This window comes from Chiloscyllium punctatum, chromosome 39 (genome assembly GCF_047496795.1).
Source record: "Chiloscyllium punctatum isolate Juve2018m chromosome 39, sChiPun1.3, whole genome shotgun sequence".
Classification (NCBI taxonomy): Eukaryota; Metazoa; Chordata; class Chondrichthyes; order Orectolobiformes; family Hemiscylliidae; genus Chiloscyllium; species Chiloscyllium punctatum.
The window spans coordinates 47,549,141-47,613,484 of record NC_092777.1 but is presented as its reverse complement, the minus strand read 5'-3'; the positions used below and the strand labels follow the sequence as shown (position 1 = coordinate 47,613,484).

General features: G+C 39.2%; 2 protein-coding genes across 5 annotated transcripts in view; both read left to right on the top strand.

Moving 5' to 3' along the window:
* Positions 1–4,586: 4,586 nt before the first annotated feature.
* Positions 4,587–27,413, top strand: LOC140464024 (Fc receptor-like protein 5). Of its 4 annotated transcripts, none has more exons than XM_072558634.1 (8): positions 4,587–4,802; positions 5,750–5,785; positions 12,415–12,666; positions 14,767–15,057; positions 16,066–16,335; positions 21,733–21,972; positions 22,558–22,656; positions 25,431–27,413. In XM_072558634.1, exons 1-8 carry the CDS (start codon positions 4,766–4,768, stop codon positions 25,451–25,453), a joined length of 1,248 nt encoding a protein of 415 aa, XP_072414735.1. In that variant the 5' UTR covers positions 4,587–4,765; the 3' UTR covers positions 25,454–27,413. The 4 variants fall into 4 exon arrangements, with proteins under 4 accessions (XP_072414735.1, XP_072414736.1, XP_072414734.1 ...); XM_072558635.1 differs by having other exon boundaries at positions 4,588–4,802; positions 12,415–12,441; XM_072558633.1 differs by having other exon boundaries at positions 4,588–4,802; positions 12,415–12,693.
* A 31,424-nt stretch (positions 27,414–58,837) lies between these two features.
* Positions 58,838–64,344, top strand: part of LOC140464023 (retinal rod rhodopsin-sensitive cGMP 3',5'-cyclic phosphodiesterase subunit gamma) — a 6,830-nt gene continuing 1,323 nt past the window's right edge. Inside the window, exons 1-4 of the mRNA XM_072558632.1 lie at positions 58,838–58,936; positions 61,709–61,949; positions 62,977–63,017; positions 63,979–64,344. The exon at positions 63,979–64,344 is cut by the window's right edge and continues 1,323 nt beyond it. Of these exons, the coding sequence (XP_072414733.1) occupies positions 61,744–61,949; positions 62,977–63,017; positions 63,979–64,055 (324 nt within the window). The 5' untranslated portion in view covers positions 58,838–58,936; positions 61,709–61,743 and the 3' untranslated portion in view covers positions 64,056–64,344. The remainder of the gene's footprint in view (positions 58,937–61,708; positions 61,950–62,976; positions 63,018–63,978) is intronic.

Below are 64,344 nucleotides of genomic sequence, written 5' to 3'. Positions count from 1 at the left end.
ATTTGGAAATCCTTTAAATCTACACCTTCTCATTCTTTATCCTTTTATGAACTGGAGATGTTTCTCCTTATTTACCCTCTCTATGCCTCCTGTGATTTTGTAAACCTCTATTAGGTCTCCTTCTTACTTTCTTCCCTCCAAGAAAAATGATCCCCCACTTCTCCAATCTATCCTCATAAATGATGTCTCTCATCACTGGAACCATCTTTGTAAATGTCTGCACTGTTTCTAAAGCCTTTATGTCCTCTCTAGAGTTTGGCATCCAGAAGGTACACAATACTCCAGCTGAGGAAAAAATATTGCCTTGTCTAAGTTCAGCATACCCTCCTTGCTCTGCCATGTATGCGGCAGGTACTCATGTGATTCTGCCAACATTGTCCATCTCATACGCTGCAGGCAAGGATGCCCTGAGTCTTGGTACATTGTCAAGACTAAGCAGACACTACAACAACAGATGAATGGACACTGTGCAATGATAACCAGACAGTAGTGTTCCTTCCCAGTTGGAGAACACTTCAGCTGTCTGACACATTTGGCTTTGGACCTTCGGGTGACCATCCTCCAAGGTGGACTTCAGAACAAGCAACAACACTAAGTGGCGGAACAGAAGCTGATAGCCAAGTTTGGTTCCCATGGGAATGGCCTCAACTAGGACGTTGGGTTCATGTCACACTACAGGTGACTCCACTGCACTATACACTCCCTCTCTCACTCTCACACACACTCAGATTCTCGCACTTACCCATTCAATCTCTCTCTCACACACACACGCTCCTTCACATTCCCTCACACTCACGCCGACCCTCTCTCTCATGCACAAGCTCTCTCCCAAGCGCACACACATGCACCCCCCCCCCGCACTCACACCCATGCATGCACCCTCCCACAGGCTTATATCCCATCACACTCACACACATACTTGACCAAGCTTACACACACTCTTTCACATGCACTCACACCCACATGCACACACTCACATACACATACCCACTCTGAACACGCACATATATAAATTTATGGGGTGGGTCTGTATTTGCAGAATTCCATTATATTTTGCTCAAAAACTGCATAAATCCATGTAATATTCTGTAAGTCCCACTTTAGAAATAAAACTGACTCAACATTGGGACAGACTTTAAGTTCACAGCTTTAATACATTGTCTGAGCTAAGATAACACCTATTCTTAGATAAACTGATGTCATCTTGTGAGTGTAACTTAAAAGGAGTTCTCGAACTTACATTGAATTGAATTGAATTGAATTGAGTTTATTGTCATGTGTACCAAGGCACAGTGAAAAGCTTTGTCTTGTGAGCAATACAGACAGACCATATAAGTAAATAAGATAAGTAGCATAGATAAGTAAATAAGTAAACAGTGGCAAGAACAAAAACACAGGTACAGGCAAATGTTAAGAGTTTGCGAGTCCATTCAGTATTCTAACAACAGTGGGGTAGAAACTGTTTTGAAACTGGCTGGTGCGTGTGTTCAGGCTTCTGTACCTTCTCCCTGATGGTAGTGGTTGTAGAAAATCATTGCCAGGGTGGGATGGATCTTAGAGAATGCTGGCAGCCTTTCCTTGACAGCAGATCTGGTAAGTGGATTCTATTGATGAGAGGTTGGCCTTTGTGATTGTCCGGGCCAAGTTCACCACTCTCTGTAACTGTCTCCGATCTTGAATGATACGTTGCCATACCAGGTAGTGATACATCCAGACAGGATGCTCTCGATGACACACCTATAAAAGTTGGCAAGGGTATTCACCATCATGCCAAATCTCCTCAGCTGCCTGAGGAAGAAGATCTCCTGATGAAGGAGCATCGCTCCGAAAGCTAGTGTGCTTCCAATTAAACCTGTTGGACTATAACCTGGTGTTGTGTGATTTGTAACTGAGGAAGAAGAGACATTGTTGGGCTTTTGCAACCAATGCATCCTCGTGAAGAGACCAACAGAGCTTGTTGTGGACGACCACTCCCAGGAGCTTGACACTCTCCACTCATTCGACCTCTGTGCTGTTGATGTGTAGGGGGGGCATAAGTAACATCCTGCTGGAAGTCAATAATGAGTTCCTTGGTTTTGCCATCATTAAGACCTAGGTTGTTCTCAGTGCACCATTTTTCCAGTTCTTCCATCTCCCATCTGTAGTCTGTTTCGTTGCTCTCTGAGATTTGACCAACTATGGTGGTGTCATCAGAGAACTTTTAAATGGCACTAGTCTGGTATTTGGCAACGCAGTCAAGGGTATACAGTGAGTACAGTAGGGGGCTGAGTGCACACCTCTGGGTGGGCTCCAGTGTTGAGTGTTCGTGAGAATGAAATATTGTCCCCAATCTTCACTGATTGTGGCTTGTGGTTAGGAAGCTGAGGATCTAGTTGCAGAGAGTGGAGCTTAATCTGAGATCACTAAGTTTAATAATCAGTCTCGAAGGAATAATAGTGTTGAAGGCTGAACTATACTCAATGAGTAGGATTGTTACATAGCTGTTCTGGATGTCAAGATGTTCCAAGGAGGAGTGAAGGGCAAGTAATATGGCATCTGACATGGATCCGTTGGTCCAATAGGCAAATTGGAGTGGGTCAAGAGTAGTGGGGAGGCTGGAGTTGATTAGTGCCATGACCAGCCTTTCAAAGCACTTCATGACCACTGAAGTTAGGGCCACTGGGCAGTAGTCATTGAGACATGCTGCATGAGCCGTCTTAGGCACAGGGAGATGTTGGCCCTTTTGAAAAAGGCAGGGACAGTGGCCTGCTGCAGGGAGAGGTTGAAAATGTCCGAGAAGGCCTCTGCCAGTTGACTGCACATGCTCTGAGTGCACAGCCTGGTACTCCGTCTGGTCCCATCGCTTTTCTTAAATTCACATTAAGGAAGACTGATCTGACCTCTGATGCAGTGACTGGTGGGATAAGTTCATCAGAACTTGTCAGAATGGGTGTTACCTCTCTGCCAACATTCTGGAAAGTGGAAAGTGAGCACAGGAGGCGTTGAGACGATCTGGGAGGGATGTGTCATTGTCTGCTCCAAAACTAGCATATCCCATCCTTAAAGATGCAAGACTTAATCTAAGTTTGTTTAATATATCATTACAACTCCGTGACACTGTAACCCTTTTGCTCAAAGTTCTGTGTCTTCTGGTCCTGCTCCACAACCACCTGATGAAGAAGCAGCGCCTCAAAAGCTAGTGCTTCCAAATAAACCTGTTGGACTATAACCTGGTTTTAACTTTGTTCTTGTTCTTAAAAGCTATGTCCCTGAGAATAAACTACAGGATACTATATGTTTTATTGACTGCTCTCTCAACCTGTCCTGACATCTTCAGTGTTCTGTGCACAAATACACCCAAGTCTCTCTGCTCCTGCACCCCCTTAAGTATTATAACTCAGATTTTATATTGCTCGCTCACGTTCTTTCCACCAAAATACATCACCTCTCACTTCTCCATATTGATCTTCAATTTGCCACCTATTTGCCCATTCCATCCACCTGTATACTATGTCCTTTTCAAGTTCTGCATTGTTTTCCTCACAGTTTACAATGCTTCCAAGTTTCAAGTCATTCACAAACTTTGAAATTATCTCCTGCACACTAAGATCAAGATCATTAATATATATCAAGTAAAGCAAGGGTCCCAATATTAACCTCTGGGAACCATGACAAATCTTACTCTGGCCTAAAAATTGACACAACTCTCTGTTTCCTGTTACTCAGCCATCTTTCCTCTGTCACAATGCCCCGGATTGCATCCTCCTCCTTGGTAAAAACAGATGCAAAGTTTTCATGTAGTGCCTTAGGCACCTCTTACCTCCAGGTGTGAATTCCTTTTCCTATTGCTAATTGGCCTTAGTCATTTTACTATTGATATGTCTATAGAAATATTTCTTCTTTATGCTGGTTGTCAATATTTTTGTATAAACCCTCTTTGCTTTTTCACCTCCCCTCTGTACCTTCTGCACCCCCCTCCCCCCCCCTCCCCCTTGGTTTGAGGCTGTGATTTCCACCTGACATCCATCTTAAAGGAGGCAAGGCTGATGTGAGAAAAAAAATGCTTCTTTCCCTCAGCCAGTCATTAGGGAGTGGAATGCGTTGCCTGGAAATGTGGTGGGGGCAGATTCAACTGAAATATTCAAGAATGATTAATGTGTTACAAATTGTAAGCAGCGATATGGGGAAAGGTAGGAGATTGGCACAAGGTAATAGAATCCGTACAGGGCACGATGGGCTGAATGGCCTCCTTATGCAATTCTGTGAAGACCACTTTTTCTCTTTTTTTTATTTTGATTTCTTTATCTTTCTTTTATCCAGGGATGTCTTGAATGGGTTGCCCTCCCTTTGCTTTTTAAGGGAATATACCTCAATTACTGGGAACCATGCCTTTTTTTAAACCTTTAAACATTTTGTTCCCCAATATCAGGCCTAGCATTCCCTGCTCCCATCGAATTCCCTCCTCCCCAGTCATGTATTCTCACACCGGTGAATGTGTTTACAGTTGTCAATCATTTTTGCAGGATAGCCCCGTCCATTCTCACTTCCACTTTTTTTTATCACTCTCGTGCAATTATCATAGGTCAGAGGGTGTACTGGAACCTCCCAACCAGGGATGTGAGTCACTCTGCCAACAAGCAGCCTAACAGAGAAGGGGGAAACTTGTTCCATTGTTACTGTTGTGTTTCTCAAGAGCAGGTGAAGGAGTTTGACTTCACTCTGTACATTTAATGCTCATTGATCAACAGCGAATGACAACACAGAAAAAAAGGATAACTTGCTCCAGATGATGGGAATCTATTCCGATTTGTTATTTTTGCTCGGTAAGTTACAGGTTTACTGTCTTCCGTTTTCTAGGAGGCGAGAAAGCAGTTAAGTTTGAACATCACAGAGTTTCATTGTAGTTGTACTTTGTGAAAACACCATGTTGATTTCCAAAGGATATATTCAAATTAAATTGCTTTACTCTGAAAAATCTTAGCACTCCAAGTTTTCTCTAATAGAAGAACTTTGGAAGAGTTCATTAACAGAGTTGTTACATTTCAGGCCGTATTAGTTGACATTAAGTACTTCCCATGTGATACAAAAACTCAAAAGGTTCCCTTCAATTCTTTACCCTCAATTTTATGACAATGGCAAGTCAGCAACGATTTACGAGTGTGTGTTAAAGCTCTATCAAATATCTGCACCACTTAGAACCTGTGGTCACACCAGAGGTGACAATTTCATATGGTTTACTAACAGTCCAGGGTCAACGGACGATGCCTAGGATTGCAAACGGGAAAAGAAAAACACGATTCTTTAAGCGAAGATCTTTTGCAAGTGCGAGTTACACTGAACGGCATCTAGCTTAGCTCTGAGATAGTTGGGGTGTTCCGTTTTCTGAATGCTTGTCTGCGTCCTTGGTGAAATTACTCCAGAGCAAGTTCATCCTAGTCCAGGACCCAGATCTAAGGCAGAAATCTTGGAAATGAACGACCAGAGCATCTCGACAGGAATACATACAATGTTTGGAATGATAAATATTTAAACGGTTCTCCCAAAATGTACTGCTGAAGAGAATTGATGGTTCCCAGAAACCTCTTCTCCCAATGTTATTCGGTCGTTTAACAGCTGAATATCGCCGTTGTCTTTTTACGTGAGATGCAGATAAATCGTTTTCTGCACCTAACTGTAACCTCTTCAGGTTTGTTGTGTTCAATCCACACTGAGAAATAAATATTAGTGCAAACGCCACAAATGTATAAAAAACAATATTCTCATTTTACAGCTTTGACTCCGTATGCTATATGCCAGAAAGTCTCCGGTGAGTACTGCTGTTACATTCAGCGTTGTTTGTGAAGCGCCCTGTAATTATACAATTGAAATATCTCTGTTTAAGTTTATTACCATAATTGTTCGAATGTCTTTAGATCAGTGTGTGTAATATATATATATATTTATTTGATGAGAGACATTGTTCACAGAGTGGGTTGTGGTGCATAAGGAGTCTATTTGGCCCATCACGTGACTCGTGGTTTATCTCATAAATAAACATACAGGAGGTGTTGTGTCCATAAAGTCAGGCGAATTCAAAAGACTTCAACCATAATGCTTGTTGAACTGAGCCTAAAGCTAGTGTGAGGCTCAAGAACACTACAAGTAGGAGCTTGTTAAAACTAAGACTCCAGTAAAAAGAATTTCTTAATTCCGTTCATTTTATATTTGTTTCTTTCTGGAATGTGGACATCACTAGTTGGGCCCATTTATTGCCCACCTCTAATTTTCCAGAAGTTAAGAACCAGCATGTTGTTGTGTGTCTGGAGCCACATTTAGGTCCAGACCAGGTAAGGACAGTAGATTGCCCTTTCTTAAAGGGCATTAGTGAACCACATGGGTTTTTACAACAATAAACAATGTTTTCATGGTAACATTAAATTCTTAATTCCGTATTTGTAAATTGAATTTAAATTCTACCCTCTACCACGGTAGGATTTACACTTAGATCAGGGCTTTCCAAAGATGGGACTGGGAACCGAAGTGGGGTTAGATGCTGAAATGTTGGGTTCCTGAGCCCTGAGTTCTCAATGGCCTTAGTTATAACAAATTATAAAAACAAGTGCTCCTGTTCTAAAAGCCCCCTGCTTTCCCAGCCTTTGTGATCTATACTCATTGTTTTTATTGAGTGGTTGTCACAATTTTCCTGCCTCCATATGGGGTCCCAGCATAAAAAATTGTAAAGCACTAAATTATTTATTCATAATTAAAGTGAAGCTTTTTTTTCGGCTTAGTACAAATGTGCTGACGAAGGTAGCCAACTTAATTAAATCACTATAGACGTCATCTCAGCTCTTAGACAGCATTGTGGAGAGCAGATAAGAGCAAAATACTGGCTATCTTTTCACTTCCAGTGATGAATTAAAAAGCACCATAGTATGTGTTGTCCACAGACGTCAGGAGCTGTAAAGATCTTTGCAGAACACAATGATAATTGAATGTGTCTAGCACTGTCATCCCTAGAAGAAGAAATAGCCTGTCAACGATTAATTAGATTAATGGCTGCAGTTCTGAAAATGAAAATAATAGGGAAAAAGGCAGAGAAGTTTGAGAGAAGAAATGAAATCTAAAAAAAAGTTATCAAAAATGTGGGAGACCAAGATACAATGATCACAACTTTCTGTTTCAGCCATTCTAGCACTTTCTGCAATAGGAGCGTATGTTGGAAAATTCCACACTTATCCATGATTCCCTGACCATTTATTTTTAATCATAGGGGTGTGAAACTTCCCAATATGTGCATCAAAGTGACATCAGTTACATTAAACAAGAAAATCTCAAGGTGTAATTTAAAATTATTGTGTGAATCAAAGTGTGAAGTAGTAAATAACAAACTATTAAGGTAATTATAATATATTAGCAACATAATGAATGTAAATGTGAATGCTGTTAAGGTCAAAAAAGGTAAATTACTTTGTGAGAAATAAAGAACAAGAATTTCAAAATGGCTGATAACGATTTTCAAATAAAATTGAAGAAAAAGTTTAATAAATGGGCTTCCTGTGAGATGTAATGACTCATTGACAGATTAACAGAAGAGTTTGAGGTTAAAATTGGTGCCCAGAATCTGACAATCAATGCTTATTATTATTCCTGAGCCCCTCACCTGACTACATTAAATTGACAATAGATTTTGAGAAACTCTGTGCTGTTCAAAAACAACAACAGTTTATATTTATACAGGACCTTTAATATAATAAATTGTTCAAATGTGCTTCATGGGTGCATTTGAAAACTGAATAACACTGAAGCAGATGAGGTGATTAAAGGTTGGTAAAGGGGCAGAATTTTAAGGATGCCTTAAGGAAAGAAAATGATGTAGAGAAGTGTAGGGAGGAAATTTTGAAGTTTAGGAACTGAGCAACTGCTGCTGCAGCCACGAGTGGTGGATGAAAATTGGGTTGCTGAAGGTTGCCAGAGTTAGAGGAGCACAGATAGCCTGGAAGAGTGTGGAGTTTAGGGAAACCACAGAGATTGGGAGGACCAGACATTGAATGGATCTGTGAAAAGGATCAGAATTTTGAAATCAAGACATTGCGAGACTGTGAACAAATGTTGGTCAGATACAGGGACTGAAGATGTGAATGGGGCTTAGTGCAAATTAAGATTTATGTGACACAGTTTCTGGTGATCTCACGTTTAACGACAGTAAGGTATGGGAGATTAACCACTGCGCACTGGAATAGTCAGGTCTAGTGATAACAAAGGCACGAATGAATGTTTCAGCAGCAGGTGATTTGAGATGGACTCATTTAGGCATTGTTACACAAATGCAAATTGTTGGTCTTAAAGCTGGAAATGTGTATTTGGAACTCCTCTTGACATTAAGTATGACACCAACATACAAATACAATTGATTTATCATCAGACTGTTGCCAGGGAGAGAGATGGAATCACTACAAGGTAAAGAAGTTTGGGGAAGGGAATAAAAATGATGGTTTCGGTCTTCCAATTATTTAACTGAAAAATGTTTTGGTTTATCCAGTTCTTGATGTTAGACAGCCAGTTTGAGGAAACAATTTAAGCATTATGGCTTGGAGAGTCTGATTAACAATTTCAAACAACATTAGATGAATTACCTAAATATAATTGTAAATACACTTCCAACTTTTTAAGATCAAGATGCACGTCTCCCACTATGTTACGCAATTAGAAGCAATGTAAATAAAAGCAATGATCTCGAATTTCCAATCTGACAGAAATCCCTCTGAATCCATGATATTTGTACTCACTTCCAGTGTTCTGATCCCAGTGGATCCTCCCAGGATAGTTTCAGTTAGATATTGTTGTTGAATTCCTGATGTTATTTCCTTTGTGTTTAGCTGCTGCAGTGATTCAGTATGGTTGGTCACTCTTGTTGAAGAAAAACATTGTTTATATTTTGCAATAGGTTTGTCTCTGTTTGGTGTATGTGGTTTAAAGTTCAGCAAGGAAATCAGCACCACTAAGAGCCGAACTCCTTGATGGTTTTTAACCTTAGTATATAACTTTATAAGAAATTTATAGTTCCTCTACATATTTGTAAATTTGGTTAACCATTATTAACGAAGTGCAAATATTAATCTGTGAAAATGTCAAATGTGTTTATTCCCAAGTATTCAAGAACAACCCAGCCAAGTTTAGCACAGCTTGATAATTGTTTAACGTGGCCTTACGAGTCTTTAAATGTAAATTTCTTACACCATGTTTTTCATTAAGCTACTCACCTAACAGAAAGAGAATACCACATTGTTAGCAGTTTCCTGCAGTAGTTAAAAATAAGTCTGGTAATCTAAATTCCGATTTCCGGAACCGCTTCCCTACGTGTGCAGCCATATCCTTGGATGGAAATGTAGTGAAAACTATGTTATCTAATGGGAAGAAGGTGTCCTCTCTCTAATTGTTTTGCAGGAAACAGAGCTGTAAAATCTATTGTCAGTAGCTTCTCGCACCAGATAGCAGATAATTTTATTCTGCAGATGCAATCTCATTAAAAATTGAAACACTTGCCAAGCTTCAAAAAAAATTTAATTTCCTCTGTTTGCATAACTCCAGGTCCCATAGGCAAATGGACAGCATTCAAGCTAACTTTGATATTTAAACTTCTTCGATAAACCAAACACCATTAGTGAAAGAAACATGCAACATTTGTAACTCATGTAAAATCAGAACCAGATAATAACGCAACAATTCATGCACCATAACCAGTGCACAAAATTACAAAAAGTGTTCCTCTCTTTTCACGTCAATGAAATAGCATGGTTAATTAATTTGAAAATTAGTTAGAACTACTGGAAGGTTTGAGTTATAAGGAGAGACTGGATAGGCTGGGACACATCTTCCCCTGGAGCATAGGACATTAAGGGGTGTCCTTATAGAGGTTGAGAAAATCATGAGGGGCAAAGATAAAGTGAATTATCAACATGTTTTCCTTAGAGTAGAGGATTCCAAAACTCGGGCATAGGTTTAAGGTGAGAGGGGAAAAATTAAAGTGACCGGAGGGGCAACATTTTCACACACTGTGGTGCATAAATGCAGAGGAAGTGGTAGAGACGGATACAATTACAACATTTAAAATGCACCTGGATGGGTACATGATTAGGAAGGATTTGGAGAGATCAGGGCGAAACACAGGCAAATGGGACTAGTTCGGTTTAGGAAAACTGGTTGGCATGGACACGTTAGGCTGAAGGGCCTGCTTCCGTGCTGTATTATTATATGACTCTATAATTATAAATTGGTCAGGCCATCTTTAGAATACTGCATTCATTTCAGGTTTCCCTGCTTTAGGGAAGGTGCTGTTAAATTTGAAAGGGTTCAGGAAAGATTTATAAGGATGTTGCTGGGATTGGAGGAATTGAGCTACCAGGAGAGGCTAAATGGACTGTGGCTCTCTTCCCTGGAGCTGGAGCCTGAGGGGTGACCTTTAAAGAGGTTTATAAAATCATGAGGAGCATGAATAGAGTGAACAGCCAAGATCTTTTTCCCTGGGTAAGGGATTCCAAAACTAGAGGGCATGCGTTTAAAGTGAGAAGGGAAGAATTTGAAAGGGACCTGAGAGGCAACTTTTTCACACAGAGGGTAGTGTGTGTATGGAATGAGCTGCCAGTGGAGTCTGGTACAATTATAGCATTTAAAAGGCATCTGGATGAGTACATGAAAAGGAAGGGTTGAAAGGGATTTGGGCCAAATGCTGGCAAATGGGACTAGGTCAGTTTAGGATATCTGTTGGCATGGATGAGTTGGTCCAAAGACTATGCTGTATAACTCTATAACTCTAAGGTTCTAATTCAGATCATATACCCATCATGTAGGGAAATTTCCAATGCAATTGTGCCTAAAATCAGACAGAGTGTGTCATAATTCATGCAGCAGGAACTACTGTCGCCTTATTGCCTACAACAGGATTTCCTCCAGCATTCCCACCACTTTAGCTCTGCCAGGGCTACTGTCAGCATTCCTTTCTAGGAAGTTATAGATAGTGAAGGATTCCCTCATGTCTGCCCAGCTAAAAGCCTTGGTCTCAACATTCTTTGGGATTTTGTTTGATCTCTGTTAGAGCTCTTCTGCCTCTTTAACATCTTTCAACACTTCTGCTGGTGCCTCATTGGCTCTAGACTTTGCTGTTGGTTGGACTTCTGCTGGAAGCCCATTATACATTCAGGATAAAGCCAACAAAATGGATAGGAGGTGGGAAAATTTCAGACGGTGGCGGAAATCTGGAGTACGCGGCCTGGAAGGGCAATCAAGGGAAACCTTTCAAATTGTAAAAAGTATGTGGATGTGTAATTCAAATGTCATAACATTCAAAGCTAAGGGTGAAGCACCAGAAAAGTGGGATTAGTGTAGGTGGATTGATATAGAATCGTTAGGCTAAAGGGCCTCGCCTATACTGTATGGCTGTGACTCTAAACTGACATGGCGCTGAACAATCCACAATGGCACACACATACTGTACCTCACACTCGAGAAGAGATTCATCCACTTGTCAAATGAATGAAGTCCTGTTCTTCAATGAATTCCACACTTCTACAAAGTGTTGCTTTCGGCATCAATTCCAGATGGGCAAGTGGTTGTGAGCTAATACATGCCTTTTTAAAATATGCATTTTTGAAAGTAATTGACTGATGGGCTCTGGCATTTCTAGATAAACATACATTGTATCATTACATTTTCTTTGAGCTGAAGGATTTTGTTCTAGAATACTTACCACCTTATCAGGTATGCCAATGTCTTCTGGAAGCTGCTCACCAGCCTTCTGCTCTGAGCAATGTATAGTTCTTGCCACCTTGTGTGTCACTGCTACAGCTGGGCTGTCTATCCCGGCAGTAGGTTATGAGCCTGGAAATCCAGTAATTCCTCCACATGAGCTGATCACCCAGTGAAGATAGGATGGGTGCTGGAGCTGGTAAATTTAAACTACTCCCCATGTTACTGCCTGTGTTTTATGCAGAAATATATGGTTCCTATGTCTGAACAGGAGTTTACTTCCAATGCTCTCTCGTGCTTACAGCTTTTAATTTAGTTTCTCTATCTTTCTGTAACCACACCCAGTTTTGTCTATCACCACATAAAACAGAAACACATAACGAAACACAGAACAATTGAATAGTAAACATCCCAAAAGACAAGTTCTCAGTATTGTACATTTCAGACTTGGCCCAACTAATAGTAATTTGTAGGTATAATACCAGAGAGCTGACAATATTCTTGTAAATATTTATTGGTAAAAGAGGGCACTATAAGGAAAGGAAACTTAAAAATTAGTAAAAATAAGATTCGTGTGTACACTTCCATATTACCCTTCCTGTAACTGTTATGACCCAAGCAGAGTGTGATTAATAGATTTGGTATATTGCGTGATTCAACTTCTTCACATTAAGCTAAAAGGACTAATTTTTATCTGTATTCTTTTCTTAGGCCAATTATCAAATCCAACTCTCCAAGGTCCGGAAAAAGTTAAATTAAATGAAACGGAAACAATTTCCTGCATTGCGTCGAGTGAAAAGCTTTCAATTCTGTATAGTTTGTACCGAGGCAAAACACTCGTTCAAGTACAGAACATATCAACATCTGAACCAGCTAACTTCTCAGTATCATTTCACAGTCAGACTGATGGAGGGACTTACAAATGCAAAGTTGAAAGTGATGATGCCATGCAAACAAAATACAGTAACAGCATCAACATTATTGTACTAGGTATCATTGAAATGTAACAGGGGTGGAACCTTTCCTGTGGAGGAGAGAAGGGGGTGGTAGGATTAATATTTAGTCCATACAACCAAACATTAATTTCCCTGAATCATGTGCAAATTTTAAACGTTAACTATCCCACTGGGCAAATCTTTTCAAATAATAGCCATATAAAGCATACTTCAAAAAGTAATCTGAAACCCAAAATAAATTACCGACTAGATTAATGAACAGGAATGGAGATTTTTTCATTAAATCCACAGTCAGTTTCCTTTCCTCTCTCACAGCTCCCTGGCCCACTGCTCACATCAGCATTGCCACTTTACAGCTCCTTGCTCAGACCAGACATGGCTAAATTAAATTTGTTAAAATAATCACTCCATGAATTGCAAAAATGTGTTTCTCTCCATTTCTGTTTTCTGCCCCTTATTTTGAATTTGTTTTGGACTCTAATGCTTGTACCTTGCCCAAGGCTGCCTGATTATTAGGAGCAATTTCAACATTCCAATGAGTTTGATCACTTGTTTTGATTGCATTCACATTGGAATGGTGTAATTTCACATCCCATGCAGGACTGTGTTTGCATTGCTCTGGTTTATAACAAATAAATATCAAACTTAAAAGAAATTCAATTTCGGTGTTTAAGTTGTTTATTCTACATTAGGTACGTTATAGGGGTAAATGAATTTATATCCACAAAATGCCAGGGTCCAAATGGAATACAATGAGGGATGCAAGGAGAAATGGAGATAAAATGTTATTAAACCTGATGCCTTTATTGAAAGCATTACAATCCCAGCTGATGGTATTACTGGAAAGTCAGATTGTAGAATGAAATCTGGCTTGGTAGACCATAAGTTTTGTTTTACTTTCTGGTTTCCATAGCTAAGCATATTCACAAGTGGCTGCTGATATACGTTTAAAGAAATGTTTAAATTTTAAAAGGCTGGGAATTTAAGTCACTTCAGACCATAGCACCTAAAGAAACCTTAAGTGTGCCTTTTTCAATTGTTTACACTTTATCCTTAAAACTGAGGCACCCACACTTCATTTAAGGCTGCTTGAATAGAACGAAACAAGGAGGGGTTGAATTCATCAACAATTTCAAATGGTCCAAGAGATTTTTTTTGCTTGTGTGTTTCATGCTCCACCCACTACTTTGTCAGCAAAAATGGAATCTACTAGAAATTGCATTTGGAATTCTCTGTCTGGTCCCACCTCCCATTTTTAATAGTCTGCCAAGGTGTTACAACTCGGTGAAAATCTGCACCTCAGTTTTTACTTATCCATAAAGAATTACAGCTTGTTTGACATCCATAGCTGTAACCTAAGGCCTCCAGCTGAACATTGGGGAGATTGAAGTCATTGATTCCATCCCTCCTCTTGGTCACTACTATAGGCTGAACAAAGCTGATCTCAGCTCCTGTAATCTGTTTGGTCTTGATGTGTTTCCAACCTGCCTGTTCTACTATAACTTTGCCTGCATCCATACCTTTGTTACCACTGGACTCAATCATTCTATATCTGCACTGGCTGACCTCTTTGCCCCTTATAAATCAACTTGTCCAAATTCTGCTGCTCATATCCTTTCCTATGCTAAGTCCTGTTGCCATTTATTATGTATATAAGATTCCCCAAAAGCTTCTAAATTAAGATTCTGATCCTTGTGTTTAAACGTTTCTCAATCTGTGATCTCCTCCAACTCTTTATGACTCCTTGGAGTCACTGTTTATCTGATTCTAGTCTCTTATTCATTCCATCACAAGCTCACTGCAGCACTGACAACTGCACTCTCATCTACTTAGCCAGCATCCTCTTAATTCTTTCCCTATAAATTTCTGTCTCTGTAACATTGTGTCCTGTACAAGAATTCCCTTAAAGCTCCCCCAGTTGACCAAGTGTTTGACCACCCCTCCTAAGTTCTCATCATTGACTCAGAGTCTGTTTCTTTCTTCACACTTTGGGAAGGGTTCCAGGATGTTTTCTTTATGTTAAGAGGTGCTTTACAAATAAAATCTGCAGTTGGTGTAGTTCTTCAATGGCAAATAATGTAAAACTAAATTTAATCTTTTTTTTTAGCTCCAGTGTTGGGAGTTAGTATAACTTCAGTACCAGATCCACCTGTCCTAAAAGTACATGACAAACTGACTCTAAACTGTTTAGTAAAACAAGGCTCTGGAGTGACCTACCAATGGTACTTTAATAAACAGGAACTATTATCAAACTCTTCAATCAAAATAAACCAATCCAGCCTAGTTATTGATCATGTTGACCTCAAAGATACTGGTGACTATCAATGTAAAGCAAACAACCAATTCAATATGACAACATTCAGTATTGCCAGCAATTCCACAGAAGTAATTGTTAAAGGTAAGTGATTTTTATATTTTGTTATTCATTTATTTTGTGATGATACAAGTGTACTGTGCACCACTTTAATTTGCCCTCATGGGGCTCATTGGAAGAATGCTGTAATGAGATTTGGAAGGTGATAGTGATAAAAAGTTAATGAATGAAGCAAGAGTGACAGCAGGTGCCTCAAAGATAGAAAGTTACATTTAAGAAAATATGAGAACCGTATCTTAAATTGCTTTTAACTCGTGCTGAGTGGAAGATTGACTGCCTATTAAACATGCTGCCATATTTCTGTGAAAATCAATAGAAAAAGCAATGATGCTGACAATATTACACAGCTGACTCACTACTGCTAGGAGGTGAATGTTACAATTATCCCCAGGCCTTTGGAATAACTTCATTCTTACAGAGTGTCAACTGTGTTACTTCATACTTTTCAATCATAAACCACCATGACCACACTATGATAATTTGACTATATGACCAAAATTTATTATACAAATATTAGCACATTTCAAAAATAAAGTACTGTTACATACTGGAAACTGAAAATAAAATCGAGAGAATGCCAGTGATACACAACAGTCAGGGTAGTACCTGCACAGAGAGCAACAGAGCTAATGTTTCAGGTTAATGATGTTTCATCAGTCCTGTTCTGTTTAGTCAATTGTCTGGCTTGCTCAAAATTCTGTGCATAATTTTCAGTCACTGCTCCACATGCAATTATAACACAAAAGCTTAACAACTGCTTTGAGAGATGATTTTATTTTTCACTCCTGCTGTTTATAACAAATTCGGATGCGATGGTGGCACATTGATACATCCTTTTCTGCATTCATTTGGAACCATCTCAGTTCTGAAAAAGCTGAGCATGGTTTTTGACACCCATAGGACTGTTCACTGCATTAAGTTCTTGGCTCTGTTCAGGGCTGGTTCACTTAAAATATGTGAAATGTATTTTTTTAAAGGAAGGTAAACTTTCATTTAAGATTGTTATTCATGCTCCTCATTTTCTTTTTCAAGTTCCAGCATCGAATCCTGATATCTTGGCAGATGTAAACTTTGTGAATAAGGATGGCATGTACCTAACTATTAGATGTTTATCGCATGAAGGAACCCTACCAATAGTGTACACATTGTATAAAAATACAAGCTTTGTGAGCGACTACTATGCAGAAAGCCATAGAGAAGGTCAATTTATTGTATTAGAAAGTTACACTGACAAACTGGGAACCTTCAAATGCAAAGCTACGAATGGATTTGAACCAAAATACAGCAATGGGCTGGATGTAGGTATGAAAAAAATGAATGTTATAATCTAATTTATTGTGTTATAGCTTGTTTTATTCTCCAGTTATTTTGAAAGGGGAGCCTCATACTTTACCTGATGTACTTGCTAGCTTATAAACAGTGACATCATCCAAAGAAGCTTACCGTTCAAATAATGCTGAATGTAATGTTATTACATGCCAAAACAATTAATTACACTAAATGTGCAGTGGGAAATATTCTGCATGAAAAGAGAACTGTTGTCATAGTTGGGGGTATGTTTGCTAAGCTGGGAAGTTGGTTTGCAAACGTTTTGTCCCTTGACTAGGTGACATTTTCAGTGATTTGGAGCCTCCTGTGAAGTGCGGCTGTACTGTAACTTCTGGAATTTATTTGGTTCCATTCCCATTGCTTCCAGTTGTTCTTTGTAGTGGCCAGTATATTGGATCTAGGTCGATGTGCTTGTTGATGGAATCTGTGGATAAGCGCCATACTTCTAGAAATTCTCTGGTTGCCCTCCACTTAGCTTGATGTATGATCATTGTTGTGGGGATTATCAACATTATACTCATAGGGATCAGATTTATAAGAGTGGAGGAAACCAGCAACAAACTCTCATTCCTGGATGTGATAGTAGAAAGAACACAGAATGGTAACTGCACCACAACAGTGTACAGGAAAGTCACCCACGCCGACCAGGTCCTGAACTACAACAGCAACCACCCGACACACACACACAAGAGAAGCTGCATTAGGACCCTGGTCAAAAGGGTTATGACACTCTGCAGCACTCCCGGCCTACGAAGGGAAGAAACAGAGCACCTCTCCAGCTTATTCACCAAGAACGGATAGCCCCACAACTTCGTCCGCAGATGCCTCAGACAAACACCGCGACCATGACATGCCACAATCTTCCGCACCAGCCACGCTACCTTGCATAAACAAATGTCTCAGAACGGACAGCCACATCTCTCCGGTCACTCGGATTCACTACAGCCACGCTCAGACAACAACTCAACGGGACAAAAGACCTAAGACTAATGTGATTTGCAGGATTCCATGCAACGGCTGCACAAAACACTATATAGGGCAAGCCGGCAGATAACTGTCAATCTGCATCCATGAACACCAACTAGCCCCTAAATCCATGACCAGCTGTCCCTAGTAGCCACACACACAGATGACAAGGACCACCAATTCAACTGGGACAACACAACAATCATAGGACAAGCTCAACAGAGGACAGCCAGAGAATTTCTAGAAGGAGTCCATGGATGAATGTCATGCATCAACAAGCGCATAGACCTAGACCCAATATACCGGCCATTACAATGACTTACTGGAACTGGCAACCAGAAACAGCAGGAATGGAACCAAATAAATTCCAGAAGACAGTACAGCAGTGCTTCACAGGAGACTCCAAAGCACAGAAAATGTCACCTAGACAAGGAAAGAAATGTCTGCAATTCAACTCCCCAGCCCAGCGAACATACCCATAACTACAACAACCGGCACCCGAGCTACAAATCATAATGCAAATCTTGAAGAAGAGAACTGTATTTAAACAGGGTCATGTCTACACTTCTAATTAGAGCTTTATTTCAGGTTGCCACACACCTTAAAGCTCACAACCCACTGATTACTAATTACCTACATTGACATTGCTGATGAAGGGCTTATGCGCAAAATGTCGACTCTCCTGCTCTTCAGATGTTGCCTGACCTGCAATGCTTTTTCAGTGCCACACTTTTCAACTCTGATTCTCCAGAATCTGTAGTCCTCACTTTCTCCTATGTTTATATAAACAACTTAGCGTCATAGTATCATAGATTCGTACAGCATGGTAACATACCCTTGGTCCAACCATTCCATACAAATCATAATCCCAAACTAAACTAGTCCCACCTGCCTGCGCTTGGCCCATATCCAGCTAAATATTTCCTATTCATGTACTTAACTCAACGTCTTTTAAACATTGTAACTGCAGCCACATCCACCATTTCCTCTCGAGGTTCATTCCACAAATGTGTTGCTGGAAAAGCGCAGCAAGTCAGGTCGCATCCAAGGAGCAGGAGAATCGACGTTTCGGGCATAAACCCTTCTGAAGAAGAGCTTATGCCTGAAACGTCGATTCTCCTAATCATTATTTAAGCCCCATATGTATTTATTTAGCCTCCAGAGTGTCCACGTTGCATTTGGTCTTTCTTTTGGTGAAGAAACCCTTCTTGAGGCAATCTTCCTGCAGGAAAGCAGCTTTAATACCAGTCGATCCAGACTTCCAAGCATTTATTTTTAATGAAGCCAAGACAACTTTAACAATTTAATTTACTGTCATCAGTGAATCTAGTGTATATACCTTGGTCCTGTTTTCATAAAAAGCTTGTGTCACTGGAGTCATACAGTTTGGAAATAGACCCTTTGGTTCAATTTGTCCACACTGACCAATTTTCCCAAAATTTGCATTTAGTCCATATCTCTCTAAGCCTTTCCTATTCATATACCTATCCACCTGTCTTTTAGGTGTTGTAATTGTACTTGCATCGACCATTGCTTATGACAGTTCATTCTGTTTATGCACTACCATCTGTGTGGAAAAGTTGATCCTCTCCTTGCTTTAATCTTGTGAGTTCCATCAGGGGACAGATTGTTCCATGCATATCCAGCTCTGCCGTAGTGCTGGTTTATAGTCTATCTGGCATCGCAGTGAACACCCAAGTTCTCTCCAAATTTGAGGCTTCTGTTATTTGGTATTTTCTTTTGACTTGCCGCCTCATTTATTCGTGGCCAGTAGGTCTTCCCTATCACACAGGTCTCCTCCTGGTTTGTTCTATATTTCTTAACCTTGTTAAACTATTTTATCTTGCGTCCTATCCCTTTCAGGACTGCTACTGTTTGACCTTCCCCAATTATTAATAAGATTTCTTTCAACAGTTTGTGATTTCTTTTGCATGGCATGTTCACTCCCAGACCCACTATTTGAGTGTACACGTGCTTTCCTGCCTTGTGTCTTTGTACTTCATGTTTCCAATCGATGGGCCTGATCCCCCGCCCCTCATCCTGTACACTCATTCTACTTTGATATTTTCCAGTGGCCTTCCTCGCTCTACTTATTGAACTCCATTAGTTAGCCCCTTCTGGTAAATCTTTGACTTTGGTACCCACTTCTGACAGTTGTCCTTTGGGACCAGTGGTCTTTTGTTGACTACCAAATTGATCTGTCAGAAGTAGCAGCTTGATACTAAAAGCTGTGCACCATTTGGTTATGAGAGATCCTCATTATTTTCCACAATTCTTTCAGAATTTACAAATTTATAATCCATACTAAGCAACACTTAGAGAGCGCAACCACACAGTAAGGTCACATTCTGTAAAATTACTACTTGTCTTTACTAATAACCTTTTCCAGTACCTCTCCATTCTTTAAGTCCGTCTCTCTTATTATTAACCATATATCCCAGAGTGAAAATGTTTTTCACAATGGCTTCACCTTCTATCTTAAGTCTCACCGAATACCTTCTGAGACTTTAGCTTTCACAAAAGCCGTTCTGTCTGCAGACAGTGCATTCAAATACTCTGAGAAAGTAGAATTAATTGTATCCCCTTCCCAAGCTGGAGGCTGATCACTTATTACTGATGGAACTTTGTTATTGATACCAAAAACTAACCGATATGGACATATACATTAACGACCTGCAACAAATTCTTAGCATGTACAACCCAATAATTTATAGCTTGGCTGATCTGCCAAAAGTTTATAAACCATCGTGTTGACTACTGCATGCTCCCTTTCACACATTTCAATGTTAAAAGAATTTTCCGCTCAATATATATATAACTATCATGTTCATATTCACACACCTATCTCTAACTTCATCGCAGTTATCAATGAGAAATTTTGTTGGTAGTCAAAGTCCCCACTTAACACATCCATCACCAGTTCCCTAGTTCAATTATGTCTCAGGAATTCCTTCAGGCCATATTAGAGGTTAACAGGAAACATCCAACATGCCTTTACTTGAAGTGGAAGGAATAAAAAAGAAGCAGATCCAAACGGTTGCTTCCAGCTGCTCTCTCCTTACTTTATAAAGTGCTGCTGACAGCTGGTTTTCCTCTCCAATGTACTTCTTTCTGTCTTCTTCCTTCCTCCTTCCAAAGTTACTCAGGTCCTACCCAAATGCTCAGTGGTCCAAGGAGCGAATGTCACTCTTCCTGCTTTCCCTGGCTGGATGAGTCCTCTTTCCTGGAATACCACTATCAAAGGTGTGAAGTGGAAGAAAGGTTACAGGTCTCAATGTTAACCCTTTTCTCCGCACAGGCACTGCCAGAGCTGCTGAGTTTCTTCAGCACTTTCTGTTTTTGTTTGTTTCAGATCTCCAGTATTCACAGTTTTGTTTTATTTATCCCAAACGAATTAATAGTATCTTGAGAGATTATCAGGCTTTGTTTAAAAATAAGTACACCGTACTGCTACTGAAACATTCTTAACAAATACATAACTGAACCCTTAACGTGCAATGGATTAGCTCCTCCCCTAAGGAAGAGTCCTTTATATCCTGATGGGTTGAGTTATCTTGATATAAATTAACCCTTTCAGGTACTAGCTGCCATATACAACACCAAATCCCCAAGAGGTCAAAGATTTGATTATCCTCAACCGTAAATATGCTAAAGGAATGAGCATCCACAGATTGTGGGATAGAAAATTTCAAAGATTCACAAGTGGCTGAATGAAGAATTTCTTCTCATCTTGCACCTAAATGATTGACCATTTATCCTGAGACTGTGCCCATTCTCCGTTGTCTAGTTTTCCTAGTCCACGAATTAAATTCTGTGTCAAGCCCCCTCACAATCATGTATGTTTTAATGAGGCCACCTCTCATCCTTCCAAACTCCAGTGAGTATAAGCACAATATTTACATCATCCGGGAGCCAATATTGTGAACCTATGGATGTACCATCTCCAGTGCAGGCATATCTATCTGAGAATTTATAGACCAAAACTCCGCACAGAGCTCCCAAGCGTGATTTTACCAGATCCCTATGTAAATGTAACAAGACATTCTTATTTTTGAACCCCAATCTCTTTACAATAAAAGTCAAACTAAATAAATTCAACTATGAAAGTATGGGGGAGGTTGTGGAAAACTGCCGGTGAGTCTTCCTGGGCTATTGGAACACACCTTAGCTATACACTGCAATATTTATATGATCTCTACACTAGAAAACACTTAAGAGCTTTACCGGTGTATACATGGACACAGAGGTTCTGTTATGATACTGTGTGTAGCTATTGTGTTTGCTGTGAAACCTCAAGAAAGCCTGTTACAATTTGCTCAATATTCAGATTAGTTTTCTACATCTTAAATCAAATTTCATTGGTCATGCTGCATTCAGAGATTTCCGTTCTGAATTTCTCTTCAGATTTGTCTGTTAAGTTGACCTCAAATCCAGATCCCCCAATTCAGGGCTACCAAGTCACGCTGAATTGCAGTATAACTTACCAAACCACAGGATTCTACACCTGGTACTTTGTGCATTCAGAAAATAATTCAACTGAAAGTACAAAACAGAATCAATTCACTCACATTGCAAGCCATCCTGGAAGATATTACTGCTCAATTAATGGACAAACGAGCAACTGGATTCAAGTTCTGGGTCAAGGTAAGGTGCTTTTTGGAATGTTAACACCAACTATGTAATCAATGTATCTTCTAGTGAAAAGATTCACAACTGCATTTTTTAAATAGCACATGACAAGGGATAATGATGCTGTGAAAAGCAACTTAGAAAGTATTGGTAGTTTCCAGTATGTTTCTTAGCCTTAAGATGATGGGAAAACAGTAAATTTAGACCTACATTGCCATAATATGAGTGTTAGACTCAATCTGGGTACTATTTATGTGAGAGAATCCCGATTTGATTCTTAAAATCCTGACTCCGACAGGAGCACTTACTGTCCTGTGGTGGGGCCTTGGGGAATATGGCAGTGGAGTGAACAGTATGGTAAGCCATACTCTTACCATTATATAATCCTTCCCACCGTCATAGGTGCACTGCTGCAATATTCATTAACAGAGGCATTCAGGTACCAAGCAATATTGTTTTGCATACAAATGCACTAAAGTTCATGTGCTGTTTGTCACAGAATGTAACTTCCATGGTCGTTGAGACAGAGGAAGAGAATAGTGAATTTATTAATTTTGTTGCAAAGGAACCACAGTAATTGTTGACATTCTAATTTTCCAGATTCCAGTTTCCAAACAGTGACCGTTGCTGTCAGTGTAGCAGTCACAATGCTGCTGATTTTGGTTCTCGGATTGATTTGCTATTGCTTTTCTCAGAAAGGTACGTAATAAGAGTAAAATACTCACTGGTTGGAGTTGCAACTAATTTCAGTTCCACTCAAAAAGATAGATTATTTTAGCTCTGGCCTCAAACTTATTTTCAATTTTTAATGATTAATCTGCACCTAAGAACAACCAAGGTTGAAAAATGGTTACTTGTCCCATCAAAGATATAGAAATGTAAGGTCTGCACATTAGTGAGGGAACAGCAACAGGCTTTTTTTGACATATCTATATAGAGATAATGGTAAAAGGAGGAATGTTATTTGGAGCCCTAAAGACCCAGGTTCCAGTTCAATATGACCTAAAGAAACAAAATACTCATCTCCTAATATTTTAATCTCACACAGAAGAATTGTTGTAAACGAAGTAAAGGTGTGCAGCTGCTCTCCCAATCAGATGGTATGGATTTGGGTTTCTGCACTGTCTGTTGCTTGAATCTGCTGATGTTTAGGTCTTGTGATGCACTGATCCCTGTCGTGGAAATTCCACCTACTTCCTGAAGAACAGTGTGATGCCAATGGTTCCTTCAGGTGGAATACTGGAAGGACAGACAATTTCTGGCAAGCTTTTTGTCACACCCTAGAAAATGCATGCGACTGAAGATCCTGGTCTTTCTTTCTGTACTTATTATATATTGGTATTGGAAAAATGCACTTAGGTACAAACAGAACAATTTGCATATGAAAAGCATTTCCAAAACATTATTGCAAGCATTTCCACTGAAAAGCAAAAGCAACAATATCCATTTGATCTTCTGCTTGTTTCTGTGTAATTACTCCCCACATGTTATTTATGTTAAATTGTGTTTACATTAAATGGGTTGAGAAACTGGAAAGGCATAAGGTCTTAAAGCCCGTGATCTGTGTCTTATGAAACTACACCCTCAAATCTATTTGCTGGTCCACCTAGATGAAGCTACTTTTGTTAAGAATATAATTGTCATTTCCGCATTCTGATTTCTTTCATCTTCTGGTGGAATACAGATATAAAAACAGTAAGGTTCAATTTCAGAGGCCAGTACGTTTCTTCCTGAAAGAGCATGAAATGAAAGTGCAAGAGAAACTCAGCTGTTTTGGCAGCATCTATGAAAATAGTTTATGAAACTAATGAAGTCCTACTGGATCTAAACATTAACTCTTCTTTCTCGCTCCATAAATATGAATTCAATTCATAAATCTGGAATTAAAACTAGTCTAATGGTGACCGTGAAACAATTGTGGATTATTGTAAAAATCTTCGAGGAGAAAGTGAGGACTGCAGATGCTGGAAATCAGAGCTGAAAATGTGTTGCTGGAAAAGCGCAGCAGGTCAGGCAGCATCCAAGGAACAGGAGAAGTTCTGAAGAAGGGCTGATGCCCGAAACGTTGATTCTCCTGTTCCTTGGATGCTGCCTGACCTGCTGCGCTTTTCCAGCAGCACATTTTCAGCTATTGTAAAAACCTACCAATTTCATTAATCTTCATTTAGAGAAGGAAACCTATTATCCCCTGGTCTGGGCTACATGTGACACCAAACCCACAGCAGTGTGGTTGACTCTTAAATGTTCGCATAAATGGCAGATCAAACCATTGCTTTTTTGATCAAACAGCGACAAAGTCTAAGAACAGGAAAGAAGCTGAACAGACCATTCAGCATTGATCTAAGCATTGGGAAAGACTATTGTAAATTCAGCCCTGTCAACCCCTACAAAGTGGTCCTCACTAACATCTGGCTTGTGCCAAAATTGAGAGAGGTGTCCCACGGACTAGTCAAGCAACAGCATGACATAGTATTTCTCTCAGAATCATATCTTACAGACAGTGTCCCAAGCACAACCATCAACATCCATGGGTATGTCATGTCCCACTGCAGGATAGATACACCAGAACTGGCAGCACAGTGGTATAGGTGTGGAAGGGAATCCTCAACATTGATTCCGGATCCCATGGTCTCCGCCCACATCCCATGAACAAGGAGAGATGCTGCAAGATTTGCTGAGTTTCTCTAGCATCATATTTGTATAATTTTGGATCTCCATATTTTACATTTGGTTTAGCATCCGACTTAAAGTTATCTTAAACTAGCTGTTGGGCCCTTTGTGGATACACAAGGAATCTAATACCTGTATTAGAATTCCACTATTAACTTTGTTCTATGATGATTAGTTCAGGGATTAGCAGTGGCTGCCACCATGAAGCAACTTTATATAAGAAAATATGAATAAAATTTAGCTGTGGACAAGTAAATCCCTACTTTGGAGAAGCCAGCAACAAATGAAGTTAAATTCCTCTGCCTGCATTGCCTGTGTGATTTTGAATATCCTGTAGCTCACTATTTTAAAACCTTTCTCATTCCTGCTCTGGCTTCTCTATCTCTGATATTATATATAGTTTCAGTGAAACTTGACACACATTTCACAAGCACTATCTGATTACATTTCCTCAACACTCTGATGAATACATTAACTTTATTAACTTCAAACCAAGGATGATTTTGCAACATTTCCTTTTTAATTCCAGACACCATTGTCAGGAAGTTTTATTCTGGTAATTTTTTTCAAAATTTCTCAATGATAAAATGGATATGTTTCATGGGAAAACTAAAGGGTTCATATATCTAGGCAAGATATTAAATTTAAAGAAATGTAATATAATTCAACCTAATTTGGGAAAAAATCATTATTTCCTTGTAAAGATTAACTTTTTTTAAGAGATACTCACAATGTAAGTAAATTTCTAATAGTTAGTTATGGATGCTCTGTTAGTGCTGTTCTTCAAAGAGCTTTGCTTTTAGCCCACAGATGCAACATTGACTAAATCCTAAGGACATGTTTCTGGCCACAATTTCTTCAATTGCAAGACAACATTGCCATCATTGTCTATGTCTCATTGAGAGTCAGACAGCAAGGGTCCTGTTGAAACAGACTCTGCTCCTTGATAACTCTCTTCTTCCTCAGAGACTGATGAATCAGCTCCTTGAAGCTTTTATCAAGAAGTCCGATTGAAAATCTACTGAAGTCCTTCTCGGGTGACAATAAAAACTGGAATGTGAACTCATCAAATAATGGTCTTGAATCCTGCATCATGATGCTAAATTATTTAAAGAAATAGTATTCATTGTGCAAAGGTGTAAGGTTGTACTTTAAGTTTTCAGATGTTATACATTGCCAACAGTCACGGGTAAGAAAATGCTTTAAAACTGACCCGCACTCATTTCCTGCTGTGCCTCCATAAAGTTGTATATGCAAAGGAGCTAAAAGTCTTATCTTGAGATTAGTTTGCTTTCCAATATTTGTGTACAACTAATTATGATTATTTAAGAAAATTTGAAAAGAAATTAGTCCTCATCCCCCAACTCTCCAATTTTATTTTCAAACTGTGTATGTTTGGAGCAACTATTAAGTTTTTGAATAAAATGCAAACTGAGCTACAGGAAAAGCAGGTTAGGATCACAAAGGCAAAATAAGGAATGTAGAAGGAACATGATGAGGAAAATATGCTGAAGAAACACATCAGTGTAATAAACCATTTAACTTTACGTGTTTATTATTAAGACCTTGTGAATAAATTACATCTGGCATAGGTACATGTGTCAAATGTACATGGTCTGTGTGAAAATATTCTATGATTTTATAACTTAGAAATTAACATCTATTTTTATTCAATTATGATTTTAAAAAGTAAAGCAAAGAACATATAACCTTCTGAGCTTTGTAATATGGAGAAAGAGCCTGTGAATCCTAAAGAATGAATGTTGGGCTTTATTCTGCTTTTGGATTTATATTAAGCTTTAATTTTAGATTTGTCCTTCAGAGTTAAACATTAATTATACCTAAATCAAAAAGGAATTGGTTCTGATCTTTGTTTAGTATGGATTGTTTCTGTTTTGGGTTAGAACTGTTACCATGTTGATTTTCATCTCGTTTAGCTGAAGTTTCAGCAGTAGTGTAGTTGCAATTGGATAAACACTCATTGCAGTGAGATCTCTTTTTGTCCTACCCATAGCAGACGGTTTGGAAGCAGGTAGATACATGGTCCTCAGGGAACTCAAGTTGCTCACCTGCATTAAGCAGCCCATGCCAAAATGGTAAGAATACAGCTCTAATCCACATTAGCTTGCTCAAGATCAGTTATCTGCCATTAAATCCATTCAACAAGTTATGATCAAATGTTTTGTTACAAAAGCTGTATATGCTTTTTATATTGGAAGCTATGGCTCCAACCACTGAAGGAGGTTCCCTACCTACTCATTGTAATGGTGGTCATGATTGCATAAAGCATTTATTTTTGTAATTGTTTAAGCAGATCTAATTGTCACAGAACTTTCAAAGTAGGGTAGAATTCTGCAGTGTGAGAAAGATTGTGAATTATCTTGTTGCTTTTAGACTAAATATATTTTAATACTGGATTCTGCAGAAATAATTTCAGCTTATTTGCTCTCTATGTGTGGCGCTGTATTTACAAAGCCACATAGTGTCTATTATTAGAAAGTATAAGGGACAGTATTCAAGATTAGCCTAAGATGCTGTTATAAGGACAATCATTCACTTGAGATACCACCAAAGCGTGCTGTGTCACTATTTTTGAAATACATATATTTGTGAATTTTTAAACTTATTAGCAATTGGACATTATGCAAAAAGACACTTCACACTTGTAAGGTAGAAGTTTTTGTAACAAATATTGTCCCTTTGATAAGATATGGTTTTAACTTCTTACATGTATATCTCTTCTTAAGCTGTGCTTTCTTATTGTAAAATAAATGTACCTCAAAGCATTCTGTGACATGTGCAGTTTGTTTTCAATTACTGGATGAAAAGTAGTTTCTAAAATTGGCAAATTACATCTAGTTGCTACTTTATCAATATTAACTCTTCTATCTACTGTAACTCAAGTGTTATTCCCACTTGAATGCCAGAGCCAGAGTTTGAGATTCAGAGAAACTGTTTTAGTGATGTGGCCACAATATTCACCTGTTTACTGCCTTAGATAGATGCCCCAGCTGCATAAATAACACCTGGCTTCTGTTTGTGTCTCACCTTAAATTTGCATCAGTGTTAAATTATTCTTTGCACAAGACATTTGAGTTTACTGTTTGCAGTGATAACTCTTTTCCAGCTTAAGCACTTATATTAGGCTTTTTTGCTTGCAACCAATTTACTGTTTAATCTGCACTTTTTTTGCTGCCTTGCATACCCATTAAGGCCATCTGAATTTGTTGAGATTCCAAGTGAGAATTTCTGCACACCTCTGATCTGAGAACACCACTTCTTGATCCCATTTGATACTAGAACATTGTGTGGCTCACAAACCTTTGCAGCTGGGACAGCTAATATTTACTTTGTTGGCAGCTTAGCCTCCATTCTGACACTATCAATCTAAATCTCTGCTGCTTAAAAGAACAAGATTGACTGAGTTGAACAAATAATTCCTTTAAAGGAAATGTCAAAAGCTTTGAGCATGTTCAGATTAACTATGAGACTGTTCATTTGGAAGGAAGGAATACAGGTACAGGATGAGACTGTTCAGCCCATTGAGTCTGTCCTTCCATTATGTTTGATTGTGGATGATCTGTATTAGAGTGTGTTTTATCTGCTTTGCTACTGTAAGCCTTAACACCATTGCCTTTAAGGTTGTTTTCAAGTCTTCAGTTTCCCTTTTGGGATTGGTGATTTGATTTATTGTCACTTGTACTCTACAATGAACACCACGGTAAAATACAGTGAAAAGCTTCAACTGTCACCATGATCCAGTGGCATTCAAGTCAAAAGAAGAAAAGGCAAAGCTGAAAAAAAGTCCATCTTCACTCCTCAGCCTCCACCATGAGCCCCAAGGTCTGAGCCAGCTGACCAATGACACTCATGCCAGGTCTACTAGAGTAGAAGCCGCCATTCTTCAGGCACCATCTCTTTGTTGTTGGATTCACCTCACCAACAGGCAGCCGATGCTGGGTCCTGCACTAGACCCACACTCACCCTATCACCAGGAGTCGCCAGCTCCGCTACTGCTGCTGCCTGGGCTGACACCAGGAGTCCCTGCTCCAGGCATTAAACACATCCTGATGTCACAGCGAATAGCCTGATTCAAATTTTAATCTTTTGCCTCCTTATTCTGAACTTCCCAAAAGAGGAAATAGCTTCCAAATGTTTAGAAAGGGGAATTGGAAATTGAGAAGAAGCGCTGTTCAAGCACACAGGAAACTACAAAGGGAGGAGGGATCAATTCTTGTGTGCAAGATAACAAGGCATTTAGGAAACTTGAAATGATCAGTTGTTTCCATTGTTAGGTACTCATGTGGATGAGATGTTTTGGGATGTAAGAATGATTGTCCCTTATACCCCTATGCCACTGAGTTGATTTCACCTGACAATGCAAGACCATAGTGCAAGGTCAAGTTTTTTTTTTGCAGCATTCCTCTATCCAATATCTAACACACATGGTGGCCTTAAGACCAGTTCCTGGAATGCTGGCTGCAACATTCTTTTGTATGCACTGTGGCAGTGCAGCCATTATGGATGAGTAGCCACATGATGGAATTTGTGATTAGTGAATGATACCAAAAGTAAAGGGGGTGAGATATGAGAAATGTTGAGAAGCTGAGGCTCTCCAACCGTAGGTGGAAGTTAAATCTGGGCAACTTATCATGCTTTCAATTTTTTGCATTGTTAAATAACAGGGAGGATGGAAACTCAAATATACAACATGTCCCCAATAGTTCCGCCTGTGCTCCTGTAGTAAAAGGCACCATGTTGGGAGCAGTATCCATGAAATGTACATGACATTTTGCATGATACAAATAATGAAATGTTACTTTAAATTAAGTTGGGTGAGTACGGTAATTGGATAGAAATTTCAACTTAAAATAAGTTTAAAACATTTGTTTCTACACAGTGTAAATGAATGGAATACTATCTTAGGGAAAGTAACAGAAACAGGCATTAGGTACATTCAAATGCTGTTGGATTATGTGTTAAGGTAAAATATAGCACCACAGATAATCTACTGGCCAAGAACATATTATTATTATTATTATTATTATTATTTTCATAATTTGGTATAATTGAAATAATTGCTTGCTCTGAAAGGTTCTGTTCAATGTAGTTTTGTAATCTAAAGGTCAAAGTTGGCATCATTTAATAACATTCTAATTCAAAACTAGAACCACCTTACTCCCATAAGTTCTCTACTGCTGTCAATTTCAAAATGATGTTTTTCCTCAGGACATGAGGTGTGGAAAAGTGAATACTTGTGTGTGGCCCATGTATTCATAGTAAATTTATGAGAAGGGAATGATTTCCAATTGTCTCTCAGTCTGTCAGCATATAGGACAACACTTATCCTTTTTGTTTTTGGGCTCTTGTGACATAGTGGTAGTGCCTCATCTCTGGACTAGAGACACTGGTTCAATTTCTAACTACCCAGACAATATGTCATAACCTGTGACCAGTGGAGTGCCGCAAGGATCGGTGCTGGGTCCTCTTTTTTGTGAGCATAAGAGGTAAAGGTAGTAAGTTTGCAGATGACATCAAAATTGGAGGTGGAGTGGACAGCGAAGAAGGTTACCTCAGATTGCAACAGGATCTTGATCAAATGGGCCAATCGGCTGAGAAGTGGCAGATGGAGTTTAATTCAGATAAATGTGAGGTGCTGCATTTTGGGAAAGCAAATCTTAGCAGGACTCATACACTTAATGGTAAGGTCCAAGGGAATGTTGCTGAACAAAGAGATCTTGGAGTTCAGGTTCATAGCTCCTTGAAAGTGGAGTCACAGGTAAATAGGATAGTGAAGAAGGCATTTGGTATGCTTTCTTTTATTGGTCAAAGTGTTGAGTACAGGAGTTGGGCGGTCATGTTGCGTTTGTACAGGACATTGGTTGGGCCACTGTTGGAATACTGTGTACAATTCTAGTCTCCTTTCTATCAGAAAGATGTTGCGAAACTTGAAAGGATTCAGAAAAGATTTACAAGGATGTTGCCAGGGTTGGAGGATCTGAGCTATAGGGAGAGGCTGAACAGGCTGGGGCTGTTTTCCCTGGAGCATCAGAAGCTGAGGGGTGACCTTATAGAGGTTTATAAAATCATGAGGGGCATGGATAGGATAAATAGACAAAATCTTTTTCCTGGAGTTGGGGAGTCCAGAACTAGAGGGCATAGGTTTAGGGTGAGAGGAGAAAGATATAAAAGACATCTAAGGGGCAACTTTTTCACACAGTGGGTGGTACGTATTTGGAATGAGTTGCCAGAGGAAGTGGTGGAAGCTGGTACAATTGCAACATTTAAGAGGCGTTTGGATGGGTATATGAATAGGAAGGGTTTGGAGGGATATGGGCCAGGTGCTGGCAGGTGGGACTAGATTGGGTTGGGATATCTGGTCGGCATGGATGGGTTGGACCGAAGAGTCTGTTTCTATGCTGTACATCTCTGACTCGGATTGATTAAAAACGATTTTAATATGTGGGGCTTCCTGTAATGTGCATTTATGGGCAGCAGAGGGCAGCAGTGATGCACCACTTCAAAGACTTTCTGCTGTCCATCTCTATATTTTTACACCAGGGGGTTGGATTGCTCAATTGTAAGTGTAAAGGCATACAGGTGGTCCCATATGATAAAGGATGGACTTTGACCACAGAAGTAGCTTTATACTATACACAGGGCATTTTTCTTTCACTGTGGGATGTGCTCAGAGCAAAGTGTCGAAAATAAAGGATGGCAAAATGAAGAACTGAGAAAAACCACAAAGGAAATGAAACAATATTTGATTCAGCATTTTTCCTTTGTACTCAGCTGTTAATCATAACCTTCTCATTTTCTTGATCCCAATATAATTTGTTTTTGAGTTCTCCCTCACAGTGAATTGTTTTCATTTTCCATGTTCGGGTGAAGGATGTCCAAGATCAGTTAAAAGTTTATAAAGAATTGTTCTAAAATATTACCTGTCACACATGATCTATTGGCTCATTTAATCTTTCAAGGAATTTAGGTTGAACATTCATTATTTAATGGGTAAAACTGCCAACAAAATGAATTTTGTAAATGAGCTGTAATTAAATCCTCCAATAAAAAACAGAAATGTAAATACAAATTTTAATTTAGACTACAACATTCCCTTTTTACTATTTTATAAATTTATTTCTAGTTCTTGGATAATGATGTCCTTTATGTAAAGATTATATAATTCTTACTACCAATCATGTTCCAAAGTGTTGTGATAATGTAAGTTTTTTTCACAAATTACGTAAAACCACTGTGATATATATCTTTGTTATAATGCAGAAAATAATACATTAAAGAAATGGTATTGTTTAATGTTTTTATACTCCACTCATTTTCGGGGATGAATATGTATGAATGGAAAATTGTAATTATATCTTTGCATCATATCCGCCAGAATCATTCAGACTCACTGCGTGAAATTAGATCTTGACAATAAAGCATAATGTTGAACATCATTAATAAATGCCAATCCTGATTTTACATAGGACAATTGATTTAAACTGAAGGAATTAATATCCTTAGCACATGTTCCAGTGTCGCGACTATTATTCAGATGAACAAATGTTACTTAGATGTCCTGCTACAGTTATTAAAACCGGTAGGCTTTGTAAAATCTTGATCAGTGAATTAAAAAGATTTTCAACTGTCATGTGCCTATGGTGGATGTATGAGCTTGTTGTAGAAAACACAAATAATTTAGAGAAAAATTGTGCTACAAGACTGTGCCTTGAAGGTGCTAATTTTTGATTGGATGTCTAGGTACCCAAGGCTCAAGCTTGTGTGCAAATTTCATTAAGGATTTGAAGATATTGCAAAAAGGCACAGCCAGCTTTTCACTCATAAACCGTGTTGTCACTGATCACATTTATAAAGTAAGTTCCCTGGACAGACAAGTTTCAAAGAAAAGCAGGGGTGTTCCCATTATCATGGTCAAGATTTCTTTCTGACCCACCATCAGGTTCCATCTCTGTTGTTTGTCTGAACTTTGCTGCATTTCCCTGCATTGCAACAGTGATAACGTTCTGTTATGACTTCATTTCACGGGCATGTGTTGTTATGTGTGTGCCAGGTCAGTATGCCCTATAGGTTTCGGCTCAAGATAAAGTTTGTTGCCACCATCCACTTAGAGTATAGGAAACTAAAAAGTCTGATTGATGGGAATAGCTGTTGAGATAAGGGATGCTTTGATGGTTATATTTCATAGGAGAAAGTGAGGATTGCAGATGGCTGGAGAGTCAGAGTTGAGAGTGTGGTGCTGGAAAAGCACAGTAGGTGAGGCAGCATCTGAGGAGCAGGAGAATTGACATTTCTGGCATAAGCCCTTCATCAGGAATGACCCTTTTCCAGCACCACACTCTTAACTCTCGTTATATTTCATAGTCCGGTACGTTCTGATTTGTTCTTCCCCACACACCACCTTTAAAGGGCCCTTGTTTGCAATACCATTCACAACTGTGGATGTGACATTCTGTTCTCTCTCTCCCTCGCTCTCTCTCCAGACCGACACTTGATTTACATCTGCAGTCACTGTTGGCTGTATCCATCCTCTTTTAAAAATATGTTTTGGAATTATAAATTAGAAAAGTCCATAGAACTTGAAGGTTCTGACCCGTAGTCGTGAAAACTTGACATGAGGAACAGGGAAATAGTTAGAATCTATTAAAAATGGTGCAAAAGCTAGACATTTAGAAAAGAATGCTAAATTGGTCAGAATCAACATGGATTTATGAAAGCAAAATAATGTTTAACAAACAGGTTGGAGTTTTTTTGAGAATGTTACTTGTAGCATAAACAAAGGAAAATCTATGGGCGTATTTGGATTTTCAGAAGGCTTTTGACAAAGTCCCATTCAGGAGGCTCAAAAATAAAATTAAAGTGTAATGGATTAGGAGCAATGTGTTGGAAATTTGTTAACAGACAGAAAGCAGAGAATAGGAATAAACCAATTATTCTCAAGATGGCAGGCTGCTAGCAGTGAGGGTATCATTAGGGTTGGTGGTAGGTTCACACCTGTTCACATTCTATATAAATGACATCTATGTCCTATATAAAGGACATCTAAGTAACATTTGTTCATCTGAATAATAGTCGCGACACTGGAACATGTGCTAAGGATATTAATTCCTTCAGTTTAAATCAATTGTCCTATGTAAAATCAGGATTGGCATTTATTAATGATGTTCAACATTATGCTTTATTGTCAAGATCTAATTTCACGCAGTGAGTCTGAATGATTCTGGCGGATATGATGCAAAGATATAATTACAATTTTCCATTCATACATATTCATCCCCGAAAATAAGTGGAGTATAAAAACATTAATATTTCCTGATTTGCTTATGACATGAACTGGGTAAGATTATAAGTTGAAAGGATTTAAGGAGGCTTCCCGAGCACTTGGACAAATTCAGTGATTGAGCTAGAACATGGCAGATGGAGTATAATGTGAATAAACTATTAACTTTGGTTGAAATAACCAGAGAGGCAGAAAATTCTTAAATGGTAAGAATTTGGGAAATGTAGCTGTCCAAATGTATCTGGGTGTCTTTGTCCATGAGTCACTAAATGCTAGCCTACTGGTGCAGCAAACAATTAGAAAGGCGAATGGTATGTTGGCATTTATTTCAAGAAAATTTCAGTACAGAAGTAAAGAGGTCTTGCTGTAGTTTAGAGTATTATGAACAAGCTTGGTTTCCTTATCTCAGAAAGGATTCTAAGGAATCTAATTATTGTAGAAGGAGCACAATGGAGGGTGACTAGATTAATCCATGAGATGATGAAATTGTCTTATAAAGAGAGATTGAGGAAATTGGCTCCGTATTTCTGAGAAGTTTGAAGGATGAGAGGTAATCTCATTGAAAATGATATGATATTTAAAGGACATGGCAAAGTGGATATGGATCGGATGTTTCCCTGAACTGGTGACTCTAGAACCAGGGGATGTAATAAAGGGTAAGCCATTTGAGATGGCGATGGAAAGAATTTCTTCATTCAACGTGTTGAATCTTTGGAATCCTCTACCCCAGAGGGTGGTGGAAATTCAATCATTGAGCATGCTCAAGACAAAGATTGAAGGTAATGTGAGAAAATGACAACATACCTTTAATGAGGAAAACAAATTTCTGGTCGAACTAGAAGAGTTTCTTTTAGTTAACAAGATATAGTTCATTGCATGATAGCAACTAGTTACAGGTTATTTTGCTATGATAGACATCGAGGAAGGTCAGATATTGGACCTCAATCCTACAAGATCCTATTACAGAGGGTCTACTGCTGTTTGTCATTTTTATAAATGACCTGGATGAGGGCATAGAAGGATGGGTTAGTAAATTTGTGGATGACTCTAAGGTTGGTAGAGTTGTGGACAGTGAGGAAGGATGTTGCAGGTTTCAGAGGGACATAGAGCTGGGCTGAGAGGTGGCAAATAGAACTTAATGCAGAAAAGTGTGAGGTGATTCACTTTAACAGGAATACTGAGTACTGAACTAATGGTAAGATTCTCGGTAATGTGAATGACCAGAGAGATCTCAGTGTCTGCGTGCATAGATCCCTGAAAGTTGCCACCCAGCTTGATAGGGTTGTTAAGAAGGCATTCATTGTATTAACTTTTATTGGTAGAACGATTGAGTTTTGGAGCCATGAGATCACATTGCAGCTGTACAAAAAACTCTGGTGTGGCCACACTTGGAGTATTGTGTGCAGTTCTGGTTGCTGCGTCATAGGAAGGCCGTGGAAGTATTGGAAAAGTTGCAGAGGAGATTTACCAGGATGTTGCCTGGAATGGAGGCAAAGTCTTAGGAGGAAAGGCTGAGGGACTTGAGGCTGTTTTCCTTAGAGAGAAGAAAGTTAAGAGGTGACTTAATAGAGACATACAAGAGGATCAGATAGGGTTGACAGTGAGTGCCTTTTTCCTCAGATGGTGATGGCTAGCATGAGGGGACATAGCTTTAAGCTGAGGGCTGATAGATATAGGACAGGTGTCAGAGGTAGGTTCTTTACTCAGACAATAGTAAGGGCTTGGAATGCCCTGCCTGCAACAGTAGTAAATTCATCAACTTTAAGGGCACTTAAATGGACATTGGATAAATATATGGATGATAATGGAATTGTGTAGGTTAGATGGGCTTCAGATTGGTTTCCTAGGTTGGTGCAACATCGAGGGTCGAAGGGCCTGTACTGTTCTGTATTGTTCTATGTTCCATGTCCCTCTGACGTACTCATATTCGGCATGGCTTACAGCACTCATCAGTCTTAACCTTTTCAGGCCCATACACAGCAAGAAGCATTTCTGAACTGAAGTTGTGAAAATTATCAAATAATTTCACAACCCAAGCTCATTAACAGCACATATCAGGAGATTGCAACTATGCTCCTGTCCAGATTTCTGACCTCTAATGAAAGCAGAATTCAAAACAGAAGACTGTCCTAATAAGTTGACAACAAAAAAAATTAACACATATTTATATAATGCCCTTACACAGAAAATTGCCCCTGGTGTTTCAGAGTGATGTGGGGAAAGCAGGAAACTAAGCCAAAGATTGGGAGGTTAGTAATTGTAATCCAAAGCACAAATGAAAGTGGTAGATTTTAAGGTCTCTGAACTCGGAGAAGTGGAAGGAGTTTCTACAGGGAAGAAACAGTCTCATGGGTGACTTCAGCGAAAAAAAAATCTCACAATAGTAATGTTACATGGAAACAAAATTAAGTTTCAATGAAAAAGCTTTGGAAGGAAAAAGTGGTAAGGTACATGAGGACAATTTCTGCTTTAGTTTCCTAAAGTGCATCCTAGAAAAACAACATTTGGGAAATTTGTATATCATCAAACCCATGATTTCCCATTCAATTAAAATCAGTGCGTTATTTCCTGCATTATATCCTTTTCTGCATGTGGTAGATGCGTTGAATCAGCAAACTTCCTTTGACCTCTGGGTTCAAGTTACAGGCCAACTGCACCGATTCTCTCTCATGGCTGGTGATGAAGTCCTCAGCCTTCAGTATTATCTATGAACTTTGCTAGCAGGCATGTTTTTTCAAGGGCAAATAAGATACACTTGAGATTAGAGCAAGGAGCAAATTTCTTTCCTTGAACTAGATTTCAGAACATAGAACAGCATTTCAGAACACAGGACTGCTATTTTATCATATTTTTGGCTGAGTACCACATCAACTGGTGACATATGCACCAAGCCATCACTGGTGTTTAAAAATTCAAATACTTCTGTTCAACCAGGATGCTAGTTGTCAGATAGCGTTTTATTCTCTATCAATAATTTGCAGTCTAAAACTGATTCATGCAGCAACTAACTGCTGTAATATTTTTCCCATCTCTGTTAGTAATTTGTCCTCCGCACTAAAATTGTAATCCTATCTGTGTTTAACAAAGTTGCAGGACTATATATTACGTTAACAAGAGCTGATTAAAGTAGCATTAAGCACCTTCTAGCGTAATAGAGACAAGTAAGACTGTTGATGGCCTGACCTTTATTGTGCATGAACCATTTAATTGGATCTTGACACGTGAGAAACAAAAACTGTCTGACATATCTCAATCAGTTCAAGAAGGTCAGGAACTGGTCAGTTTAGTTGCACTGAAAGTGCTCTTTCACACCATGTGTTTGCTGCAACATCTTCATTTCCTACTAAATCTAAGGCTATTAGAGCACTAGTGAACAAAATTATTCATTATAGAATTGGGTGAATTAAAGAGAAAGGTTATTCCACCGCATTAAGGAGTTAAAATAATCAGATTAACCCCACACAGTTGGAGTCAATGTCCTATTCTTATGCTATAGCCATGATATTCTATAGGAATTTATCAAAAAACCTTGAAAAGAATGGATAACGTTGGATCTCTGTGATCTCTGCCAGTATGGATTTACAAATAGTAGAATTGAGGAGCAGTGGTGAGATTAGAGCTGGAGATTTCTTGTTCTGGGGCTTTGTGGTTCTGACCCAGCATAGAAACATAGCAATTCAGTGGCAGCTGACCTGCCAAAAGAAAGATTATGATAACTACCTTGTGTGACCTCATATAGGCTACTTTATGGACCTTAAAAATGACAAATTTCAAAAAGCCTCACTTGGTCTTATAGATTCATAGTCATGCAGTGCGGAAACAGACCCTTCAGTCCAACCAGTCCACGTCAAAAATAATCCCAAACTAAACTAGTCCCACTACCTGCTATGCTCCATATTCCTTCAAACCCTTCCTATTCATGTACTTACCTAAGTTAGAACTGTGCCAGCATCCATCACTTCCTCAGAAAGTTCATTCCACACGCGAACCACCTTCTGTAGAAAAAATCTGTCCATCATGCCTTTTTAAAATCTCTCTACCTTCAAAATATGCCCCCTTCATCTCAAAATCCTCCATCCCAGGGAAAGTACACGTATCTTTAACCCGATCTATACAGCTCATGATTTTATACATTTCTATAATGTCAACCCTCAACTTCCTATGCTCCAGTGAACAATGTCCCTGCCTATCCAGCCTCTCCTTCTAATTCAAACCCTTCATTCCTGCCAACATTGTGGTAAATCTTTTTCTAAACCTTCTCCAGCTTCATGATATCCTTCCTATGCTACCAGAACTGAACACAGTACTCAAGAAGAGGGCTCACCAACGAGCTGCACAACCTCAACATGACATCTCAACTCCTATACTTAAAGGTCTGAGCAATGACTATAAGTTTGCTAAATGCCTTTTTAACCATCCTGTCTCTATGTGAAGCAAACTTCAAAGAATTATGTATCTGCACCCTAAGTCCCTCTGTAATACAACACTAACCAAGGCTCGAACATTAATTGTATAAGTTCTGCTCCTGTTTATTGCACCAATATGCAACACCTTGCATTTAACCAAATTAAATTCCATTTGCCATATTTCAACCCATTGACCCATTTGATAAAGATCTCTTTGTAATCTTAGAAAACCTTCTTCATTGTGTACTGTGTCACTGATTTTGATGTTGTCCGCAAACTTATTAAACATACCTTTTATATTCTCGTACAAATCATTTATATATATGGCAAATAACAGCGATCCCAAGACCAATTGCTGTAGAACACCATTGGTCACAGGTCTCCAGTCTGAAAAGCAACCCTCTACTATTTTAAACAAGAAGGAAACGGTCTAAGTGGTACTTGCAACCTTCTGCCATTGACCCCATTGACCATCAATTGTGATGTCTCCAGCAGAAGCATCACAATCACGAGTGGACTTTCAGAATCCCTGCTTTTCAAGAGCAGCCTGACGGTTGGTCTGAAATCTTCGTGGTGCAGAGTTCTTTTCACAGATACTTGAGGAACACCATGTTTCCTGTGCTAACCTTCCCTATCTCTTGAAGCAAGAGAAGAAAGTCTAGCTTTCATACATCTCACACCACACACAAAGAGATGACTGTAGCTGGCGTTCAGGAAAGTCCCAGCAGCACATTGGAAATGTTTTCAGGATGTCCTCGAAGCATTCTTGAAGAAATCAAGCATGTCTGGCAATTGGCTTGTGATCAAGCAGTGGAGAAGGTTTTTTTGGGAAGACAGCAAACACTTCAAGGGGGAATGTATAAAAGCAAAGTCAAGGCATAAGAATGAGTACATAAATTTCCAAACAATCCATTTGCCCAAACCTTCAAGCACCACCTGTCTGAGGTAATAGAAGCTGCAGATCATGCATTGGACATCACTGATCTTCAGACCAATCAACTTGGAGTAGAAACAAGGCATCCTTAGCCTGAAGAATTGCCTGAGAGGAGAGGAAGAGAATGTTTAAAATGCAAAAGGAGGCCATTCAGCCCATTATATCTATCACAGTTGAAAATGAGCTCCTCAACTTATTCCTTCTTTAACCATAGGGCAGTAATTTGCACCAGTTCAAGTGTATGTGCAAGTGTTGTTTAAAATTCGATGCAAGGTTCTGCATACACCATCCTTCACCAGAATTTCCTTGGTTTTGAAGAAGGGTCACTGGACATGAAACTTTAACTCTGCTTTCTCCTCACAAATACTGCCTGACCTGTTAAGTTTTGCCAGCAGTTTTTGTTTTTGATTCTGAAAACCATCCCCAGTTACAATGGGAAAGTGCAATGAAAGAATCCTACCTGCAGGAAGCAGAAAGGTAATTAGACACATTAGTGAAACACTTACAGTCAATTATTCCTGAGCTCACTAGAACTTATTGGTGGTTCAGGAATTCTCCTAAAGTACAATTGGCTTTTTCTAGTATCCCAAACGCCATCAACAAACCCAGTCAGGTTTGCTTATGGCCTCGTTCAGGGATGGAATCCCTCATTGACAAACACACTCTGTGTCTGATCAAAGGACCCATCATCAGGGAGGGGTGTGGTTGGTGAAAGCCAACCCTGTGCCCTTGGCTCTGAGTTGCCCCTCACAACTCCACAGCTCTCCTCTACATAACCTCTCTCCCACCCTCAGTTACTAGCATCCTGGCATCCAATGTTGATCCTGGAACTGAAACTACATTCTCCAAGACCATTACTGGCAATCAGGAGATTGCTGGAAAAACTCAGCAGGTCTGGTAGCATCTGTAAAGCTGCCATTCATTTCCCTCTTCAAACTATGTTTCAGCAACACTGTCACACTTTCAAATGACTAACTGTGCCGTCATTGACATTATTCACAAGAGGACACTAAAATTAGAGGTGTAATGGAAAGTGAAGAAGTTACCTTGGAGTGCAACAAGATCTTGATCAGATGGGCTAATGGGCTGAGGAGTGGCAAATGGAGTTTAATTTAGATAAATGTGAGGTGCTGCATTTTGGAAAAACAAATCAGAGCAGGACCTATAAACTTAATGGTAAGGTCCTGGGGAGTGTTGATGGACAAACAGACCTTGGAGTGTAGGTTCATAGCTCCTTGAAAGTACAGTTGCAGGTAGATAGGAAAGTGAAGAAGATGTTTTGTATGCTTTCCTTTATTGAGTATAGGAGTTGAGAAGTTATGTTTTGGCTGCACAGGACATTGGTTGGGCCACTTTGGAATATTGCATGCAATTCTGGTCTCCTTCCTATCAGAAGAATGGTGTGAAACTTGAAAGGGTTCAGAAAAGATTTTAAAGATGTTGCCAGGGCTAGAGGATTTAAGCTATAGAGAGACATAGAACATAGAACATTACAGCACAGTGCGGCCCTTCAGCCCTCGATATTGCACCGACCTATCATACCAATCTGAAGCCCATCTAACCTACACTATTCCATGTACATCCATATGCTTGTCCAATGATGACTTAAATGTACTTAAAGTTGGCGAATCTACTACCGTTGCAGGCAAAGCATTCCATACCCTTACTACTCTCTAAGTAAAGAAGCTACCTCTGACATCTGTCCTATATCACCCCTCAATTTAAAGCTATGCCCCCTCGTGCTCGCCGTCACCATACTTGGAAAAAGGCTCTCCTGTCCACCCTATCTAACCCTCTGATTATCTTATATGTCTCTATTACATCACCTCTCAACCTTCTTCTCTCCAATGAAACCAGCCTCAAGTCCCTCAGCCTTTCCTTGTAACACTTTCCCTTCATACCAGGCAACATCCTAGTAAATCTCCTTTGCACCGTTTCCAAAGCTTCCACATCCTTCTTGTAATGTGGCGACCAGAACTGTACACAATACCCCAAGTGCGACCGCACCAGAGTTTTGTACAGCTGTAGCACAATCTCATGGTTCCGGAACTCAATCCCTCTATTAATAAAAGCTAAAACACTGTATGCCTTTTTAACAATCCTGTCAACCTGGGTGGCAACTTTCAAGGATCTGTGTACCTGGACATCGAGATTTCTCTGCTCATCTACACTACCAAGAATCTTACCATTAGCCCAGTACTTTGCATTCCGGGTCCTCTGACCAAAGTGAATCACCTCACACTTGTCTGCATTAAACTCCATTTGCCACGTCTCAGCCCAGCTCTGCAGCTTATCTATGTGTCTCTGTAACCTACAACATCCTTCGTCACTATCCACAACTCCACCGACCTTAGTGTCATCTGCAAATTTACTAACCCACCCTTCTACGCCCTCATCCAAGTCGTTTATAAAAATGACGAGCAGCAGTGGACCCAACACTGACCCTTGTGGTACACCATTAGTAACTGGACTCCAGGATAAACATTTCCCATCAACCACCACCCTCTGTCTTCTTTCAGCAAGCCAATTACTGATCCAAACTGCTATATCTTCCACAAGGTAAAAACAATGACTGCAGATGCTGAAAATCAAATACTGGATTAGTGGTGCTGGAAGAGCACAGCAGTTCAGGCAGCATCCAACGAGCAGCGAAATCAACGTTTCGGGCAAAAGCCCTTCATCAGGAATAAAGGCAGTGAGCCTGAAGCATGGAGAGATAAGCTAGAGGAGGGTGGGGGTGGGGAGAGAGTAGCATAGAGTACAATGGGTGAGTGGGGGAGGAGATGAAGGTGATAGGTCAAGGAGGAGAGGGTGGAGTGGATAGGTGGAAAAAGAGATAGGCAGGTCGGACAAGTCAAGGAGACAGTAACTGAGCTGGAAGTTTGAAACTAGGATGAGGTGGGGGAAGGGGAAATGAGGAAGCTGTTGAAGTCCACATTGATGCCCTGGGGTTGAAGTCTTCCACAATCCCATTCCTCCGCATTTTGTACAATAGCCTACTGTGTGGAACTTTATCAAACGCCTTCCTGAAATCCATATATATCACATCAACTGGTTTACTCTCATCAACCTGTTTGGTCACCTTCTGAAAGAACTCAATTAAGTTTGTAAGGCATGACCTACCCTTCACAAAACCGTGCTGACTATCTCTCATCAAATTATTATTTTCTAGATGATTATAAATCCTATCTCTTATAACCTTTTCCAACACTTTACCAACAACTGAAGTAAGGAATAGGCTGGGGCTGTTTTCCCTGGAGTGTCAGAGAATGAGAGGCGACCTTATAGAGGTTTATAAAATCATGAGGGGCATGGATAGGGTGAATGGGAGGAGTCTAGAACTAGAGCACATAGGTTTAGGGTGAGAAGGGAAAGATATAAAAGGAACATAAGGGGCAACTGTTTCAAACAGAGGGTGGTGTGAGTAGGGAATGAGCTTCCAGAGGAAGTGCTTGAGGCTGGTACAATTACAGCATTTAAAAGGCATCTGAATGGATATATGAATAGGAAGGGTTTAAAGGGATATGAGCAAGTACTGGCAAATGGGACTACATTAGGTTGGGATATCTGGTTGGCATGGATGGGTTGGACCAAAGGGTCTGTTTCCATGCTGTACATCTCTATGGCTCTATGACAAGATGTTTAACTGTGTTGGCTGAACCACAGCTTTATGATCCAGTGATGGCAGCAGTGTGGGTTCAATTCTTGCTACCAGTTGATGTTACCACAAAAGACTCTCCTTTGCAATCTCTCCCCTCAAGTGAGTTGTGGTGATCCTCAGGTTAAACCACTGCCAGTTGTCTTCCTCTAATGAGAGAGTAGTATTATGGTGACTTTATTAAATCACATAGTACTAATCCCTGAAAAACACTTAGCTACCTATTTTGGATGCTTTTTTTTCTCTGTCTTCTGTACTAACTCATTGATCTCCTGTACCACACTTCTTGTTCTTTTTACTCTCTTCTGGATTGCTTTTTGGGTTCCATGTCACCAGCCAAACTAGTTTAAACTTACTTCAATTAAACTAGCATCAATGAAGAGTTAGAGAATGATAAGATGATGAAGTAACAAAACCATAAATCAATACAATGTCAACATGATTGTAAAGAGTGCCCGAATAACTCAAGAGATATATCTAAAATAATCATCTTTGTGTCCACTGTTTCACCAGGGTAAAGGCTGTCGTAGACCTCAAGGCTAATTTTGTTGATTCATCACATTCATCAGTTGTAATTAACTGATTTATTTCCAGAAACATTCTCCCTTTTCTGCAGAGGCGATTTTGCACTTTATGTTCAAAGAAACTTCCCCTTCTATTTATACCATCAACTACTAATGCTACCAGATTTTCAAATGCAATGATTCTTCATGGTTTTCACTTTTCCTGGCATTTAGGAATAGATTTTAGTATGATTGCACGATTCATAATTAATGCCTCATGAAGATAGTGCCTTACTATTTCCTTATTTAACTTAGTGTCAAATTTTGTTTCATAGCAATGACTGTGAAGCATTCTGGGTCACAATGTGAAAAATACTATGTAAAAGAAAGTTGGAGTTGTTTACTTGCTTTAGTTATTCCCATGGTAGAAGTCAGCCATGACAGCCATCTACTTTTGTGAGAGATTGCCTTTAAAATGTGCAGCAATGGCTGCAGATAACCCAGTCCCATCTACAGTTAGAACAAAATCCTGGGAACATTGAGTCCAACTCCTCAGACTTATCGTAACAAACATGAAGAGTCACCAGCATCATCTATTGACAATGTATTCAGTGGTGGAAGGAGTGAATGCTCAAGATGCCAATCAAGCAGGCTGATTTATTTTGAGTAAAGTTGATCTTCTTCAGTGTTGTTGCAGCTGCACTCATCCACGCAAATGGAGCATATTCACTCACACTACGCCAATAGTGTGTAGATGTTGGACGGGCATTAGGAAGACAGAAGGTGAGTTGCTCGCTGCAGGAATCCTAGTTGCTGTCCTCCTGTTGTACCTTTAGAAATTATATAGATGAATGGTAACCTCAGGATTTTGATGTTAGGGAATTCAATGATGGTAATGAATGTTAAGAGAAAATTCTCTCCTATTGGAGAGGATCGTTGTCTGGCATTTGTTTGGTGTGAATTTTAGATTAGATTAGACTCCCCAGAGTATGGAAACAGGCCATTTGACCCAACAAGTCCACACCGACCCTCTGAAGAATAACCCACCCAGACCCATTTCCTTCTGACTAACGCACTTGACACTATGGGCAAATTAGCATGGCCAGTTCACCTGACCTGCACATCTTTGGACTGTGGGAGGAAACCCACACAGACACGGGGAGAACATGCAAACTCCACACAGTTGCCCAAGGCAGGAATCGAACCTGGGTCCCTGGTGAGGCAGCAGTGCTAACCACCGTGCCGCCGTGAGGCTGAAGTTACTTGCCACTTATCAACCCAAACCTGAATATTGTTAAAATCTTGCTGCTTTTGGACATAGAGTCATAGAATCATAGAGTTACACAGCATGGAAACAGACCCTTTGGTCCAACTGTCCATGCTAACCAAATATTCTAAACTAAGCTGGTCCCATTTGCCTGTGTTTGGCCCATATTGCTCTATTCATCCACTCATCCAGATGCCTTATAAATGTCATAAATTGTATCCATCAACACTACTTCCCCTGGCAGCTCATTCCCTACATGCACCACCCTTAAACGTGATCCAAAAGAAACCAATACTAGTGATGCCAATGAATGAGATAGACCTGTAGTTATCACAATCTTCTTTGTATTTATAAATTAATAAGAATATTTGTAAAAAGCAATGCTTTTTGCAATACCGGTTCTGTCAAATGGATCCCATCTTCCAAGAGAGGTGATTATGAAGACATAGTGGGACAGGTTTTCTATGGTTTCAGGAGTGAGTTCAGCAAGAATTCAATTTTATTTCTTAAAACTGTACAAACTGTACAGACTGACTTGAGATGATTTATAATGAGCACACATAGGAACTTCCTTCTCAGGCAATTTTTCAGGTTTGGGGAGATATTCCATGACACCTCTGAAAACACAAAAAACAGAAGCAGGCCCATTGAGTCTGCTTATTGTTCAACATGATCATGGTCTACCTCAATACCATACTCCTAGAACACAAGAAATAGGAGCAGGATATGGATTGCTTCCATATCTGAGGAACCATGAATGCTTCTGAACATTTTGCAATCATCGGCGTTCATTTCTACTTTTGACAAAATGATGGAAAAACGTTCACTAATCAAGCAGTTGACGAGGGTTGGGTTGAGGACACAATCCTGAGGAACTGCAACATTAACATCCAATGACTGACCTGCACATCTTTGGACCTCCAACAACCACAACTATCTTCCTTTGGGCTTAGTATGAGTCAAACCAGTGAAGACATTTCCTCAGATTTCCATTGATTCTAGTTTGGCTAAGGCACCTTGATCCCACACTCCACCAAAGTGAGAACCTAAACCGAATGACTGTCGATGGGATATCACTGAGTGCCACTCGATAGCATTGTTGATGATATTTTTTTAGATTACTTACAGTGTGGAAACAGGCCCTTCGGCCCAAGAAGTCCACACCGCCCCGCCGAAGCGTAACCTACCCATACATCTACATCTACATCTACCCCTTACCTAACACTACGGGCCATTTTAGCATGGCCAATTCGCCTGACCTGCACATCTTTGGACTGTGGGAGGAAACCGGAGCACCCGGAGGAAACCCACGCAGACACGGGGAGAACGTGCAAATTCCACACAGTCAGTCGCCTGAGGCGGGAATTGAACCCGGGTCTCCGGCGCTGTGAGGCAGCAGTGCTAACCACTGTGCCACCGTGCTGCCCACCATAATATCTTCCATTATATTATTGATGATCAAGAGTGGACTGATGGGACAGTAATTAGCCAGCTTAGATTTGCCCTGTTTTTGTGGACGTACCATGCTGGGCAATTTTCCACATTGTTGGGTAGATGCCAATGTTATAGATCCTCTAGAGTAGCTTAGCTGGGGACGCAGCTAATTCTGGAGTGCAAGTCCTCAGTACTGTTGCTGGAATTTGATCAGAGCCAGAGGCTTTGTAATATCCAGTGACTTCAGCTGTTTCTCGATATCACATGGAGTGAATTGAATTGGCTGAAGACTGGCATCTGTGAGATTGGGAACTTCTGGAGGAAGACAAGGTTGATCATTCACTTGGCACCTCTGGCTGGATTTGGTTGCAAATACTTCAGCCTTTAAGAAAATGGCAAAATATGTTTGGAGAAAATAACTATTTTGACTCAAAACAATCCTACTTTGATATGCCTTTCATGTGAAAGTATATGGGCACATTTACAAAACATTAATTGGTTTAATCAATGACGGAGTTTATTAATCGACTGGATTTGATTTACGCAATCCATCATTTTGAATTAATTCCGCTTAACAAGAACTTCAATCAAGCTTCACCAAGGTAACAACACTGATGATTATCTTACTGAAAGAAGATTAGTATTGGATTTAAACTCTCCAGTCACATGTTTGCATTGTTTTCATTCTTTAGAGGAGCAGATAATTGTTTAGAATTTACAGTTTGGAACTGACCGTTCAGTCCTACTAGTCCAGGCTGGTTTGGAGCGCCACTCAGCCTTCTTCATCAAACACTGTAATCCTCAATTCTTTTCTTCTTCCGTGTTGGAAATTGAAGTGATTTAGTAAGGTTCATTTGAAATTGCACTCCTTACATAGCTGACATGTCTATAGCATTAGAAAACCATTCATTGAATAGATTAAAGTCTAGGTCAATTGTACATTTCAAAACTGTGGTACGTAGATTTTTGTTAACCAGTGGTGAAAAGGGGTGTGGGCCAAATCCAAATGACCACTCCTTTCCTTTGTTTAGTTATTTTTATTAATCAATCTGTTTATGACACACCTTTGGAGCAGCTGAGATTTAAACCCAGACCTTCTGGCCCCAAGGTAGGTGCGCTACCACTGCACCACATGACCCTCTTGTATAGACTTGTTTTAGGCAAAAAATATAAAGAACTACAAGAATATCTTAAACATTAATGCCATATTCTTTTTACTGGTTTATGACAGTTATAAAATCCCACACTCCTGTGAGAAAATATTTATTGTTCAAGATCATGCTGTTGAAGCATGCATATTTTTCCCATTTATTTCTGTCCATTGCTTATACTATATTTATATAACTGCCAGCATGGAAACTAATATTGTATGGATACCCTTTGTATTTTGCCATGTGCTGGAGGAAGAAACAAAAGAGAAAAATGTGCTGATTTGGTGAGGTGTGTTCTTTGTGCAACATTCAAAAAACAATCTGTGGAATGTGTAGTTTAATGAGAATTGCATTGTGTACTTTGTCCACTTTAGGCTATCATACCTATATACTTGTGGAAGTATCAAAACAAGGTGGTGTGGATGCTGGATTTCAAGCCTGGAAGATCCTAACAATGTTTGAAATTAGTGCACTCTATATGATTTCATGGATTGCAGGAACAATATTTGCAGTCTACACTTATTGAGGGCATGTAACACATGAAGGTCACCTTGCAGTTGTCAAAACCAAAACTATTTCAGGAAAAGGGATGGTCCCAGGAATTGACTGCATGATAGAACACAAACTTAGCCATGTATTTCATGTACTGCAACTATATATAAGGTAAGAGACTGAGGATTGCAATAAGTTCCACTCAATCTGATGTTGTCATAAAGATGGGTGGGGAAAATTCACAACATCATAAAATCTCGAAGAGAATGGACCGATCATCCTTGGTCTCCTCACAGTCTTTGTAAAATGTCTATCTTACTAATATAACTCGTAGCTGGTGGCTATCATGCAATAAACCATTTGATTGAATTTAAGGGCCTCTGCTAACTAAATACCAAGAGGTTGTCCCTTACCACATTAGACCAAGTAGATCTTATAGATACAGTCAGCAAAATGGATGGGGGGGTAGCAATTTACCCAATCACACATTGGAAGTAGTCAGCATTGTATGCCCATGTGACTTGGTGCTAGCATCTGTGGGTTCAGTCTAGCTGCACTCTTATGACAGCAATCATAATATCAAATCATCATGATCAGCACTAGATTTCTGAACTACCTCCAGGACAATAGATTGACATTAGGGTTAACTTTGCAGACATAAACATTGGTGAACACCAAATTGTTGATCGAGGACTACAACAGCTTGTCAGTTGGAGAAGTCATTACTTTAATGAAAACTGTCATCACAAAGCTTGCCCAGATTTTTGCTTTGATACCCTTCAAATGCTGAGCGGCGACAGTGATTAATTCAGTAAATTTGTGAACTGCCTGGTCTTCACTCATCAAAAAGTTACACATCTTTGGTCAAGAAATTTGAGAGATTTGTACATAATGTACATTGATAAAACATACAGTTATAGCTGAAAAGTCATGGAATCAAGTATATCACTTTCTTCACAATTGCAGAGCAATTCCTTACTTGGATAACTGAAAGTCTCCAGCTACCCTCCTCCTTGCCCATCTATGTACACATGTCTTCCAAAGCTACCCTGGGAGCTAATGATTAATATGCTCTCAAATTCAGTTTAGAGCATAAGGAATAAATTAATGTAAATGCACAGCAAAACATGACACTTAGAGCTATACTGCTAAACCTAGGAGATAAATGGTGAATGGTGATGGACATATTGGAATGAAAGCAACGTCATGACATCCAGACATTTGCTGTGACCAGCACAAAAAGATTCACGTTCCCTGCTAAGTGTCATTCGCAAATCATTGTGTATATTCTTCAAAGCACTGAAAACATGATTTTTGCAAGCATTGAATTAAATCCTGACCAACATCTCATATGAAAAGCAGGAGTTAAATGAGACCAAACTTCATTTCAGATGACATTCTGTGTGTGAGAGAAAACATGTCATATTTATAATTTAACAGCACATGCAGAAATTCATCTTGTTACCAGTTCTTATTAAATCTCACTGCTCCTCTGCTTCAAAAGATGATTCCATTCATAACAATCATCTAGTATCATGATGGCAATAGGCACCGAACAATAATATAGGCCATGAGCTGGCCTTCTTCATAGTCAACTGACCACAAATCATCCTCCTCTGGTTAGGACTGGGAACCTGCTTAGCTTCTCCTCCTGAGCTACAGCAATAGTGTCCTACTGTTAGCTGAAGGAAAGAGCATTAAGTAGAACTGAGAAAGTGTGTCAAAGTTCCCTCCACTGAAGAAGAAGCCCTTTGTGGAATACTTCCATCCTTTGGGTTGATTTGAGACTCGTACAAACTCACCGTGGTAATACAAGTATAGTAACACAGACTTAAACCTTTGACAAGCAAGACATGACATTTAGAGCTATACTGCTAAACCTAGGACATAAAGGACTTGCACAACCACACAAAAGGCTGCTGCATAAGATAAGGATGCAAGGCATTATGGGCAATATGTAGCATGGATAGAGGATTGGTTAATCAACAGGAAGCAAAGAGTGGGGATAAATGAGTGCTGTTCTGGTTGGCAATCAGTGACAAATGGTGTGCCTCAGGGATCAGTGCTGTGACTGCAATTATTCACAATTTATATAGATGGTTTGAAGTTGGGGACCATGTGTAGTGTGTCAAAATTTGTGGATGACACTAAGATAGAGCAAAGTATGCAGGAGACTGTGAAACTTTGCAAATGGACATAGATAGTTTAAGTAAATGGGCAAAGGTCTGGCAGATGTAATACAATGTTAATAAATGTGAAATCATCCATTTTGGTAGGAGTAACAATAAAAAGGACCATAATTTGAATGTTAAGAATTTGCAGCACACTGCTATGCAGAGGGACCTGGGTGTCCTTGTGCATGAATCACGGAAGGTTGGTATGCAGGTCCAGCAGGTAACTAGAAAGACAAATGGAATTTTGTCCTTCATTATTAAAGGGTTGAGTTTAAAAGCAGTGAGGTAATGTTGCAGCTGTATAGGGTGATGGTTTGGCCACATCTGGAGTACTGTGTGCAGTTTTGGCATCCTTATCTGAGAAAGGATATACTGGCATTGAAGGGGGCGCAGAGGAAGTTCACGAGGTTAATTTTGGAGTTGAGGGGTTTGACTTAGAAGGAGAGACTGAGTAGACTGGGATTATATTCATTGGAATTTAGCAGAATGATGGGGGAGCTTATTGAACCAGATAAAATTATGAAGGGAATAGAAGACATAGAAGTAGAGAGGATGTTTTCACTGGCAGGTGAAACTAGGACAAGAGGGTATAGACTCAAGATTAGAGGGAGCAGATTTCGAATCTAATTCTCAATTAGAATTGAGAAGTATCTTCTTCACCCAGAGGGTTGTGAATCTATGGAATTCCTTGCCCAGTGAAGTGGTTGAGCCTTCCTCAGTAAATGTTTTTAAAGCTAAGATAGATAACTTTTTGAACAGCAAAGGAATTAAAAGTTATGGTGGGAGGATGGGTAAGTGCAGCTGAAGCCACAAAAAGATCAGCCAAGATCTTATTGAATGGTGGACCAGGTTTGAAGGGCCAGACAGCCTACTTCTGCTCCTAGGTCTTATGTTCTTGTGACATGTTAGAGTCAAACTATCAAATACAACTTTGATCAAGTGGATTTCCATGTGGACGATATTATAGATGTTCACTCTTCTGCAAAATATAATTTGAAACAAAATGAAAGTTTTCCTTGTGACATTACAAAGAACCTGGTGAAGGAGCAGCGCTCTGAAGGCTATTACTTCCAAATAAACCTGTCGGACTATAACCTAGTAATGTGTGACTTGTCCACCCCAGTCCAACACCGGCACCTTCACATCATATACAGAAACACGCCAACTTGTCCAGTGGATCAGTTGTATAAGTTGAGAAACCAACCACCAACTTGTGATTGGGTTAAAATATTGCCACCAATTATCTTTCACATTATTTTTAATCACCTGTGCGAATGTGTTATGGCACTTCCATGTGGCAGGTGGGACTTCAAATCAGACCATCTAGCCCTGAGGTAGGGGCTCTATCCTGCACCACAACAGTCCAAACCCCTTTCTACATTGGGTATAAAAGTCTATTTGCTTACTAATGATAGTCGATTAACAACTAATGAGTTATAATGAGAAGAGCTAGTTATAATAAAATGTAGTTTATTGTATAAGTGAAATAGGTACAAATTATATTACTTAGCTAGGAATAATAACTTAGGAGGCAATGATGACACATCTGTCTCCATCAAGATACCAAGCTAGATTCAACAAATTGGATGAAGCCTCCAACACTAATTCTTTCAGAACCCATTACATTTTACAACAAAGTCCATTCCAGCTTCAGGCTCCATTTCAATATCCTCCCATCCTTCCTCATCGAAATCCAGTAGCAAAGACCTCTCTTGATATTGATGCATTCTTACACCAGAACCAAAAGCTAGCACTGTCCTGGCTTTATTAGATGCTAGGACCTACCGGCAGCATTTTCCAGCAATAATTAATCATGAGACCACCATAGGGGCTGCCGATCTGAAGGTTGGCAGCTCAGCAGCTACCCTTAGCAGAGGCCATTCATGTGGTTAGGGTAGCCTGGGTGAATGTGAGTACTGCAGATGCTGGAGATTAGAGTTGAGAGTGTGGTGCTGGAAGAGCACAGCAGATCAGGCAGCATCCAAGGAACAGGAGAGTCGATGTTCTAGGCAAAAGCCCTTCATCAGGTAACCTGGGGCCTGCCTCTGAGGAAGGGTCCTGAGTTGTTATTACATGAATGGTGACCATTGTTGCTAGGGTGATCCTCCTTGCGCCATCAAACACCCATCAAAGGTGCTCCTTCACCCCAGTTAGAACCCACGATGCCACCAGGATTTATATGGCATCCTGCCCACATTGTTGTGGGCATTCCTGATGTGGGTAAAATATCAATGCAGATGTCAATGGTGTCATGAGGCAATGATGACACTTAATTTAATGACTATGTAAGGGGCTCAATTGGACACCCACTGGATGGCTAAGTTGTCATGTTTCCATCACTGGCAAAACAGCATGGTTATGGAAAGATATTCGGCTCCCATCCTCATGCTCATTTTCAGAAATATTGTTACTGCTCCCCCTGCCAGCCTGTCTAAAATGGGCAGGACCATTCAATCTCAGTGTCTACTGTATCATAATCTCTCAGAATTTTAAACAGATCTATTTACCCCTCAGCTTTCTCTTTTCAAGTCTCTTTGTCCTTTGCTGTTAGATACAGTTTCATAGTTCTGGTATCATCCTTGTTAATCTTCCTTGCACACTCTCTAATCTTCCTCTTTCCTTCTTATAATTCACTGACCAGAATTATACACAGTCCTCCAAATGTGACTGAACCAAGATTCAACAGCTAATTTTTTTATGTGTCATCTCTATCTCTGTAGAAATAAACTTTAATGCCTGGTTTCCTTTTGCTTTGGCCTAATTGATGTGTCACTAAAATCTCTCGTGATCTGTTTATTTGTTCTTGCCACAATTTCCTGAAAATTCATCACTTTAAAGAGAAACACTAATGATCACCCTAGCAACAATGGTCACCATTGATGTAATAACAACTCAGAGATTTGGGCCTGTTTTCAGTTTTGTGCTGCGTGCACACTTTATTGGAATCACTGCTCCTTTTGCTATTGTTCAGAGAGTGAAAGGAAGAACAAACCTTCCATTGAACAAATGGGTATCACCTTTTTTTTTGGTCATCAGTCACTCATGGCAATTGTTTGGAAGTGACTTTTAATGAGTTTCAAAGTGTTTGTGAGAACATTAAAGGGAAGCTCTGACAAGAAGACAATCTATTCAGTCTTCCATGCAAAAGCTGAAGCAGAATGGTACATAGAATAAAAGCCCCATATATGTTCTTTTACCATTTCCTATTCAAAGAAATGTAATATTCAGAATACACTGTTGCCTGGATTGATATGTCACTGACAGACAGTCTAAAGAGTCATGGAAACCTGAATGGTCATTGGAGTTGAAATGTTAACTTTGCTTTCCTTCCGATTTTGCTGCCAGACCTGCTGAGTTTCTCCAGCAATTTCTGTTTTTTCTTCAGATTTCCAGCATCCATGGTTTTTTTGTTTGAAATCAAGATAATTGTTGTCCCAACTACTGTGTTCAGTAGGCAGGTGTAATTTCTAGTAAGAATGAACTCCAAACTCGTCTTAAGAGAAGACCTTTATTGCAGCAAGTGCTCCACCCAAAAATGGCTTGATTTAATAGACCACCCCAAAATAATATGCTCTTTTTTTGAGGAAGAGCAAGAGGGTTGATAACCTTTTGTTGCCTCTTGTCATTGTGCACCTCAGCAATAAGTTATTGTGGAGTGCAATAAATAGGTCTGAAGAGTAGACTTGCAGATTATTGTAAATGTTATGGGATGTTTTTGGTATTTATTTGCACTCTAAGTGCAGTTGTTTAGGCATACAGGGAGCAAAATTCCTTATATCTAATAGATTAAAAAAAGACTCAATGCAGATTGGGAATACATTTTATAATATGCCGAGGTTTTGTTTCCATGATTAATTAAAAACCCAACCAGATCAGTAACGTCCTTCAGAGAAAGGGACTGACCAGCCATGCCCAGCTTTCCTGTAGCTGATTTTAGTCCTAAAGCAATCCAGATGCAGTTTAAGTGATTTTTGCACTGCCTGGGTAAGCTAGTAAATAATACCAAACATAAACATTGCTAAAAGGAGACAAGAAGTCAGAGCTTTCTAACTCATGAGGACCAGGGAATAAATAATAGACTTGAATAAAAGGGCACCATTTTATACAGAATGAGAAGAGAATACTGATTGGTTGGGCCATCATTGGCATGGAGACTGTGCCGGAAGTTAATTGTCAATCTTATTCTCATCCTCCCTCCCCCCCCCACCTTATTCCAGATTCAACCCTCCAACTCGGCACTGCCCTCTTGAACTGTCCTACCTGTCCATCTTCTTTCCCACCTATTTGTTCCACCCTCCACTCCAACCTATCACCATCACCCCTACCTTCATCTACCTATCGCATTCCCAGCTACTTCCTCCCCAGCCCCATTTATCACTCAGCCGCTTTGGGCCTCCCCCACATTCCTGATGAAGACCTTGAAGTATCAACTGTCCTGCTCCTTGGATGCTGCCTGACCAGCTGTGCTTTTCCAGTGCCACACTTTTTGAATCTTAATTTTCAGACCAGGTTGGTAGATTCTGATTGGTCAGGGTTTTGTTATGCAGAAGTAGCAGGGCCTGATTGTCTCAATTCCCATTTTTTGAATGAAATAGGTACAAAGCATTTCCAAATTTGTTTTGACAAAACAAGGAGCTCCTTCTTTCTCTCTCTACATCATACCACCACCCCCTTCATTTTCTTCACAAATGCATTCCCCTTCTCAGGCTTTGCTTGTTCATGGTTCACAGGCCACATGGGTGTTTTTCCTGGTGGTGAAAATATTGAATAAAATTATTACACAATGGTTTTAGATTTAGATTACTTACAGTGTGGAAACAGGCCCTTCGGCCCAACAAGTCCACACCGACCCGCAACCCACCCATACCCCTACATTTACCCCTTACCTTACACTACGGGCAATTTAGCATAGCCAATTCACCTGACCTGCACATCTTTGGGCTGTGGGAGGAAACCCACACAGACACAGGGAGAACGTGCAAACTCCACACAGTCAGTCGCCTGAGGCGGAGAATTGAACCCAGGTCTCTGGCGCTGTGAGGCAGCAGTGCTAACCACTGTACCACCGTGCCTTTTACTGAGTCACTGCACACACAACCACAAAAAAAATAAAACAGGCTCCACCCTCCTTCTCTCCTTACACCCCCCTTCACTCTGACGCAAGCATTGCCCATATCAGGCTTTGCTTGTTAATGTTTCACTGGCCACATGGATTTTTTCCTGATTGTGGAAAATATAGAATTAAATCTTTGCAGAAAATAAAATAAAACATTTACATATTTATTTACATATGTAGTTCCTAGCACAAGCAAATGCATCGCATTGTGAGCCCAACTGATGAAGTTAAGTTGGTCTCCAGTGTAATTCGGAGCAAAGTGTGAATTATTTAATAATTATTTGCAATCAGAAAACCACATCTAATAGTGGATGTACCTCTCTGAGATTTGCAGACATGGGCTGGTTGTGCATGGTGTCCATGATTCCCAACGCAAATTGTCAATGAAGTGTGTTGTTTGATAAACTAGGACTTACAGCCTACAAACATGGTATCATATTGACACTGAAACTCATAAATAAGAATAATTATTTATGCAGTAGGCCTATTCGCTTTGATGGCAGCCTTCTGTTAGGAGGGAAAACATTCATGGGTGTCCTGCATTACAGCAGCGTGAGACAACAAAATTCAACTACTCATATTGTTAAGACAGGGGGAACCCTGTCAGGGTAAAATGAGATAGATTAGGTGCTGCTCAAGGCAAAAAGTGGTCAACATGGGACTTTTTAAAGTTTTTGCAGTAAACAGCGAACGATGATTTGGATCAGTGTGTGTGTTCTTACACAAGTTTGTTTTGATATGCCCTCAGGACCAAGATTATATGGTGGGGAAATTATTAGGGCCTAATAATGAGGTTGCCAATCAGATTGATCATATGGGTTTGTAAGAATCCTGAACTGTATATTGACCTGTGAGCATAGGCTTTTAGTAGGTGACTGTTGAGAACCCATTGAGAGAGTTCTCAATGAATGTGTCTAAAAAAAATGAATTTGTTCAATTTCTCTGCTCAACAGTAAATTTGAGTGCAGGACAGTGTTTATTAAGTTCGGTAAAGAAACTCTTTGATGTAGCTGCAGATTAAAATATCGCAAATATGTCATCTATATATTGAAAATAAGCAAGGGATTGGATGTTAGTAGTCCATCAAAAATATGTTTTTGTTGGTAACCAACGAAGATATTACTAAGAGCTGAGTCTGGGATTGATTCCTTGGCAATGCTATCGGTTAGGGTGCATATGGTATAATTGAAACTGAACTCAAACATATGAATTGTTAAGTTCATCAGTTTGATGAACTCAGATTCAGACACTGGTGGAATGACTAGATTGCAATGATATAGTGACACAGTTCAATTGTCAATGGCATCTTTGAGTGGTATGTTGGTGAATAAACTAACAATGTCAGAGTTTCACATGAATTTATTATTGCTCTCAGTATGTATGCCTTAGCAAAGGTAAATTAGTTTTGCATTTTGACGCATTTAAGCATGCTAGATGTAAATCCATAAACACACAGGATCCCGGTTTATGTGGGCAAAAGGAACTTATATATTTGCTGCACCATTTTCATAAAGAAAAGGTCATAGAGATAACAAATCTCTGTTGAATCCCCCATGGCAACACACTGACCAAACAGAATCTACCTTCCTGGTCTGAGAACAAAGATCGACAGTTAACTGTTCCTCCATGCCAATGATTACCAAACTAATCAGCACACTCTTTAGTTGTAGAAAAGTGTCCCTTTATTCACGTCTGTTTCTTGAGTTCTGGTTCAGTGTAGAGCAGGTTAAAAAAAATCAACTCCTTGCCTCCATTTAGCAATATTTAGGCTTTGCATTCTCAAGCAAATATTTACTGTAAAATTGTACTGCCACTATTAAAGAAGATCTATTATTCTCAGGATGACTTATGTTGAGTACTTCAATGCCAGCCTTGCCAGCAGTTTGCAAATCTTGAGAATTATTAAAAAGTTAGTCATACTTTCTTAGATTCATAGAGAGGTACAGCACAGAAACAGACCTTTTGGTCCAACATGTCCATGGCACCCAGATATCCTAAATAAATCTAGTCCCATTTGCTATCATTTGGCCCATATCCCTCTAAATACTTCCTATTCATATACCCATCCAAATGCCTTTCAAATGTTGTAATTGTACCAGCATCCACCACTTCCTCTGGCAGCTCATTCTATACACCCAACACCCTTTGTGTGAAAGAGTTGCCCCTTAGGTCCCTTTTATATCTTTCCCCTCTCACCCTAAACCTATGCCTTTTAAGCTCCCCTTCTCCAGGCAAAAAAGGCATATCTATTTATAGTATTCATGCCCCTCATGATTTTATAAACCTCTATAAGGTCACCCCTCACCCTTCAACACTCCAGGGAAAACTGCCCCAGTCTATTTAGCCTCTCCCTATATCTCAAACCCTCCAACCCTGGCAACATCCTTGTAAATATTCTTTGAAACATTTCAAGTTTCACAACATCCTTCCTATAGCCTTGGTTAACAGGTCAAGAAATGTACCTCATAATGCCAATTTGTGTTTCTGTCCTCTTTTTCAAGGCCTCATAACTCAAACTTTCCAAAACATAATTGTTAAAAAGATGCCTAATTGGGACTCCACTCAGGACTTCAATAGGAGTTTCGGCCTTCAATATTACATTCAATCAATTTGGTTCAAAAATCTAACTCAACCCCAATGTATGTCCCTTTGTAAAAATTAAATTTTGACCCAAATTTTTGTTGCACAGCACATCTTATTCATTCATATGTGCAGATTTTACATACCTTTACGTGGCAGATTACTGAACAATGTAAGTCAGTATTGGTGCAAAGTATCTGAACCTGAATGAACAAGACAGCAATAAGCTGTCTCTTCAATCAATCTAACAGAATGGTAAATTACAGTGAATGAATTCACTGTCAAATCAATTACAAGAGGAAAGACAATGAGAAGGAAAGACAGATCAAATTAAGGGAGAAGAAAGAATTAGTAAGAGAGAATAAAAATTACATTTTTAAAGTATTCAAAGTTTGATAAAAGAATAAGACACCAGACTTGGATTAATTCATTTTCAGAGCCAGAGAAGTTAATTTAAGTAATCAATTTATTAAGTCATTGCAAGGCACAAAAGTACTTTGCCTTGAACAGACAAGACTTAGCCTTCAGTGATGTGTTTAGTCTCCAACCACTGTGCAAATGCAGCACATTTACAGCATTCAATGTACTTCAAAGCTGAGGAAGACAATGAAGCTAACAGTGGGGTGGCACAACTCAGACTGCAAGTTTTGAATGTTTGAATTCATCACAGATCTGTTCCTCTACTGAAGTTGTATAATTTGCTCAGCAATAATGGACAACAATTAATAATGAATATTATTACCACCACCTTTAAATTGAAAGCAAAACCTGGGACAATGTACCATATGCTCAAATGATTCCACAACCTTTTTTAAAGTTCTTTGATGATAATTTCTGATCTTATTAGTTTCCCACTGTTGGCAGCTCTCATATTATGACAACTGAATTCTCCTCTACACTTGCTTCTGTATATTTCATTTCTAAAAAAATAAATAAAAATTGCCTGATATCATAATTTAAAGTGAAAATACATAAAATATTCAACATTCTTGGTTTTGGAATGAAATAGGAGATTGTAAAATAAACTCTGCTCTGTGATACAAAACACTAAAAGGTGACATCTCAATTGAGGCTCAGCTTATCTTCTTCATATCAGCTTTTACTCCATCAGTTACGCCATCAGATTAATATGTGTGTATGTGTGATGTCAATATCCTATTTATGGATCAATAAAAGGTGGATTCAGAGCAGCAAAGATCCAGAACCACGTAGATAGAAAGACAGAAGCATTGACGAGAGCTAGTTAGGGCTCTCGCCTTTCAGTTGGCGGATGTTCCCCTTTGCCTCCACATAGTGGTAAGTACCTGGTAGTTATACTTCTCAACAACGCTGTACTTGCCTGTAAAATATAGAGCACATTTCATATAATTAGGATAAGCTTTGTGATATATGCTATGAATAAGCTATCCAGTGGGAAATTTTAAGAATATTTAAGCTAACTGAGTCAATAATGATGAAAAATGTGAAAAGTCCATTTCTCAACTATTAAAGTCAATACTTGCATAGAAATCTTCAGAGGCTTTTTTTTACTACAGAAATATTATTTATTTGAATATCAAGCTTGACATTCAAATATTGTTTACCCACACTATTATCTCTTTACCAGGTTTCTATTGAAACAAATTTTCAGAAACTGCTTATCTTTTAAAATGTCTATACTTAAAGAAGCATAATCTTAAATGCTGGGCATCTTATTATCAAATCTTATCAAACTCTGCTATATTTGTTTAAAAATACCTTTATTTTTAAAATGTGCTGTAATAATCAGGAAGCTGCATTCAGTTTTTGCTTATCCTTCTTGGTTTGATAATATGCATTTTTACATCAAGATCATTGCATAAAATTCTTATAATTATTTTACATTAGAAAATGATTTCCTTTATGGATCTAATGTAATTGGACATGAAATAATGATGTCAACATGCTAAAGATTTGTATCAAAGTGTTGACTTCCTCAAAGTTTGGGAGAAGATTTGTAGCTCGGGTGCTCGTTGTTGTTGTGGTTCTGTTCGCCGAGCTGGGAATTTGTGTTGCAGACGTTTCGTCTCCTGTCTAGGTGACATCCTCAGTGCTTGGGAGCCTCCTGTGAAGGTTCATAGGAGGCTCCCAAGCAATGAGGATGTCACCTAGACAGGGGACGAAATGTCTGCAACACAAATTCCCAGCTCGGCAAACAGAACCACAACAACAGTGTTGTCTTCCTATTAGTACACTTTGTTGGTTGATTCTTCCAAAGTGTAGCACTGCTGAATTTCTTCTGTGTGTTTTGAAACAAGCTAAGTTTTTTTGGGTGCTGATTAGTCTTTTGTATTTCGTATTACATCCCAGTCTAAAATTCAACAGGCTCCTATTGGGTAAGTGACTGCTCCTATGAAGCAGATTATGATCTCAAATGGATTTGATAAAGTATACCGAATTAATAACGCATGTAAACTACTATTTTTTTCACAGTCTATTTTTCATTATACAGAAAGTTACCAAAAATGTACATTGAATTCATTGGTCACACAGGTTCAATGGTTATTGAGATACAAATGTGAAGGTCCCACTGTGTGGAAATAGGATCTCAACCTAAGTTAAACATGCTTAGGAGAAGAGATTAAATATTTGAAGTAAAATATGTGTTAATTTACTTATGGGTAATGAGGACCTTTAAGAGAGATGCATCTGACCTGCACTCATTTGAAATGATCACTTGACCAATGTAGCCACTGAAGAACAGGTGGCTGTGTGTCAGGGATTTGTGTAAATAAGCCTCTTACTCATCTGTACTCCCGTATCAGCAAAATTGTAACTGAACTAATTAATGAAAATGCAGCGTTAGCATATTGGGAATCATTTGACCTTGAAACCCAATTTCAGTACATACATTGGTACAAAAGGATCCTTAGTTTATTTGCAATGAACTACCCTGTTCTAAATTAGAATATTAGTCACAAGCTTAAAAGTACTTACATTAATTAGTTCACTTTTCCATATTTATTTACATGAAAACAGTTTTGAATACAAAATAACACACTGACAACTTGATTCTTAATTCTTTTTGTTAAGTCTTCTTACCAGTAAATAGTTAATCAAAATCTCTGTGTGGTGCAATTACCTAATTACTCACAAAGACAAATGCAACAGGGAATATAAATATGCTGACAAAAACCCAAAAAGGAACTTTATTAAAAACATCCGGAAACTGTGTGATTGTAACTAAAACTCTTATTTATTGTCATAGCCTTCCAAACCTGCACATAATATTGATTCAGTCATCCAGTTTCAATAACTCTGAGCCTTTGCTGAATTGTACAGTCTGAGTCAGGTAGATAGTTGGTCTGGTTTAGTTGTAAACGTGTACAGAAATTGGGTGTTATGTTGAATTGAAACATGATTGAAATTAAGGGTATTAAAAGTTCCCAGTAATATGATCCACTTTTCAGCACCAAACACAGAATCATAGCTCAGTGTTTTGTCTGAACATGTGGCTATTCAGATTTCAATACTTTGAATTACTTTGTAAAAGTTTTTCACCAATCATAGAAACTTAGACATACAGCACAGAAAAAGGCCACTTGCTTCATCATACCTGTGCTGGCTGTATTAATAAAAAAAGTATTGTCCAAATTGAATGGAGTATCTTATAAATTAGTTCTCAAGATCACAAAAATCTAGCATTACCTTGTATTTCTTGCCTGTTATGTATATTTATTTGTATGATGTGTTATTTGCATACAATTTATTTAGTCAGAGTTATCATCCCTAGAATCCTGGATGATTTCATTGGCAGCTATTTCCTTAAATAAACATTGGAAGAAAGAAAAGATGAAAGGGTTAATTCTTTCAAACTTAAATCCTTTGCCAATGCCCTCTTCTTGCTACTCTCCAGTCTTTGCAATCCTATTACAAGCAGAACTGTTGGAAAGTAATCCCATTGTCCCTGCCCTTGGGTCTCATTCTGAGGATTAAGATTAGACTAAGCAGTGTCGCACTGACTCTGTGATAATCTAGGAGGTGAAGTAACGTGGCTATATTTACAACATTACATTAACTGGTAAAGGTTTTGTCTCTTTTGAAATATAGTACCCTAGTGAAGTGCAGCACAAAAAACAGCAACTATGGCAGCAAACCCCCTGGAAATTCAACCAAACTTGAAAGCACAAGAGATGGCTCTCTCTTTAGAACCACCGAAACCTTTGGGGGAAATTAAATCAGCCACAAGAGTAACTGGAGGACCAGCAACTCCTAGGAAAGGACCACCAAAGTTCAAACAAAGACAGACAAGACAGTTTAAGAGCAAGCCACCAAAGAAAGGAGTACAAGGGTAAGAGGAAAAATAAATGCGGAATCAATTTAATTTAAAGGTGTGTAGCATCAGTGGAATTGTTGGGTGGAAGTAGACGGATAAAATTAAAGCTAAACTGAGTTCCAAAGCTGTTTGATGGATAAAACTATGAAATATGCTGTCAAACAATTATTTCAGTTTTCTCACATGTAAGCGCAGCCACCACTCCTACCCTGCTCCCCATGCCTCCCCCCACCCCCCCAGCTCCCCCCAGCTCCCAACATTTTCAGAATCAGCAGCATTAACTGACAATAATGACTGGTGATTGTGAAAAGTCTAATGGATGTTCAATTCATTTCCAATCAAATAACCTTTCAATTGTTACCACAGGCTGCCCAAATTCCCAAAGAGCTGCTTCGATATTATTGGTGGTGTTTCAGTGCAAATGCACTAAAAGAAAAGGGAGCTGATTAAATTAAAATGCTAAAATCAGTGTTTAATTGGGTCAGCATTCCCTCAGTTGAACTTGCCATACTTATGTTACTTCCAGTTATGTAAAGCTAGACTAGAATGTACAGCACAACACTGTAGAGTGGTAAAATGCAGGTTTTGGCTTGCAATTGCTCAATGCAAGGGATAATTAATAATAAAATGCAGGATCAACCAAGTTGGACGTCCAGCCCCTGCTCAGAATGGCACTGGGGCATGGTGACTTATTACACACTTCACTGCATTTATTTGTTAAATACAAGTAACAATGAATCATTGAATTCAGCTCAGATAGTTCATCTTAACTGAACCAGCTGATTAGCTAACAGCTTCTCTCATTAGGGAATGTGCATTTCAGTGAGGGAAATATCAAGCAAGGTTTTCAATCCTGCTCACTGTCCAGTCAATCAAAATGCAACGGTGTGGATATTGGACAAGTACAGAACCAATTTCAACTGTGATGCTACCCACAGTCAAATAACCTTTTAAAACTTGATGTCTGTGGACATAAGGCAGATTACAACCTGTAGGATGGTTTAATATGAGTTGCTAAATAGTGTTTCTGCCTCTCCCATAGGTTTGGTGATGACATTCCTGGAATGGAAGGATTAGGCACAGGTAGGATTTCATTTTCAAACTTGCTTTCTTCATTATTCTGGACACATGTTGCACATTATTAATGGACAGGGAATTATTTCGTAGCATTTGATTTGATTTGATTTGATTTATTAGTTTCTCATGTACCTAAGTACAGTGAAAAGTTTTGTTTCGTGAGCAGTACAGGCAGATCATAACATACAAGGTTGATAGGATGATTGAACAGGGTGGGGAATACAAAGTTACAGCTGCAGGAGAAGGTGTACAAAACGCAAGGCCAACATTAGATTTGAAATTTGTGAGATCCATTCAGAAGTCTAATAATAGCGGGCACAGAATGCTATTCAAGATAGGCGTTGACAGTTTTATTGCATTCGCACTGTACCAATATTATACTAGTTTAACAGTTTAAATTGGCATCAAATGGAAATAAAAAAAGACAACACATTATGTCAGAAAGCAGTCTTACGATATGGAATATGTGTTAGCCGACCCTTCAATAATTTCATTCATCACAATCTCTTTTAATTATTAGTGTTTATTTGAGTTGCTGCGTGCCTTTTAAGTCAATAACAATGGGTGGAAAGTGTTCAATGATAACTATTTTCCTGTAAACTAACTAGTGACCTTTAGTAGTACATGTTGTAAAGTAATGCCTCTGTGACACAGTGATACCACTTTGACAGTTATCCAATTAAATTAAACCAACCTTTCCATATCAAGCTATTAATGCAATCAGATAATACATATTTGTATTATCAAAAGATGTTATTTATTCTGGCAGAAATTATAATTAAAACATACCTTGCAAGAATTACACTGAATGATAAAAGAGAAGCCTATTCTTTCTTACCTAGAAGAGTGATCAATTGTCTACATGGGTGTAAAGGCTGAGGAAAATGAAGTGTTAAGCACTTTAAATGATGGTGGTAACACAACGTTAACTGCATTATTGCTGAAATTGTCCTTCTTTGGTTTACAGATATCACCGTCATATGCCCCTGGGAGGCCTTCAATCATCTGGAATTACACGAACTAGCACAATATGGTATCATCTGAAGTGGCGACAGAACTCTGCATTTTTACTGTGTTCCTCGGGAGAGTTTCCAAGACCACCCCGTCCTCCCCTCTCTATTTCACCAGTGGCTTCAAAAACAGAAAAAAGGCCAAGCCTCTTGCACAACTGCAAAGAAAAGCATAGTAGTAAAAACAAACTCTCCTTTCCAGACTCACGTTTCCTTTGTAACATACTTCACTTAAAACATGAGTATGTTTCCTGAAATGTATCACTCAGAATTCTTGTCTCTTGTTATCATCAATGCCGATCATTCCTCAACTCACCTTCTTT

What these genes read in the sequence shown, in the direction of transcription:
- LOC140464024 (XM_072558633.1), top strand. Translation starts at nt 4,766, where the DNA reads ATGATGGGAATCTATTCCGATTTGTTATTTTTGCTCG. An exon ending in TATATGCCAGAAAGTCTCCG is followed by an intron (nt 5,786 to 12,414) that starts GTGAGTACTGCT and finishes TTCTTTTCTTAG; the next exon opens with GCCAATTATCAAATCCAACT. An exon ending in CACAGAAGTAATTGTTAAAG is followed by an intron (nt 15,058 to 16,065) that starts GTAAGTGATTTT and finishes TTCTTTTTCAAG; the next exon opens with TTCCAGCATCGAATCCTGAT.